This window comes from Castor canadensis, chromosome 15 (assembly GCF_047511655.1).
Source record: "Castor canadensis chromosome 15, mCasCan1.hap1v2, whole genome shotgun sequence".
NCBI lineage: Eukaryota > Metazoa > Chordata > Mammalia > Rodentia > Castoridae > Castor > Castor canadensis.
The window spans coordinates 92,998,580-93,070,668 of record NC_133400.1 but is presented as its reverse complement, the minus strand read 5'-3'; the positions used below and the strand labels follow the sequence as shown (position 1 = coordinate 93,070,668).

Sequence of the window (72,089 nt, the reverse complement as noted above, 5' to 3'; positions counted from 1 at the left end):
TGACACTTTCAGGTAGAATTAATGATACTACAATGCTCAATATTGATTTGTCTAATGAGCAGCATAGTAAGCATTAATGATTTTCCCATTATACACAACAAATGTTCCTCCAATAAGAAAATTCCCCTTAGTGAATGATTGGTGAGGAGTTAAGCTGAAGCCACTGTATTTTCCCCGGTTTATCTTTCTAGGGTTTTCAATGAAACACCCAACCCTGAAGGCAGCCAGAGGAATGATTTTAAATTAAAGCATAAAGAATTTACAAAAGGGGCATTTTCTGCTGAGGGAGATTTTGAAAACTTCTTTACTAGAAATATCATTAAAATATGAAGCAAATTTACAATGGTAAAAGATAGTTATTATAAAATTTCTAAGAGTAGAATGCTGAACGGTGATCTCCCAGAAAGGATGTGTCCATGTCCACAGAACCTGTAAATGAGAACTTACTTGGAAAGAAAGGAGTTTTGCAAATGTTAAAGATTTTGAAGTGACCTCATCCTGGATTACCCTGTTGGATTGTGAATCAAATGCATAGTGTCTTTATGTGTCTTTATAGGAAATGTAAGATGATAAGGCATGGAAATGAGGCAGGGTAGAAGTAGGAAAAGTTTGGGGCTCATGTAGGTTGCCTGGGGATGGACCAGATCACCCTCACCTGGCTGGGAATGGCCCCTGCCCCTCCCCACTCATTCATTATTGGGTGGGAACCTCCTGGGCCTGCCCTCCATGTGTCAGTGTTGATTGTAAAGGCACCTGAAAAAGAAAAGCACAATTTTTCTGCCAGAGAACTCCATCTGCCCCCACCATACTCTCTGCTTCTTCTTCCCTTTCCTCACATGACAGAACAGGTGACTCCCCTTTTCTCAATAAAGCAATCCTACTTCACTCTGTTCTGCTGGGATTTTTCCTTTTGGAGCACAAAAATCAGGATCTTCTGATCACAGACTGTACCAACACCAGTAACAGGAATGCAATGAGAAAGAAAACTGTAACTATGGAGGCAGACTGGAGTGATGTGCCTGCAAACCAGTGGAGAGCCGGACCACAAGAGGTAAGAAGAGGTGGGGAAGGTTGCTTCCCCCGAAATTTTGGAGGGAGCATGGAATTTCCTAAGAGCTTCTGGGATATAGCAATAGGTCTTGAGGCAAAAACACAAGAAAACAAATGAAATAGCTTGATTTTGCCAGTACTGTTGGAATATTTAATTTAGAAGATGAATTCACAAGTCTAATAAGAAAAAAGAATAGTAACATGGAACGAAAAACAATATTATTACATAGATTGGTATGCTTGTGGTGGCCATGCCTAGACCCTCTTTTCCAACTAGAAGCCCTACATGGAAAGCCAAATGGCAACTAAGTGAAGTAGAAACAAAGGGAATTAGTTAGCAACTTTTGTTGTTTAATGACACTCAAGCTAAATTACCCAAATCATCTATTCTGCTACAGAGACTTACTGCCAATATATTAAAATTTGTTTTTAAGACTCCCTTCTTTTAATGTCTCTAAAAATATTTGCTGTGGTATGTTCCTTTGCTTTTACCATCCTATGCAAAACCCCAACCTCCCTCTGATAGACGAATGATAAATCCATTATTTTCATTTCATTCCCTTAGTTAGAACCCTGACAGATCTTGCTGGTCTAGGACACTACTCATGGCTTTTGAGTGACTTCACATTTTATTTCTATCCATTAAAAGTTAAGTTTAGAGATTAACTTTCAAGGAACATTTTCCCCTTATAACTATTCTCTGGCTAGCTCTCTGTAAATCCTTGTTGGTTAGTTATATTTTCTGACCACCAAGGTGCAAGTGCCTCTGACATTGCCCTTATCTTTAACTATCACTAATCTAAATCCAAAGTCACAAAATTTTGTAGATAAAATTAAATTGGCTAGAAAAGGTAGCTGACCTTTAGATAAAGTCGTTTTCAAGAATTTCAGTTAGATGTGACGAAATAAAAATGTAAGACTGCTGCAGAAAACAGATAAATGAACAGAAAAGAAAATTCTTTCTCTAAAATTGTATACTCTTTGTTATCAAGACAGAAATAAGCACATGTTAAAGCAAACATGCTGTCTGTAAGTTTCCTGCTTTGAAAGAGGAACTATATCTGACTAGAAAAACAGATGCTCCTGCTGGTACAAGATTCATGCCATTCAACAGAGACATTTAAAGTCTTTTTCATGAAAGGCCAAATATTAAATACATGATAAAAAATGAAAATTAAGTTTTTGTTTTCATAGAACTTCTTTGGCTGCTGTATTTACTGTATTCTGGCTTGGTAATTATTCTGAATTTACCATATAAAAGACTTTCAATTATAGCTGTAGGATGAAGTGACTACTTAACTTGCATACAAATTAAAAATTCCAGCCTCCTCTGGAGTCATGCCTTTTACTGATGAAAATGTAATTCTTATTTTAAAATTTTAGAAGATGGAAGCTTTAGTCAGAAAAATTGCTAAACCATGTTGGCTATTCCACTTAATTAAATGATACCCTATATAGTCCTTAAGGAAATTGGTTTTTACGAGTATCTACCAGAATATCAGACAACAGATCCTATTTTTCCCCTCATACATAATCTATTTTGGGTGACATTTTCAATCACTGGAGAGACACAGGGGCATTGAGATGTGCTAAATTATTTAATCACATGTGCTAATTCAAAATGTCTTTAGAAACTATCCTATAATCATTCTCCTTTAAACTGGTAGTTCAGACAAAATACTGAAGATTTCTTGAAAACACAATTCACTCTAAGTCCTCACACTAAGTCTTTGCTCACACCTCAGCACTTATAATGACACAGATTCAGGGCACATATTTCAGCTTAGACTACATTATACATTTTCAGAATCATATTTCTTAAAAATGAGTCTTTGAATTGTCTCATGCTTGCTCATTAATTTTTCATTTTGCTCATTAACTTTTTGTAGTTCTGGGTATTGAACCCAGGTCCTCAAAGTTGCAAGGCAACTGTGCTACTCTACCAATGCAGGACACTATCAGACCTTTTATTTTTGTTTTGTTGGTTGAAATTGTTTGTGTTTTCACTAACTTTGCCTGAGTGCCTTGAACTCAAGATCACCCTTCATCTCATTATAAGTAGCTGGGATTCCAAACTTGTCACCATACCGGAGCTCAGACATGCTACTTTGTAGAAGTCTCAAATGTGCTTCAGTCATTAGACTTTGATATTTGTGTTATTTGATGCCTCAAATTCTGAGAGTCATATATGAAAGATACATATATATATATATATATATATATATATATATATATATATGTATAAAATCTTTCATCCTTCTCATAGGACCAATGGGTTAGCTAGCTAAGGCCTTTCTTGTAATGATGGATGTTGTCAGAAGCAAGAGCAAATTCAATTGCACAAATACTTTTGCAGCATCTTCTTGTATCACATTTGCTTGGCCAATGCCAGAATCAAAAAGGAAAGACACTAGATTTTTCCATGGCAAAGAACAAGGATTTGCAGAAGAGAGCTAGTCTTTTCAATCTACCCTAGTTAAATTGTTGCCCACAATTACTTCCTTCCTACTTGAAAAAATTTTTTAAATCCATCTTACATTCTCCCCAAATCTCACATGTCCAAGATTTTGTAACTTATTTTAGATCCATTATTTCTCTCCTCTTCATTCAGAGAACTGTGAGCTAAAAAGACAAGTGATCTGCTTTGTCAACACTAAATGTGCAATGGCAGGAGAGGGGCCAGATAACCACAGTGACCAGTTTTATTTGAAGTGGAAAGCAGAAGATGTGTAGTAGACACAGGTCTACAGTGATGCCAAAATCCAGTGAATAAGTGTGGAGAGGTGTCCTTCATCTTGAAGTGGACATTGTCTCTGCCTTCTGATACAGCTTCCTTCACTCCATCTGTAATGATGTTAAGAGATGTCTTTTATTGTGCATTCTACCATAGGAAGTTTTTGCCCAGAAATATTCCTATATTTATGAGTTTTAATTAACTTTTGCTAGTTTTTTGCCACAACAATTAATTTAACAATTAATCAAATGAAGAACCAGAAACTAAAAGTGTATAGGCTAAGTTTCAGATTTGAATTGTCTATATGCAGCAAAAGCTTTCTATGTATGGTGTGTGTGTGTGTTCCAATGCTTCACTTTCTAGACATAATTAGAACTAGTTTTCATTTGTAAGTCTGCTATGGGACAATTCAATCAAATTTCAAGAAACTTTTTTTGCATTAGCTTAGTTAATATAATAAAGATCATTGAATCATTGATTTTATTATTATTCTAAGGCTATGCTTTAATTTAAGCTGATTTTCTTTGCTGGAGAGGAGGAACACAAGAAATATGTTTATTTTCCACTTCCTCTTGAAATCTTGGAATTCCTGGACTCTGTGTAGTAGCTTCGCTGAATAATGCTTCAAATCCGACCAGTGTACACTGGGTCAATCGCTTTTCTGAAGTAACTCATCATATGTAGCTATTAAGAGATAAGGAGAGTTTCAGCAGTCTGTTTACAAGTTCCCTACACAGAGAAGGGGACCAGGAACTAGAGAAAAGGGTAGATCAAAAAGAATTAACCTAGAAGGTAACACCCACGCACAGGAAATCAATGTGAGTCAACTCCCTGTATAGCTATCCTTATCTCAACCAGCAAAAACCCTTGTTCCTTCCTATTATTGCTTATACTCTCTCTACAACAAAATTAGAAATAAGGGCAAAATAGTTTCTGCTGGGTATTGAGGAGGGGGAGCGGGAGGGGGCGGAGTGGGTGGTAAGGGAGGGGGTGGGGGCAGGGGGGAGAAATGAACCAAGCCTTGTATGCACATATGAATAATAAAAGAAAAAAAAAAAACAAGTTCCCTATACAAATACAAAAGAACATTAGGTACACTTTTATTTTGCAAGCGACCAGGTGAAATGGTTCTTCCAAATCTTCTCAGCTATCTAACAAGACTGTTTTTCAGGATTCTTCATAGTATTTTCCACACCATTTTAATGTTCTATTATTTTTCATCACTTTAAACTTCTATCAAGCTACCAAATGTCAATATGTTAGGTTTTTGTTTTGATAGCATTTTGGTGTGGTAGTTCTTACTGTTGCTGTATTATACATTAATTGTTCTAGAAGTATTGAATGAGAAACAACCACAAGATTTCAGGGACATGAAATAATACTCCAGCTTATAAGTGTGCAAACTGACTAATGAGGCAGGGGTTCATAGCTAGTATTCCTGGTTCTTGCCAGACTTGCTCATATGTCTGGAATTTGATAGTTAACTGTCTGATGAGCTCATCAGTTTAACAGTGACAACTCAGGTCTACTTGTTTCTTTCATCCTCTTTCTGGGACTTGTGAGTTAGTCCAGTTACGTCCTTCTGCAATGACAAAGGACAGGACCAGCCAGGTCAAATAGTAAATATGCAACCACTTTGCTCGTATCTCATCAACCAAAATGAGCTTAGTATCCTCTCAAGATCATATTGGAAGAACCCCAAAATACTTTGTGCCAAAAGGTGAGGTCATGGGAAAAAAAGAAAAATCATGGCCAAATGATCTACATGGATCATCCAGGGTCAAGAACAATCACTGGAATTTGAGAGAAATTTACACTCTGCAGTCTCCTTGAATTTATACTCACTATCTAGAAACATGGGATTTCTGGATTGTACCTTATATTTCCAGATGTTCTGGCAACCCTTTCTCAGGAACACATCTACTATCACTGTATTATTAAAGTAGAGTCATGAATGGACATAGTTTCCTATTAGTTGGGAATTACTCTCATTAATCTAGATGAAGAGCAAGGACAGGGCCTCTGCAATGCAGCCTGGCAGTGCCCTTAGTGGCATAGCGAAATTAAACAAAAGCCCTGGAAGGAAAAGCAACAGAGGCAAACATGATTCTGCTTCAAATGACTTATTCTATATCAATAGTGCATATTGTGTTTCTGTTCTACAAACATTTGAGTACATAAATAGGCCACAAAATTCTCTCCCAATCTGCATCTGGAATTACTGTTCTAGGGAGAGGCACTATATGAGTGCTTGATATTTTTCTACCTCCAGATATGCCATAGCCTAGTCAAAGAAATTTGAAAGTAAATATAGAAAAAAATTTAATAATATACATCAGTAGTTTTGTAGACTTTGGTGATAAAAAAGAAAGTAAATTAAACCAAAATAAAGAAAATTAATTATTTGTCTATAGTTCTGATAACAAAAATAGTCATTGTGAATATTTTATTACATATCCTTTGAATATTATTTCTATGAATATACTTATGCTTTGAGTAAGAGAACCGAGTATATTTTCTATCTATATTTTTTCAAAACTGAATTTTTATTTAATGGTAAGTCATAGTGTGTTCTTGTTACCACAATTGGATCTTTCTTTTATAAACTTTCTTTTTGAAAGTATGATAACTTAGTTGCTATTTTAGTTTATTTGCATGATACAATTTACCACTATTTTTGCCACAGAAATGGAGAATGATGTATTCAAGGCCAGGGCTTTGTTGGTGGGCAAGGCAATATTACAGCATTTCTTACAAGGAACTGCCTATTAGCTTTTTTTATCTAAAAGCCTCTCACCAGTATCAGTGCACAAGTTCCAGCCCACACTGAACTCTGCACAGTTCATTGTGTATACTGTTTCATTGATATCTGACAACAGGTCTCTGTCTAATGTTGCTCCCTTATATCCCATACTCCTTTCCTCTGGAGGTTCTGAAATCTCTGTCCAATGATGGATAACGAAGAGCTTTAAAACCTTTCAAGTCACAGAGATTTGAACACTAACTATAGACTCACTGCCTGATCATATAAGCAGGTACCACCAGTGACATGGGTGTTGAGCAAATTAAGTCATCCTTTTTTAGGTACAAGACAAGGGTGGCTGTTCCAACTATTTCTGCTCAGCATTGTACTGGAGACTGTTGCCAATGAAACAAAGTAAGAAAATATATAAAAAGCATAAAGTTAAAACTGAAGAAGTACAACTGTATCTTGCTATGGATGATATGACTAGTTATCCAGAAATCTTAGGGGCTTTAAAAGAGACTAAGACTAATAAGTGAGCCTAGCAGTACTATCGGATATAAAGTCAATGTAAAAAAACCATTTGTGTTTCTATATCTTGCAAAACATAATACAAAATTGAACTTTCAAAAAATATCAGTTTTTTTAAAAAAGCAAAGATCAGCATGACATTGAACAAAATATGGTCAAGATCAGGAAAATAAATGCACCAGTGAGGGAATTAAATACATATCTATCACCATCTTTTAGTTTTCATGTACTAAAAGACTTAGAAAAGTTAATAAGGCTAGTAAACTTATTATACTCAAGTTGTACTAGAAGTTTAAGAAATCCCAATTAAAATCTCATTAGTTTTTCTTTAAATATAACTTCAATCAATGAATAAGTTTTAGAATATATGAAGACATTCAAAGGACCAAGAATACTAAAAATAAATTTTTTTTCTCTTTCTTGTTTTATTCTGTGGAACAAAAATAAATTTTAAATAATAAAATTGAAGAACTGAGATTATTTCATTTGACTTACCATAAAGCTACAGTAATCAAGCTAATATTTTGGAGGGAAAAGTTATGTATATTGGTCAACTGAAAAGAGTAGAAAATCCAGAAATAGATGCAGACCCACATCATAAACTGTTTTCTAACAAAGAGGCCAAGAGGATTCAATAGGAAAAAGGTAATAATTCAATACTGGAAACAGATATTCATATAGAAAAATCTTAAACATTACATACACAAAACGTATTAAAAATTGATGAAGAATCTGAACATGAAAGTTTAAGTTATCAAGTTATCCCCACTGTGCTATCCATTATGACTACCACTACACATGTGAGCATTGTGCATTTGAACTGTGGCTGAGCCTATATGAGATGTTCTATAATTACAAAATACACATCAGATATCAAAAAGATTGTACCAAAAATGTAAAATATCTGTTCACATTTATATCAGGGTACACAATGATATCATTCTGAATATGGTAGATTCAACAAAATATTTTATGAAAATTAATTTTACTGCTTCTTTTTGCTTATTTATGTGATGGCAGCAACATGAATAGATATAACAAATATTTTCTGAAGTACTGTATTCTAACAGAAAATCATACCTACTGAATGGTACTAGGGGTAGAAAACTCTGGACAGGACAAATGAGATCCATGCAGACAGAAAGAGTGTCATGTTGGTTTAGGGCCTTACAGTAGAGGTAGTTTGTAGGGAAGATGCACAAGACAATTTGGGGAATGATAAAAATATCCTGTTTCTTGAATATGATGTTTGTTACATGGAAACCACTCATCAAAATGTACACATAAAATGGGTTCATTTCGCATTCACAGAACACACCTGGAAAAGACATGGTAACTCCATTTTACTTTAAAAGAAAAGTAACTTTGCATTGATACAGGCTTGTAAAGTTCAAATTTAACCATTGGGGAATGTATTCAATACATCCATATTACACATAAGCTGACAGAAAGAAATCATAACTAGATTGAGTGGAAATGCAGGATAAAACCCTGGTATCTGGTCTCAAAATGCATGTGCTGAATTTCTATCTAATGCTTCCCATATTCACCCTGAAAGTTGCACATGACTGGTGACTACTTAATAGACAACATGTTTTTATAAGAATATCTGGGATAGCCATGGTTACTGACCAGAAAGTTTGACTATTTAGTCCTTTTTACCTAATGGATGGCCTACATAGAGTCATTTCTGCTATTTTCCTTCTCTACAAATACCCAAATCATCATTAAGAAAAATATGAACCTGAATCCTTTTAAGTATGTATGAAAATAAATATGAAAACTTGTTTTTATATAGATAGATCAGTGTTATACATACAAGCACAGAGGACTTGATAGAAATAAGGTGTGACCCCTTTTTATCCACCCAAATGGAAATATGAGACAACAGATAGTCAACAAAAGTCAGAGTGCCACTGACCCTGCCAGTTGACCTGGAAAGGAGTTAAAATATTGAGGCGCAGAAATATTGTAATGTGTGAGAAGGACAAAAGAAATTGCATTGCAATCTTTTATAAACATTGAGGTTAAAATGAGATGAAAGTGAAGTTAAACCTATATATAGTTCCAAAATGCCAATCAAGAGAAAATATATCTTACCAAGAATTACCTTCTCTAACAAAGCAAAATCTTAGAAGTTGTATTCTAAATATAGAGACTAGAAGTTGATCGTTACAAAGTACTGAAGATAGTATATGATGTTGCAATGCAATTTCTTCAGAAACAGAGGATTAAATATTGATGCTCAATCAATAGATAAAACACCTAAGGTGGCAAGTTAAGTGGTTGTAAATTGGACTTTAGGCAATAACACAAAGTCCTCCTAAAGTCCTTGTTCAGTTGGCTCTAACTACAGCATTTGTTAAAAATGGTTTTCATTTTGTAGTTTAGAAAAAAATCAGATACTTGATTCAGCTTTTAGAGAGCCTTTCTTGAAAAAGTTGAACTTTCTCATCTTAAAGATAAATCCATGCCCCTTTTCTTCCTTAGAGCATCTGTTTTATGAGAAGAATACTCAGTGTGTAGCATGCAGTGCAACCACAGAGCATATGCCACAGATAAACAACAGAGGCATGCATTTGTAATTAACACTTGGTTTCCATATACCATCTTGACATCCACACAGCATATTACAAAATAAAAGCATCGCATGGCTCTGAAGGTAATTCTTTCTATAAAGGGCTCTGAAATAAAGAGTCAGTTACCCATCATTTTGTTTTTTCTAAACCCACAGGGATTCTGAAAATGATTCTTTTGTGTGTATATGTTGTCTTTTATAAGCTGTGCCCTAGATCCTTAGTTTGTACTGCCATTAAAATACTCAGTCATCTGTGTAAAAACAGAAGGATTGGGGATTATATCCTAGAGGTAACCCCAAATTGTCACTGTCAGATGAGTAAAAACTGACTTGGAGCATCAACTGTGTCCAAAGGAGTAAAAATTACAACAGTAGCAATGAGGATATTAAAAATGCTTTGTGTTACAAATGAACAAAGGCAATTAATTTTATGTGCTTATTTGTTGGGGGAGGGTCAATTTATAGCCTTCACCATTGAACTTTAATACCCCAGGAAATGTGTAGTTTAGGAAAGAAAAAGGGATAATTTACAGCTTCATTCAGAGAAGTAAAAATTTAGGATATATATATATATGTATATTAATACACATATGTGTGTATAGTATGTGCATATATAGTATGTATTTGTGTATATATTTAATAAATGTGCACATGCTCACATAATAAAGTTTAAAAAACTAACCTCGATTCTATTGATAGTAATAGAAAATTGTCATGTGTGATTTGCTTTTGAGGAGAACACTGTGAGCAATATGAAATATAAAAGGTGCTGGGCGAATATGGGCACAAGTTATACTGAGCAATAAGAAGCATCAAGACAAAGAAGGAATCAAGTAACGGGAGAAAAATAATATTAGTTTTCCTCATTGCTTACAAACACCTTCTTCCCAGTCTTCCCCATGCCTTGCATTTGTGGTGTCTAATAGCAGAGCTGAGCCACCATGAAGACAAAAGCAACCCACCTGTGGCTGGGAGCCTTGCCTTTCACAACTGTCCAACCTAGGAACTTGAGTTCTGCCTCTCCAGGTCCACAACCACATCAGCCAATTCCTTGCAATATATCCCTTAATATACATCTCTCTCTGCAGTTTAATTTTAACTGATGCTACATCTTTTAAAAGAAGGTTAGGAATAATAGCTTTGCTAAAGACAGAAGAGACATGTTCATCATTTATTTTATCAGGTAAATATGGAATAAGATCACCTTTGTGTTAAATTAAGAACCATTTTTTCTAATATTGCAATTAATTGTAACTGAGAATTTTGAAGTTTATGAAAATTGAGTACATGCAAAGACATTTCATATCACATTTTCTAGTGTAGTGTAAGAAAACAAACACTACAATTAGCAGGAGTTGAAGGTCACTTTAATTCTTAATCTGGTGACCATGTGACAGGTACCACAGTTCCTTAAGCTTAAATTGCCCTATTTATAAATATGATGTGTTATGGCAACATTGCAGGGTAATGATGATTAAAGGAGACAGTGCATTGGAGCCGATCTTATAGACAAGAGCTAGTCTGTAGATCTCAGAACACAGAAGCCATCCTTGTATTTTGATTTTTTTTTTTTTACTGCACTGGGATGGTACCCAGGACCTCATTGCTATGCAAGTAGAATGCATAGCAAGCATTCTACTACTTGAGCTATGCCCTTTGTTTCCAAATTGCTTTTCAGATAAGTTCACACTAACTTTGCCCAGGCCTGGAATTTATGATCCTCTTTCCCCCACCTCGCAAACAACTGGGATTACAGGCATGTAGAACCACGTCCAGCTGTCCTTGTATTTTTTAAAATTCCAATAGAGAAGTTTCCACATTGAGCTGGGACTGCAAAAGGAAGGCAGTTTCCCAGAGCAAAACGGAGTGCAGGTTCTTGTTAGGGATTGGTTAGAAGAGGAAAAACACAAAGAAAACATTGCTTATAGGTTTAGCCTAACTATTCCCAATCTTTCAAAATCTTCAGCTGTGGTCTTCACTTTTGTGATTGTAAGACACTCACCTCTAATCCCCATGAAACCAGGGGCCAACTAATTTTACGAAATTGCTCACTACTTCATATAAGCCATACCTCTGGCTTATTTTGCCCCATGTTGCACTAACGATGGCTGAAGTTCTTAGCCAGGGGAGGAACTTCAGTTCCATGTAGCTCCTGGAACTTTAGAAATTTCCTCCTTGGACCACTGCAGAATTTCAGGTTGACCATCACCAGCCCCAGTCCCAATTTTCTTGCTCTATCCTGGGGATATAAGTAAACATTTAGCTGAAGAGTATTGGAAATTCATGTTTGCTGTAATTTGAATCTGGAATGTCCCCCAAAGTCTCACGTGTTAAAGGCACCATTAGGGTGGTCATTGGGGTGTGCCCTTGAAGGAATAGTGGACTTTACCCCTTTCCTCTTTATGTTTTCCTTGCATTTTTTCTGGCCATAAAGTGAGGGACTTTACTCTGCCTTCACATCTCTATGATGTGCTGCCTTGCATATACCTGAATATGATAGGGTTAACTAACCATAGACTGAAATCAACAAAACTGTGAGCAAAATAAACCTTCACTCTTTGTAAGTTGATTGTCTCAGGTATTTTGCTACAGTGACAGAAAGTGTTTAACACAATGTTCCTATATGATTGATCTTAAAAACTCCAGCAAATTTTTAATCCCCTTAAGTCATGCAGTGACCAATTGTGAACCCAGCTTCTCATCTTAGTGAATAAAGGTATTGTTCCCTGGAAAATAATGTCTCTGCTGACATGAGAATTCCAAACCACAGCAATGAGTAGTCACTTTGTATCTGGGACAAAATTTATGGCTAGCTCAGAGTAGACGACAGATTGCTGTTGTAACATAAGATTCACTTGATAGCTGAGTGGGCCCAGGCATGTTTCTGTGTAAGCGTTGGGGAGTATTAGACTCATCATCTGTAAATTAGGACGGTGTTACCAATTGTAGGAGAAGCTGTAGAGCCTAAGGAACATGTGTTTGGGGACGCTGTGTTGTGGAAGGCATGTGGTGCACACCAGGGATTTATACTTGGATTCTTCTGGAAACAGATGAAGTAGGGATGGTTTCTCAACATTTAAAAATAATTGAAAGCTGTGATACTGAAATTGAAAGGATAACCATGGAGTAATAACATTTTTTCATGACAAAGTTAGTAAAAGCTGATTGACAGTGAGTAAATCTAGAAGAAATATAAAAAGGGAAATACTGAGAATGAGGAAGGCAAAGGCCCATGATGGAGAGATTCGTAAGGGTAAGGAAAAGTGAATAGAGAGAAGGAGAGAGTAGGAGACAGAAAGGGAAGTAAAGAGGGAGGAAGGAAAGAAAGGTTGGAGGATTCGGAGAGAAGGAAGAGGAGAAAAAGGAAAAAGACAGAAAATGTAAAAAATGTGCAGAAAAATATAGAGTCCAGAGATGGAGAGGGTGTCCTAGTAGCTTCCAATCCCAAGATTCAATCACTCCTGAACTGTAGGGTGTGTGTGTGTATGTGGTGTGTGCCTATGTGTATACGTGAATGAATGTATGTGCATACATGCACTATGTGTATGTGAGTGATCCACAGGCACATGTGTACATAGCTGTGTGCATGTATGTGTATGAATTTTATACATAGGAATGTGTGCCAAGAAGCACATAAACATCTGGATTTTGTTATAAAGCTTTATATGAGGTAATTCAGTTCATTTTTTCATGTAAGCAAACCTGAAGCTGATGTCTGTTAATTTCAAACCAAAAGTGATGCTTACACACTTTATTAGATTTCAGTGTCTTGCTCACACTTTCCCAATGACAGTGCCAAAAATATTGATAGGCTGTATATAGTCACATGAAAAATCAAAACTCAAGTACACATGCTTGACTTATTTCAGAACTTGCTGTTGAACTCTAGAACATTTTGCATGAGTTATTTCAATCCCCGAAGTCTCAATAGTGCTGACAGAGTGGCTTAAGTGGTGGAGTGCCTGCCTAACAAGCCTGAAGCCCTGAGTTCAAGCCCTAGTACCACCAAAAAAAGTCACAATACTCTCCTTTATAAATTTGGTTGTTTTGAATTTAAATATTTTTTCCTTTACTTTGCCAACAACAGGTCAAAACAGAATCATCCTCGAATGCTCCAACCTTGAAGCAAATCAACATGCAACTCAGTCCCAAAGTAGTGGATTTGAGGAACTTAATCTAATGCCTAGGAATTGTTAAATATAAAATAATAAAACAGCTATTACAGTGAAAACTACGTTTTTATAATTTTATTGTAAGTTTTAGAATATAGAGCAGGTCACAGACATATGGTAAACATTTAATGTATTTTAATTATTTATATTATTATAAAATGTAAATAAACTTTATTAATGTAAAACTGAATTCCAATTTCAATTCAGATTCCAACATCATAGATAATGAGCAAAATAAAGACATTTTTATTAAAATTGGAAGGTAGGGCAAAGTTCATAGCATATGAGTAATTAAAATTTACTCAAATTCCCAAGCAACTTTATTTTGAGACTTGACAATATAATTACACATTTCTCCTGAAATAATAAGGTATCATCATAGTCAAGGAAATATAGAGGAAAGATAATTAGAGATGAATTTCACAGTCAGATACTCCATAAACTATAATAACTTTTAAAGTAGTATTGATTCAAGCATAGACATATCAGTGATAGAGAATATAATTCCTACAAATAAATCCATTGAAAATGGTATTTGATATATAATGAGTAAAATTTCTGATAATATATACCAGAAATATATAATAGTATGCCTACATAATAAATAACACTGTCATGATTGGTTAATGCATGGAAAAAATCTAAAAAATTATATGATTTTTATACAATATGTTAGCAAAAGTTATAGACAGACTAAATATTTAAATGTAAAAAGGAACCATGAAAAGATTCTGTTGATATACTTAAATAGCAATATATTTGAAGGAGGTAGTATTTTTCAAATATCAAAATTCTTAAAAGAAAGACTGATAGAAATGATACATATAAAACATTAGTGTCACATGAACAAAATGTAAAGATACATTTTAAAATCATGGTAATTTTTGTAATTTTAGTAAAACTTACCTCATTTTATTGAAAGTCTAACAAAAAACCAAATAACTATAGCCACCAATGCAACATGAACACAATGAAAAAACACAGGCTAAAGACAGATTTTTAAAAAATAACTAAACACATGAAAAGAAACTGTTCAGCTTTACCTGTCACTGCCTGGTGAATTTGTCAATCTCTCTGACTATGGTTGTGGTTCTGTGATTACTTCTTTTAATTCTGTAAAACTTTGCATCAGAATTTTGAAAGTGATACTGCATGCATGCACAGTTAGGATGGTTGCATCTACTCAGGGAGCTGACACTCTTATAATTAAGAAATGTTCTCCGTCGACTATGGAAATTTTCTTGTTTCAGAATGCACTTTGTTGTAAACTGTAACACTAATCGCATATTAGATTCTGAACTTCTCCTAACATTGCAGATAATCTGTCCTGACTTCTTTTTCTTTCCTTCCCTCTCCCTCCTGTGCATCAATTTGGATAGTTTCTTTTGTTAGTCTTTGATTTTCTTAGATATCTAATTCCAAATGCATGGTATCATTATTATCATTTCCTTGGTAGTTCTTGGTGAGGGTCTTTGTAATGAATTCTTTTGTGTTTTATGTATGAAAGTTGTAATTTCATCTTTATATTTAAAAGCCATTACAATTCTGTGATACCAATTTTAGCTGACAGAAATCACAAGTTCTTATTTCACTTTCACCTGGCCTCTGTGGCTTTTGTTTAGTAAGGTTACACCTGGTTCTACCTCCTTCTTCTTTGGTTCAGAAGGTGTCCTCAGGACAAGAGCTGGGTGACTGTGGAAATCATTTCCATCATTTCTCTTTTCTGGACACTGTTAATCTATTCTGTCCTGTGCTGCAGTTGTTCTTCACTGCAGGTAAATCTGATTCTGTCTCCACCTTCACAACTAGAACAATAAATCTTCAGCTTTAATAATGCTCTCAAAATTGATAATAAAATAGAAATATTTGTAATTTTCTCCAGTTAAATGAGCATTTAAAAACTAATAATCAGTGAAACTGACAAAGGTTAAATTGGTTTGAAATCTTGGAATGTTATTTAGGTAATATAACAAAAGGTGCACTCCCTTTAATACCAGAACCTACTTCCTTACTACAGAGATGAAGTTAAGAGTACAAACAGGGACAAAAGAATAAATAGAAATACTTAGAAATTATTTCAGACAAGGAAACTTGAATTAAAAACAAATTCTAAAGTCCTTACAACATGTAGTTTTGAATGATTGTATTGGAGACCTTGGGGCCAAGATAGAAAGTTTTATTCCTATTTTAAATTTTCTTGGGAAGTAGCCAAACCTAAAACAGAAAATGAAGCAAGCCTAGGAATCAAGTTGTGGAGGAATCATCTTCAGTTTCTGGCACACATGGATGTACACATGGATGCACACATGCATGTACAAATGGATGTACACATGGAGAGGTAATGGGGATCAGTTTCATGTCTGTAGAAATACGCTAAGGGTTAGCAGTATATTCATATGGGAACCTAATAACAGGGCTTAGAACAAGGTTAAGCAGTTGTGACAAAGGATCCTAGAAATGCAAGGCAGACACATATTCTTCTTTCATGAAACAGGTCAGAGGTGAGCAGGACCCATCTGGCAGGACAGAATTGCCCTGACTCCACTTGCCAATAAGCAGATCTTTAGCCATATGGCTAAACCTATCTGAAAGAGAAATCCAAATATATATTCTACCACAAGGCATCATTTTTGCCCTTTTCCCTCGAGCATGCATCTTATGCTTGTGCTAGGGATCAGAACTTTTTTTTCCTATAAATAGCCACATAGTCACTGCTTTTGCCATTTCTGGCATGATGATTTTCTATCGAGTGTTCATCTTGGTGGGGCAAACGCAGCCATTGGCATGATTCAAAAGGGTTCCAATAAAACTTTATTGACAAAAAAGGCAGCAGGCTGGATTTGCCAACCCTGTTCTAGAAAGTGCTGACCAATGCCTACCAATCAATTTCTTAAGCATACCTACATATCTGCTTATGCCATTCTTCTCCCCAGAAATATTCTTGTTTTTCTTTAACAAAATTTCAACTTCTGCAAAAGCCAAATAATGCTCATTTCTTAGATCAAACTCAAGTGTCTCCTATCTGTAATCTTTCCTAAGCTGCCTATTATAATTAATTGTTTACCCATGCTATCCTAACCATGTTTAGGTATTTGTTTTCTTCATTCTTAAAAGAAGCTTATCTTATAGTGCTGGAACTACAATGAATGCTGTAGCATACATATGTTACACAAGAATTTCCTCTAAAAGTGTATATATCAACCCAACTGCATGCAACATGAGAACTCAAACACACATTCATCTCCGTTTTTTTTGATACAGTGGGATGAACCACATCTAACAGAGGCCATGAATGAAAATCAAGCCAGAAATGAAAGCAACTCATCATATTCTGATAATTAGGAATTTAGAAGTCTGTAATGCATTCTAGAAAAGATCGCCAGAAATTAGAATATCCTATTTCCTTTCTAGAGACATACTATAGAGAATATATATAATATGCTTAGAAAGACAATGGGATAGAAAGAAAAATCATATGACCAATATGTACTTAGGTTTGAAAAATCATAAAGGAACAGTAATATTTAATTTAAAATTTATCAATGCAGAAATGCAATGTATTTCAGAAACAACGCAGTACAACTAATTAAAGTTTATGAGATTGCAATTATTCTGTAACATATGAAGAGAGATGGGAATATTGTGCTTGGCATTTCAAAACTATCATCAAACTTTCAAGATATTCACATGCTGGTGTTGACTGTGATATTTATACAGAGGCCATTGAAGAAAAGTTCAAATTGCCTTTTTATGTAAGAAATTTGATAAAGAACAAGAATCAAGTAAATCCAAAGTGCAATTTTCTCTTGAGCATGAATTGATGGGATGTGTTCAGGTCAAATACAATGTGTGTCATTCTACAACTGAAGCAGGAATCTGACATTTCTTTGGACCTGCTCTAAAATTTAAAGTGGCATGCTTTTATTTTCCATTGGGACAGCTGTTACAATTCTCAGATGAGAACTGGCCCCAGCTGGCACATTTGAAATGAAAACACACATAGATAATAACCATATAGTATGGAGTACTGCTGGCTGACCAGGAATCAAATTAAGGGTAAGTAAAAGCTTTCTTTATATTTCTTTTAAACCTTTCCAGAGAGTTGATTATATATTATTAGCATGAAGATTCATGGATTGGGCACCCAGGAGACGAAATTGTTTATTTAGCTTCAAGAGATTTCTGAGGAGTATGTATGTGCTTCTGTGTGTGTGTATGCTTCTATACACAGTTATTCTTCCCATGGGTGTAAAAATAAGAAGAATAGATCAATTTTCTTGGTGGTACCAATTTTTCAGCCTTCTTCAGTGGGGACAAATCTTATCAAAGACCTAAAGCAATGATTTTTAAAATCTAAATTTTAAAATTTTCTGATCTCCCTTCAGAAAGGCATGAGTAAAATTTTATTTTCAGTGTAAGCCAGATATTCCAACTTTGGATAATGGACTTAAGCCTCTCTCAGGTGCTCTTAATCAATAATCCAGGATCTGCTAATAGCTGACTTTTGAGGACTGCTATGGAATATTATTCACCCCATTACATTTCCTACCTTAGAGTTTCCTGCCATTTTTAGCTCATCTTAAGTAAGTCTAATTTATGAATCTAATGAAAATTCAAAACTGCCAGGTATTAGGGAAAACTGTGATGAAAATGGAAATGGAAGAGCAAATAAGTGAGATAGTTTGACGTTCGCTTTACATATACTATGGTACTTAATGTCTTTAAACACTGTAAGTTCGGTATTGCTCTTTAATGATAAGGAAACAGGCTTAGGTAGTTTAATTGGCCAAGGCCACAGAAACTTCATAATTTGAACCCAGAACTTTACAATTCCAAATAATGTAATTTTCATACCATTTTTCATTTATAATCTAATAAATGTAGGTTATTTAAATTTCATTATTAGAAGAGAACACAACTGAGCATTTAAGAAACATTTTTAAGCTATTTTTCAAACAAAAATAATTTTCCCACTGACAGGAATAAGCAATACGAGATATTTGCCCTATGGGTAGGATGCACAACAGTGACTATGACACTTGGTCAAGAAGTATATTCATAGTATAATGATACCAAGAGCCAAGTCATCTTTGTTGTCATAAATGAGAGTGGAGCTCCAAGCCTGTTGCCTGGCATTGCCATCTGACAGATTTGGTTGGCCCCACGTGTTCTGTTCAGAAAAGGAAGGCTCCCAGGCATGCACTGCTAGCAGCTCAATGGGATATCAAAGAAATCTCATTTATGTGCCAATGTCTTCCAAAGTTCCCTGACTTCAAACATCTGTATGTTGAAACACTTTTGTGAATTATAAAAACAATTCTTGACTATGCAGAATTTATGAATATTTCTAAAACAAAAACTTCTTTCCTTCTTCTTGGAAAAACAAGATGCTGAGAACAAACATAATTAAATTGTTGGGAGAGTGATCTTTAAAACTTTAGAAGTCATCAGTGCACCCTGATTTCCCTGAGAGAAATGAGCTGAATGCTACTCTCTTCCAGTCTCTGCAATTTTCCAAAGGAGTCTCCTCTGTTAAGTGGGTTTCATTGCTAATTCTTCCTTTTAAGGGTCCAAATCTTCATTTTTCCTATTGATGCCATTTTGATCCTTGTTTTCCAAACTTACCTCACACAATGCCATTCGAACACCCTTGCCCTCTACTGCATTGAGCTTCTGACCGAATACCCTGGTATTCTTCAATTTTCCCAAAGGGAAGCTTGTCCCGGCCTTTCCCACTCTCATCCCTGGTCTTTATGCCATACCCAGATCAATTTGTAAGAGTTTCTTATACCAAATTACTGACATTAAAACAGAAGTCTAAAACAGGTCTACCCACCACCAGCATTTCATTATCCATGGGCTAGAAATGACCTCAATCTTAACATACTGCACTCATTGTAGCAAATCAAAAGGGAAAACCCTTTTTCATCTGTCACTTTTTTGGAAACTCATGTTGGATTGTATTTAATTACAAACTCCCTGTTTATAATATTTTTTGGTGGTACTGGGGTTTGAACTCAGTAGGCAGGCACTCTCCCTCTTTTGCTACTCCACCAGCCCTACCTTTTTATAAATTCTTGTCATGTCAAAAATAATTACCTTCTTATACAATTTAGAATTAGAAATTAATTAAACACAGAAAAATGAATTATTTTCAATTAAACTCAACTTCTTCAAAAATAAATCATTGCCTTAACCAATAAAAATAATTTTGAAAATATGTTTCTTTTTCTTTTTTTTTTTTTCATTTTTCTTTTATTATTCATATGTGCATACAAGGCTTGGTTTATTTCTCCCCCCTGCCCCCACCCCCTCCCTTACCACCCACTCCACCCCATCCCGCTCCCCCACTCAATACCCAGCAGAAACTATTTTGCCCTTATCTCTAATTTTGTTGTAGAGAGAGTATAAGCAATAATAGGAAGGAACAAGGGGTTTTGCTGGTTGAGATAAGGATAGCTATACAGGGCATTGACTCACATTGATTTCCTGTGCGTGGGTGTTACCTTCTAGGTTAATTCTTTTTAATCTAACCTTTTCTCTAGTTCCTGGTCCCCTTTTCCTATTGGCCTCAGTTGCTTTAAGGTATCTGCTTTAGTTTCTCTGCATTAAGGGCAACAAATGCTAGCTAGTTTTTTAGGTGTCTTACCTATCCTCACCCCTCCCTTGTGTGCTCTCGCTTTTATCATGTGCTCATAGTCCAATCCCCTTGTTGTGTTTGCCCTTGATCTAATGTCCACATATGAGGGAGAACATATGATTTTTGGTCTTTTGAGCCAGGCTAACCTCACTCAGAATGATGTTCTCCAATTCCATCCATTTACCAGCGAATGATAACATTTCGTTCTTCTTCATGGCTGCATAAAATTCCATTGTGTATAGATACCACATTTTCTTAATCCATTCGTCAGTGCTGGGGCATCTTGGCTGTTTCCATAACTTGGCTATTGTGAATAGTGCCGCAATAAACATGGATGTGCAGGTGCCTCTGGAGTAACAGTCTTTTGGGTATATCCCCAAGAGTGGTATTGCTGGATCAAATGGTAGATCGATGTCCAGCTTTTTAAGTAGCCTCCAAATTTTTTTCCAGAGTGGTTGTACTAGTCTACATTCCTATATATCTTGTCCTACGTTGCAGGGAAAGGACAATAATAGAATCTGATGGCAGAAACCATTTACTTTATCCCTTTATATACTAGTTTTTTCTTGTTCAATCAATTAAATGACCTATGAACCTGCATAAGCATAATTGAGACATTATGACATTTAGCTTAAAGAATTAAGATGTATTTAAACTGGCAGAGGCCTCTATGGGAAAGTGTTCAGGAAGTAGTGAAGAGGTCTGGTAGAGATGAACCAGTTCGGGTTGTAATACACAAGTGCATGGAAGCAATGCTAAAAATATCTGTATAGCTATCTTTATCTCAAGCTAGCAAAAATCCTGTCTTTTTCATTATCTCTTATGTTTTCTCTTCAACAAAATTGGAGAAAAGGGCAGAACAGGCTCTTCCTGCAAGCAAGGGGGATGGGAGGAGAGGGGAGAGGAAAAGGAAGAGGGGGAACAGATGACCCAAACAATGTGTGCACATATGAATAAATGAATAAAAAATAAAAATTGCAATTATCCAATTTCATCCTTTTTGTGACACAAATATTGCCATAATCTAACTCATATATATCCCCACTCTATCTTCGTCTGGTTTCTTAAAGGCATACTGTGACACATTTCTATTCCTTAATATGAATTCATAAAGTCACTCATTAATTCTTCACAGCAAAGTCATCCAGAGTCTTTAATGCTAAACTCTCTAGAATAGCACAGAATTCAACGCTGCCTTTAACTCAACCAACTGCAATGGGTTAAATAAGAAATCTTTCATTGGGGTTTTAATTGCTTTCTCTATTGGGCAGGGATGGTAGCGGATGGAATCAGTGAACAAAACGGGGTTCCTCATGTTCTGATACAGTAGGTCATGAACTGGAGGACCGTGATAGATGCTGGGTTATTAACCAAGGATTCACTCCATCATCAAAACATTCTTATCCAGTTACGCACTATGTAACAGCCCACTTTCTGAAATATGGACAGTAAAATCTGGTAGGCATCATGTTCAATTTAAGAGCTGCCTCCCGCACTTTGATGAATTGTAGTCAGTGAAACTGAGCAAGGAGGAATGTACTTTAGACAAGAACACTTTGAAAATAACCTATTTAAAATTATTTTGACAGTTGCATACTTTTTTGTGGATCGTTGTATTCCAAATAACATTATTTGAGTAAGGTAGACAAATACAGAGACTGAAAACACTAAATTTGAAAAGATCCACTGTCCAAATCCATACCAAGTAGATCTTGTTATGATAGAAATACTTAATATCTCTGCATTGAGAAGACCACAGAGAGAAAGAAGTCAGACTGTGTTGGTTGCATATTTAGTTGGAACTTATGTGCTATGTTAGGAAAATTAAAAAAAAATCCTTGAGACACAATTTTTTCAATCAATATTTTATTTTGTCCTTTGAGAAACAAGCACAAATTTAGGTTAACTATAGAGTAAGAGGCACTAAATAATTTAGTGTTCATAAATAATTACATTAAACTCAATAGCTCAAACTAGACCAGTGATGGTTATTTGGTTATCTTATAACAAAGGTGCAGTGGGTTGAAGAGTTCTCACCCAGCAAAGAGGTGTTCAAGTCCTAATCCCTGATACCTGTGAATGTCACCTTATGTGTAAGCAGGATCTTTTAAGTTGTAATTAAGTTATGACAAAGTCACACTGGATTAGAAAGGAATCCAATACAATACAACTGGTGTCTTTCCAAGAGAAGTAAGAGTAGTATTTGACACAGAGGGAAGAGTGTCACATGACAATAGAAGCATGTATTGGAGTGGTGTACCTTCAAGCCAAGAAGTGCTCAGGATTTCTAATCACAATCTCATAGAAGCTAGGGTGGAGGAATGAAACAGATTCCTCCTCTGAGGCTCCAGAAAGAGCTCACACTGTTAACACCTTGATTTAGACTTCTGGATCCAGAACTATGAGGAAGTAAAATTCTGTTATCTTAGATCACTTTTTCGTGCAGTTTGTTATACCATAGCAGACATTGTGTGATTGGAATGGTGGCCAGTGTTTATTGGGGTATGGCTCACAATTTGCCTACTCTTTGAGAACAGTAATAGGATAGCCACGTCAGAATACTGTGGAAGTATCACTCCACATAAAATCAGAATTAATTATAAGCAAGTATCTTAAACTGTGCATTAAATTCTTCCACTCAAAATTGAAACCATCTTATAAATTGTATTTATCTGCTTGCTCTAGACTTCTGCTATGTTATGTACTATATACTACATACCACTGTTAATATGAATTTCCAAGGAGTAATCTCTTGCTTCTTGTCATAGTCCAGTACATTGTTATTGTTGTCATTGACTGAGACCGAAGCAGTTACTATGTTTTTAATGAATTTATTTTAGATCTTAATTATTTTCAATATAAAAACAAAAATGACATTTTCTTTTCATTATTCTCATCACTTTCTTACATCCTTTCCCTTTCTTTCACAACACCAAGATATTGGGTCATTAGGAACCCAAGAAGTTGTTTGAATTCCCAGTAGCTGAGGAAGTTGTGTGTATGGAGTCTTGGCATTCATAAACACCAAAGGAAGAAGAGTTCACAGTGTAAGGATGACATTGATTACATTAATGAAATAATAAGTAGATTTATGTAGTGAGGATAATAGGCAACATTTCCTCAAGATCAGAGAAGGGATTTGAACCATGCACATGGGTACTACTAGAAATAGCTCTAGATGTTGGAGTAGAATTACAAATAATGGACAAATTTATCTTAAAACACCTGGATTACAAATTAAAAATAGGTGTATGTAACTCTACCCCAGAAGCAATAAGCATACCATATACCTAGACTTTGAGTTCTTCTACCCATCTTCCAACAAAAGGAACCTATCCTCTTTGTATAAAAGGTAGATTCCTGGGCTGAGGTAGGAAAATTTTAAGATACAGTATCTTAAAATAAGTGCCAAAAATAAAATCCTTAATGAGTTAGAAGGACAAGATCAAAGGACACAAGGACATAATGAAGGGGGCATACCTTGGTCAGTTGTGGTAAAAATTAAACATGGAAAAATGAAAATAATGTATCACCATCCATTGAATAAAATAGGAATACATGAGTAAACAAAAAACAAATAAATGTGATAGGAAATATTTTCCTTATAGGAAAATGCCAACTAAAACATGCTGAAGGAATGATAAAATAGAAAAATCATCAACCACCATGAGGGTAATTTATTCAAGCAAGATAGTTCAATGGGTGCTAAGGTCACTGGGTAGAATTTCTTAAAGAAACAGACCCAATCTTCAGAAGTCTCCTAAGACGATACCTATTAATTTCAAAAGGGAATATAAGGATTTTCTGGCTAAGAAACAAAGCAGACAAGATATGAAAGGTTAGCACCCCTCCCCTGCCCCCACTGGGAATGAGGGACTATGGTGATGGCTGGAGAAGGGACTTCATGTTACCTCCAGTCCTTTCAGCAATGTGCTCCCTGAGGGACATGAGGAACATCTGATGGACCAATATCTGATGGCCCTTGACGAGGTTCATACTGGAAATATTAAAGACTTACTCTTAAGTTCATCAAGGTCAAAAAGAGAAAAGACTACAGAACAGTTCCAGATTGAATGACTGAAAATGAAAACTGAATCTGGATGTGATTTTGAACTGGGAGTTATGTAAACAAAGATGTCAGGGTTTAAACACTCAGTGAAACTATAGTGGAGTGTGTAGATTGGTTTGAAGCTTTGCATCAATGAGGAGGAATTTTAAATGTCAATCAAGTTATTACTGTTGGAAAAACCCATTCAGTGAATAAGTACTTTATCTAATATTTACACAATAATATGGGGTTAAGAATTTACTTAAGGTTTGAAGATGTATGAAATTGTTCTAAAAAAGGGAATGGAGGGGGTGAGGGGGAATGATGGAGGGGGTAATCCAGTTAAGATGTACTCAAACACATATGTAACTGTCACAATGTATACCCCCTGTACAGCTATTATATGATAATAATAAATTAATAAATAAACATTCAGTACAAAAAATTATACACAGAAAAGTCACAAAGTTTTAGTTGAATCTGTATTTTGAAGAATAGTGACTATGGAAAATGACTTCTAATTCCTAAGTGTATTTGATTCTCTAAGCCAAACAATACAAAAGTTGGAATAATGGCACCATTCAATTCACACTTTACAGTTAATGTTAGTTATCTCCCATTTTAGGTTTAGTTATATATGAGAATAAATGAGGGCAAAAAATTAGAGGTTTATTAAGCAAGCTCAACTGTATTATGCCAACAAAAGCTCAAGCAGTTCGAAATGTGTAACTGAACGAGAAATGAGGAACCAAACAAAGAATTCAGAAAGGAGCAAAGAACACATTTTGTTCCCAGTTTCCATTCTGTGGTGCCACAGTTCATTCCTCTTCATCAATGGCTCACGGTAATCTTCCATTACCTGTTGGTAAACGCTATATACTATGCTCTTAGCTAAATCTCTCACATAAATGAAACAACTGTTAATTCTAGAATATCGATGCAAACTTCATAACACTAAACAGTTCCCAGCAACCCAAAGAAAAGAAAGTTATGGAAATAAAAGCATGAAACCTTAAATTTATTCTCAGTACATTTACATATTGTGTAAACAAATATCATTAAAGTAATGCCTAAAGCTCCTGTTCTTTTTTCATTCCTATGATATCTGGAAATGCTAGTGGTTTTTCCATATTTATCAATTTTATCCCTTTTACCCCCTTTCTTGCAGGAAGTATACTTAATCAGTTTTTATTTTTACTTTTAGCAGGGGAATATTGTGAAGCAGAGTTTGCACAAAGGCTGAGTACAGGGACTCACTGCTTGAGAGGCTACTTGGGAGGCCAAGACAGTAGGATCATGGTTTGAGGCCAGGTGAGGCAAAAAGTAAGCAAGATCCTATTTCAAAGAACAAGCCTGTCATGCTGGTGCATGCCTATAATCCCAGGTGTAAGGAGGCAGAACCATGCAAAAATGAAAGACCTTATCTAAAGAATGATTAGAGAAAAGGGGCTGGGCATGTGACTCAAGTAATAGAGCATTTACCTAACAAGTATGAGGCCCCGAGTTCAAACCCTAATGCTACCAGAAAGAAAAAAAAAATTTTCATGAAAGGCATTCTGGTTTCCATTTCTATCCTTTTGTGCCCCAGAGGAAAAAGATAGTTTGTAGCACTTTTAAAGAAATATGAAGGCAGAAATCTGCTTCTACCTTAATGAAAGGAGATGGCTAAGGTTCAAAGGGAAGAGAAACATAAGTGATACATGTCCACTCTCTGGCAGCAGCTGTCCTGAAGGATGGCCATCATAGCAAGTGCTGAAGATGCAGAGGTGAGTGGAAGGTCCTTTAGGCATGAGGACAGGAGGAGACAGGACTCAGGCTTACTGTGAGTGCCTGGGTGAAATAAGACCCTAGAACTATGTCATTCCCTAGGAGAGAACTACACAAAAGGTGGGAATGCATCACTATGCTCTTGAGTATCACTGTAGTTCTAAATAAAGGAAAAATGTCATCATTTAGCAAAATTACTGTATACCATATAAGTCATGGTATACTGAAAGATGAGAATTTTTTTTGTTCTCATGGATTTACGTTGTCATGATTAAGTAATCTCTGAAAAGCAGAAGCCTGGGATGTTCCAGTAACATGCATACCTTTGGCTGTTGTCTCTTTAGATCTGTTTTCAACAGCTTCATGTTTCCTATCTCACAGCCATAAGGTAGAACTAGAGGGTCACAATTTACTCAACCATTTATCCTGTTGTAATGAAGAACTGAAATAACCCTGTTACTGCCTCTAAAAGATAACCCAAGAAACAGACAAACAAGAAAAATCTGGTATTGCAAAGCCTTTGACCTTGGAAACAGCTGCCATAGAGTATGGCGATATCTAATTGGTATCAGTTTGAACTTTTCCTTCGAGTTCTTAACATTAAAAGTAATAGAACATTTGTGTGTCATGTGTCAAGATCTTAATAAGATTGAATTGTGCTAGTTGGACAAGAGATAAATTATACTTTCTCGGGTAAGAATAAGTCCCTCTGCCCCAGCTGACTTCACCTCTGGTCTAACGTAAGCCAACAACCTGTTCCTTGCCTCCTCAAATTTATTTCAGAACCTGAAATAAATTTCAGTTCCTGTGACAGCAATAACATCTCACACACACACAAGCACACACAACACATGCATACATGAGCATGCAGGTTCACTGTCACACACACAGTCATGTTTTTAGTGGAAAAGTGAATGCTACAGAAAAAGTACAAGGAATATTGTGAGAAGTGAAGCAAAAAACACTAACTTATTTAGTAGCTTCTCTCTACATAAGATTAACAGTAAGCTCTGAATTTCTCTCTCCTCATTAATGTGGTCAGAATCCTGCACAATTAACTACTATCTAAAATTTTAACTATTGGTCATTCATTGTGTGCCTTTAGTGTTTTGTATATATAGTTCTGACAAAGTGGTATCATAAGTCAGAACTCATATATAATTGTGACCCTTTTCTTGCAATGTAAAATGAGATCTATGATCTTGTTTTGGAAGCAGGTAACTAGGCCATCAGGAATAAGGCATTCATTGAACTGAAACCAAACTCTTAAACAGACTACAGTTGTAGACTTTATTTCAAATGGCTAGCCCCATCCATCCCTCTGTATTTTTCATTGTGATGGTTTTCTGGGCAAAAAGTAATCCTACTGAATATCATAGAGAAGTCTTCAGTAAAATCATCTTGCTGAATATAAATGCCCCTAGTCAAGTAATAAGTAAGAGGTACTTTGATAGATTTTCCTTAGGGAATGTTATCTACTGTCATTTTGTTTTCTTGCTATTATTTATCTATGACTAAATTTCACTGTTAAATCAATAAAATCTAACACTCTACTCTCATGATCTAATAGAAATGCATACACTGTCAATAAGATGATGGTGATAGACGGATAGATAGATAGATGACATGGGTATATATATAGATACAGATCACACACATGCACACACACACACACGCACACATGTAGTCTCACTATGTAGTCCCAGCTAGCTTCAAACTAGTTATTCTCCTATGTCAGCCTCTTGAGTGCTGGGATTGCAACTGCATGTCCTCACTCCCAGTCAAATAATTCATGCTCTTGATACATATTGGCAAGTTGCTTTCCTCAATGATTTACCAAATTATATCCCTTGAAGAAGTGTGTGAGAAGTCAGGTATGTGTGTGTGCATGTGTGTGCGTGTGTGCGTGTGTGTGAGTCAGCCTTCCATTACTATGACCAAATACCTGAGAAATTCAACTTCAGAGGGGGAAAGTTTTATTTTGACCCATAGTCTCAGAGAGTTTGTCCCCCGGTCACTTGGCTCCATCACTTATGAGCCTTTGGTAAAGAGATCAGGGCAAGAAAACATGGCAAAGGAAAGCTGTTCACCTCATGGCAGCCAGGGATTACAAAGGTGGGGAGGGTCGGAAGCAAGAGCTATCCTTCAAAAGTACTTCCTTTCAGTAGCCATTCAGCCATGAACTCATCAGCTAATCCATGATGAGGTTTTGCACCGTCATGATCCAGTCACCTCTCAAAAGCACCATCAGTTGGGGACCAAGTCTTCATACATATTCCACAAAATGTTTGCATATGTGGCTGTACATGCATATGTGTATGCGTGCATAGATGTATGCAGACATATATGCACATACTTATATGAAGTGATTATATGCACATTCACTGTAATTATTATAAAAATTAAGAAAAAGTTAAATTTGTATCTTTGCAGGGGCTAAACTTTTGGTTTTAATTCCACTGTCAGTCATTCAATCAATTCATTGATACGCAGTAGTAGACTTGGGAAGCCTTTTACAATATCGGGATGGACAAGGGCTCGTTTGTAGTTTTGCCTATGTTTATGGGATAAATGCTTTCACCATGGACAATTTAAACATACAAACTTAATATCATTGAAATTGTGAATATTTTACAATCTGTATTCACATTCAGGTGCAAGATGCTTAAATAGTACGTGAAAAGAAGAAAATTCGTTTAAGTTCAAATGGATTTTACATACTGAAATATCTGTGGTTTTACAGAGGGATAAGAAAGTATAAGTAGAAGAGTCTACGAAGTATATGTTGACAAGATTGGCTTTACAGTACATAATTTTTAAATATTTAAATAAGTACATATGATTAAAAAGAAAAAGGATAAATGTCACTCATGCCTTGTCTGTCATATTATTAATGTTCCCATTTACAGATGAGAAAACTGAGAATTTTAGAAGTTGAATAATTCATCCCACCTCAAATACGTGTGCCTCTCCCTGAGAGAAGCGCATGTTCTCCTGACACCACATGCTCTTCTTGGCAGCTTTCTTTTGAGTTCAGTACAGACGGTCATTAGTTTGTAGCTCCCATGTTGTTTTGTGATAGTACATTCAGAGATCAACTCTTGTTGTAACACCTCAAGATCCTTATAGCTTTTATAAAGAGAAAATTTGCTTAAAACCAACAGTTTCTTAGAAGAGGAAAGCTGTCAGAATTTCCTGGGCACAGGAAACAAAGGGGAAAGAACCAGAGAATCTCCAGAGCACTGGGGTAACAAGTGCTTTCTCATGCAGTATCAGCACAACACCTTCCGGAGCATATGAGAGAGCTACAGGTAGACACCACCCACAGACGCTCTTTACACAAACAAAAAAGTTTTGAGAAGTGTTAGCAATTTGTACACAAAATGTGAATTTGAAACTGTATTTGCAACTTAACTATTGATCAAACTGTATTGACTACCAGGCAATGTGTAGAGAGCTTAATCTAATTTAATTTCACAACACACTTACAAAATTGATGTCACTGTTATAGCCAATATAAAATTGGCATAACTGTAATATCTCCCTATATAAAATATTCTATAAATATTTTAAATATGCAACCAATAGAACTTAAGTGATTTGGCCAGGGTCACACAACGAATAAATTGTCTAGCATAGATGATATCCCTTTCAAAAGTACAACCTCACTAATTCTCTTAACCACTATATTGTACTTTTCCTCTGAAATTCTGCATAAAATTTCATTAAATTTAAAGCTCTCAAGTCTGATAGGCAAAGTGTTGCCATAAAATACTTTTCAACAATTTCCTAGCCTTATTTGCAATTGTCCTGTTTCAAGTTATTTTATTATTACTTGCCAAACACCACACACACACACACACACACACACACACACACACACACTCACACACACACTCACACACAGCTTAAATGTTGTTCCTATAAGGAAATGTAACCACCGAAGATAGAAGAAAAAAGTAATTGGTCCAGGACACAGGTTTAGGTAAATGAAAGACGAAAAGCTGATCATTTAGCCCTTGTGTCTACAGAGCACCAGCACCACACCACTTCGTTATATTCGTTATAAACCAACGTCAGGGTAGGAGTGTCTCAGCTGTCTTGATCTTGCACCTGGTGAATCAATAAAAACAAAGAGACAGATTCCTGAGCTAAAGTTGCTAGGCAAAACTGAAAACCCTGGAGCAGAAACCCCTTTAAACTAGGAAGTCAACTGCCAAATGACTGGGTGCTATGAAAAGAAGAACCAAACACAGAAGAAAAAACATCCTTACATCTGAACCAACAGAGAACTATCTGAGTGGGAAACCAGCAGGAGAGGAGGGGAAAGGAGCAGGCACTGAAGGCAAAGATGATCAAAGTGTATTCCATGTATGAAAATACAAAGGTAGGTAATATGAAACCCACTAAATACTGATTAAGAAAGCCAGGAGGAGGGAGGGTGTTCAGGGAGTACACTAGAGGGAGTGAATGTGATCAAATATATTTTACATATCTATGGAGAGATATCACAATAACACTTCTTTGTAGAATTAATGTATACTAAAAATATTCAAAAAATAAATAAGAAGTATTTGTAATAAACTGTGAAGCCACTTTCATTTTCTATGGCTATAACACAGTGCCTGAATGTGGGTAAATTTGTGGGGGCGCTGCACTGGAGTTTGGACTCAGGACATCACAGGTTTTCTGCCACTTGAGACCTGCTCTCAGCCCTTTTTGCTTTTAGTTATTTTTCACATAGAGTCTTGCATTTTTGCTTGAGGTCAACCTCAGGCCACAACCCTCCTACCTATGCCTCCCATATAGCTGGATTTACAGCCATGAACCACCATGCCTGGCTTATTTCTTGAAATGGGATCTCACTAACTTTTTGCCTGGGCTGGCTTCTAACTTTGGTCTTCATTAGCTCTCCCTCCCAAGCAGCTGAGATTGTGAGCCACAGCAACCAGACCAAGACTAGCCAATTTATTAAAAAAATTTATCTTGGCTCATGAATCTAGAGTATGGGAAGTCTACATCTGGAACTGGGATTTTCTTAGTTGGAAGTGTTTTTTTTTTTTTTCACTATTAATTCAATCTTTTCACTTGTGATGATTTGTTCAGATTTTTTATTTATTTTCCTGCCAGTTTTAGAACTTTGTGTCTTAGAAGTAATTTGTCTTTTTCATCTAAGTTTCCTCATTTGTTGATAAAGAGCTGTTCACAACATACCCTCAGACTCATTTTTATTGATTTACAGTCTATAGTGACATCTCTTTCATTTGATCATGAGTTTATCAGTGTTCTCTTTGTTCTTCCCCTTATCAAGTTAGCTAAAGTTTGTCTTTCTATTTACTTCTCTGGAATGATCAGTTTTTGGCTTTGTTGGTTTTCTCTCTTGTTCTAATTTTTATTTCATTTAGTCTGGTGTAACCACTACAATTTCCTTCTTTTGCCTGTTTTTGGTTTAGCTTGCTCTTATTTTCTGCTTCATAAGCTAAAACATTAGGCTATTGATTTGAGATTTCTTTTATTCTTTCACATGGGTGTTTTGGACTCTGTATTTCCATGTAAGCCCTAATTTAGGTTTTCACATGTTCTGCTTTTGTTTTTATTCACCTCAAAGTACTTTCTGGTTTTCCTGGTGATTTCTTCCTGACTGCTTACTTAGGACTGTATTGTTTAATTTCCACATAGTTGGGATTTCACCAATTCCTTTCTGGTTTTGATGCCTAATTTTATTCCATTGTGTCTGGTGAACATGCATCAGAAGAAACTCATTTCCTTATTTGTGGAGCCTTACCTTATGACATATGATATGACCTACCCTAGAGACGGTCCTGACACCATTCAGAAGAATGTGAATTTTGCCTTTTTGTTGGAATGTCATAGAGATGTCTGTTATGAACAGTTGGATTGAAGTGTTCAAATCTTCCCTATCATTTTTGATCTTCTGCTACTTATTTTATCCATTGCTAAAAGTGGAGCTTTGAGGTTTCTATTTTCATTGAATCGTATATTTCTCCCTATAGTTCTTCCGATTTTTGCTTCACACATTTTGGAGTTTGGTAAATTTTGAGTAAATATATATTCATGATTGCTCTGCTTTCCCAATGGAGTGACCATGGTATCATTATTGATATACTTTATCACTTCTGATGATTTTTGTGTTGATAAATATTTTTCTTGGTAGCCATCAAAAGTATCTTTTGATTACTGGATACCATAGTTTGGGTCTAAAATTTTTCTCAATGGCCCATGCATTAAAGGCTTGGCCCCCCAGTCTGGTGCTATTGGGTGGAACTATTCAGAAGTAGCTCTAGTGGAAGGTCAGGTCGTTGGGGATGAACCCATAAAGGGGATATGGGACTACACTCTCTTCCTCTCTCTCTCTCTTTACTCCCTGGCCACCATGAGGGGAGGAGCTCACTCTACTAGCATTCCTTGCCGTGATGTATTGCTCCATCACAAGCCCAAATGCAATTTGACAATTGGCCATACTGAAACTTCCAAAACTTGGAGTCAAAATAAACTTTTTTCTCTTTTTTAACTTGATGACCTCAGGTATTTTGTTGGAGTAATGGAAATCTAACAGCATGCTTATTTTATCACAAATCACTGCCTAACTTTAGTTTTTAGCCTATTTTTACCTTTCAATTTAAATGGTGTCTTTTATAGACTACAGGGTGAATCTCTTTTTCCACTTTTTTCTCTTTATTTTCATAATTAATCCACTTATAGTTAACATAATTACTGAACATTAGGATTTTTCTGTATCATTTTGCTGCATTTTCAGAATATCTTAAGGGTTTTATTGTTGCTCATCCATATAAATATATTATATTATATTAATCTACATATATAGTGTAACTTTTTATTTCTTCATGGTCTCTTGATATATTTTACTCATATTTTCTCTTGTTTTTTGGCAGAACAGGAATTAGAACTCAGAGTCTTACGTTCCCTGGTCAAGCATTCTACCACTTGAGTCACACCTCCAGCCTTCCTTATTTTTTTACTGAAGTTATTTTTCAGATAGGTTCTTTTGGTTTTTGTTTGGTCAGGCTTTGGACTGCAATACTCCTACCTACGCCTCCTGTGTAGCTGGGATTATAGGTAGGTGCCACCACTAACAGCTTGTTCCTTGAGATAAGGCCTCCCTAACTTTATTTTTGCCTTGGCTGTCTTAGATCTGTGATTCTCATATATCTGCTTCTCACTTAACTGGGATTATATGTGTGAGCCACTGCATCTTTCAATTAGCATCTTAACTTATTCCAGTTGAGTTATAGCTAATATACTAATTTCATTGGTATAGAGAAACTTTCCGTCAATATAACTCTGCTCTCATTCCCTGCTTTTGCATTCTCATTTCATTCTCATTACATACTTATAGGCTATAATCCCATTAAAACAGTTGTATAATTAATGCTGTATACAGTTATCTCTTAAGATGCATACAGGACTCTCAGTTTCAGTCTGACATATAAAGAAATTTGGAGTTGTCACCCAAGTACTCACATTAACAAGAAGGCTATTAAAAAACCCCGGCCTAGCAGAGTGGCTCAAGTGGTAGAGTACAAAGCAAGCACAAAGCTCTGAGTTCAAACCCAGCACCACCAAAAAGAGAAAAAAGAAAAAAACTCTGATAATCAACATCATAAGGGAATTGAACCTAAAGCTCAAACTACCATGAAAAACTGGGACAAGCCAGTAAAATATAGAGAAGCAGAATCTCCCAAATAGCAGAACCCTCCTGGGGCCAGCAGCCATGAGGGACAGGAAGAGGAAATGGTGATGTGCTGGACTCAGCTTCCCACCAGCTTGACAGAAAATTTGTTGCTTACTGTGTTTAGAGGCTCCTCACATTTTTGTAAATTTTATCCCCTGGATATACTACAGGTTCTTATGGAAAAGTAAGCAAAAGACCCTCTTGCTTCCTTAAGACAGGGAGAAAAGAAAACATTTTGCAATATATCAGCACATTTTGTTCATCTTAACAAAGTCCTATCTTTAAGGGAAACTATTTTATCAGAGTCTCAGAATTTCGTAGGAAGGAAAACATTGAACTGTTGTTCCCTAGAGCCTTCCTACCTCATCTGAAGGATTAAAAATATTATAAGTGCTTGTGCAGATCATAGCCAGGGGTGCAAAGTCAGTAAAAGCCTAAGACCCCATTATAGGATTATGGAATGGCCATACTCCCCCCACACCTTACCACCAATAGGGACCCTTTAGGTATCATGGAAGGAGGTACCCAGCAAAAAGAACTGCAGGCTTTGTCTCTATTTAAGAAGCATTCTCTATGGCCTGCCAAAGGAAATTTTAGCTTCTTATACCTACAGCTACAGAAAGAGTAGCCTAACTCCCAGCCAGAAAAACATTAAGGTTCACACTGAAGAGCAAATTACCTCTATTCTCCTCTACTCAACATGTCTGGTTGACTTTCAACAACAAAAAACCCCACAAAACCATTTTTGCGTGGTACACTGAAAGGAACAACAGCATTATAATCACACAGTCTTTTATATTTAATTATGTAGTTACCTTTGTCAATTTCAACAACCTTCTTCATTTTCTGGTGTGGAGTCAAGTTAATTTTTATCATCTTTTTATTTCAACTGGAAGGATTCCTCAGTTATTTTTTGTCTAGTTGGTCTGCAGAGACAAATTCTTCTGAACTTCATTTGTTGATGTCTTAATTTCACTTTCTTTTTTCAAGGGAAGTTCTTCTGGATATAACATTGGGAGGGATTGACAATTTGTAGTTGTCAATTCACTGCTTTCTCGCTTCTGATATTTCCTGATTTTCAAGTATAATTCAGATATTAATGTCATTAAAAATATATTGTGTTGGATAAGTCATTTTCCTCAGCTGTTCTCTAGATTTTATTTGATTTTTATCAATTTGACTAGACTTTCTCTTGGTGTGAAGTTTTCAGCATTTTTTTTCTATTTGCAGCTCATTATCTTCTTGAATTTCTAGATTAATATTTTTCAACAAATTTTGTCACCTCATCTTTTACTTCTGACTCCATCATGTGCAAGGTAGTATGCATTATAGATCCTCAAGGTCTGTATAATTGTACTCATTGTTAATCATTCATTATGCTCCTTAGACAAGAAAGTCTTGCTGGTTTATTTTAAAATAAAATTAATTAATTTATAAATTATTGGCTGATATATTAATATACATAAAGAAATAGATTTAACTTTAAATCTGCCAGAGTAGATTTGTTATTGGGCTATGCTTTATTAAATTTTTTGAATTATTATACTTTAATTTCAGAGTTTGATGCTGATTGTTTTATAATTTCCATCTATTTGCTTGTATTTCTTACTTTTTAAGATATGCTGTCAAGTTTTCGTAACCATTTTTTAAAGAGGGTTTTCTTTACTTCTTTGAACATGCTTCTAATAGCTTATTTAAAGTTTCAGTGTGTTAAGTCCAGTATCTGGGCTCCCTCAGGAACACTTTCTGTTGGCCCATTCCTGTACGTAGTATATTTTCCTATTTCTATGAATACCTCTTCTTGGTTGTTGTTGAAAGCCTGGCTTTTTAGATATTATATTGCAACAACTCTATTTTTAGATCCACCCCCATGGTGGACTTTCATTGCCAGACATTTTGTTTGTGTGATTTGTTTTTCTCCTTTATGCTTTTTATTTATTGGTTTTGTGGATGAATTCTGGGGTATCTGAAGTTCCCTAAAGTTAGCCCCTATTGAGTTTCTTTCTAGCTTATAAAAGATGTATTGTTTCAGTTTTAAGTCTGTCTCTCCAGGGATCACTCCTGAGCTTGTATAATTCAGTCACCTGCCAATGATGAATTGGGGGATTTTCTTCAATGCATCCCCTATTTGTCTTCTACCCTTTGTCAAGATCTGTGTGATCTTTGTGAGAATGTATACCTTAAAACTTCAGAAAAATTGCAAAATAGGCTGAACACTGGTCACATTGGGCTTGGACAGGACCTCAAGATAGACCTGAGATGAGTGACAGAGGCTCTACAGAATATACACACATTTGCACATGACTTTCTATGTCCTTAAGGGTGTATCACAGATTTCAAAGTTCCCTATACTCATCCAGTTCTCCACAAATCTTTTTAAATTCCCACCAAGTTTTTTGTGTACCCTCATCAAAATCCCTGCTTTAGGAACTGTGATATTATAAACAGATTGCTTTAACGTTGATGATATACTCAGATTAGTATCTTCTAAACATTAAGCTTAATTCTGAACCAAGTAAAATAACCCAATAACATTAAGGTATTTAAATTATGTCTAATACTGGATGTGAGATAAAACAAAAGTGAAATAAATGGCAGGTATTTTGTGTTATAGAGCTTACATTATGGGTATAATTCACATTATCATAATTTTTGTTGCTCTCTGCTATGCCTTTGTGATTTCTGCATGCTTCTCATGTTTTATTATTTCTAACTCATATTACATCAATATAATAGCTTTTAAAAAGAGCACAAGCTTGTAATTGATTCAAAAGCTGACCTCACAAAATATTGGAGTTTGTTCCCCAAAACTATTTTTGACATTCAATTTAACATATTTTCTCATTTTTCAAAACTTTTCTTAAAATTTAAAATACATTATTTGCTTTTTATTACCATCCCTTACATAATTCATTCATGACAATAACATTTAAATTTATATTATAACCAAATTCTTAAATGGAAGAAGGCCTTTTATTCCTTAAATATGGAGAGTGACTTTGATTTTGCTTATTTCATAGACTGTTGTAGCTGGAATACTGAAATAGATGTGAAGTTTATTATGCCAGAATCAGTCCACAACTTCATCATGTCACTTTCTATGTCGTATTTTAAGTGACTCAGGAGATAACATTTAAAGGTGACTGTGCTTGTACTAGGGAGGAGAAGCTTGTGAACAATTAAAACTACAGAAAACCCTTCAGGTCCCTTTGTTCTCTGCTGTCTCCCATTCTAATTCAAAGCACACACATGTACAATAATGAATGCCCTTATTTGAAAATTGCTCTTATTAATTTTCAATCTTCCTATTTCTCTTTGAATGATTCATTGTACTACAAGAAAATTTTACTCCTGGTACTTCTTAAATCCTGCCAGAGCCTGCTTACCAAACCTCATCTCAGAATTTAGATGTACCTAATACTCATAAAGAAATAGGTAAACTTAGCCTACATCAAAATCACTGTCCTCTAAGAACCTCATGCTGATACCTAGTTTCTTATCTTGGTGTGAGCTTTGCTACTGGTCCAGAAAAGAATTCTTTTTCCTTATCAAAGAAAGAATCACCTAGGCAGAGTCAGTGACATTTCACCAACATGTGTCTACCTTGTCATTGTCAAGTTGGAAAAGCTACTTACTTTACCTGTACAATAGAATCACTCTTTCTAATTCTTAATTTAGAGTCATCAAATTATTTGTGTGTTGTAGCAATTTCAGTATCAGATCAGTTTGTTTTCCAGATTAATATCTTGTGGTTTTAAATTGCTCACTCCATTTAAAGACAGAATTAAATTTTTTTTATATTACTGAATGACATTAGGATGTTCAATAACACAAATAACTGAATGTAATTTTTATTTCAGAGTAGTTTTTCATTTACAGAAAAAGTGTGACGATGATAGAGTAACAGCCATTTGGTCTATACTTACTTTTTCCTATCATAAGTATCTCAGGGTACATTAATGTGGCTTATTTGTCACAGTTAATGAAATAGTATTGATACTTTATCACTAAATGAAGTCCCTATATAATTCAGATTTCCTTAAAGTCTTAAATAATGTCCCTTTTTTTGTTCGAAAGCTCTATGGTAGATACCATTTTACATCTAGTTAACCTGTCTCCTTGTCTCCTCTTGGCTGTGACAGGTTCTCAGATTTCCTGTTTTAGATGATCTTGACAATTTTGAGTAGCAGTGGTATTTTTAGAATGTACTTAAATTGGGATTTAACTGATTTTTTTCATGATTAGACTGGAATTGTACACATTTGGGGGAAGATCACAGAGTTAAAGTGCTACTGTCAATACACCATCTACTTGGTGCCTACCAGTAACAAAATCATGTGATAGAAGTCTTCATTAACTGGCCGAGATGTCATTTGCAAGCTTTTCTACTGTAAAGTTATTCTTCTTACACTGTTACACCGTGTTCTAACTCACGATGTGCTGCAGTGTCCATATGTAAATAGCAAGTTCTGTTCCACTCCCTTGAGAGTGGAAATAAATATTTGGAATTCTGCATACAAGACTTTTCTCTTCTTTTACATCCATTTCAAATATTCCTTCATATCAGGATTACCTTATGAATATTTATTTTATACTTTGGATTATGATGCAACCAATACTAGTATATTTATTTTGTTATTAAAATTTTTCCACCATTGACCAAGTGCCTCTTTGATATTTCTTGTGACCCTTTGAAGTGCCCCACCATTGTGTGTGAGTGTGTATGTGAAGCACTTATTTAAACTTCTGCTAGGATCTAGAGAAAAGGTTAGATCAAAAAGAATTAACCTAGAAGGTAACACACACGCACAGGAAATTAATGTGAGTCAACTCCCTGTATAGCTATCCTTATCTCAACCAGCAAAAACCCTTGTTCCTTCCTATTATTGCTTATACTCTCTCTACAACAAAATTAGAAATAAGGGCAAAATAGTTTCTGCTGGGTATTGAGGGGGTAGGGGGGAGAGAGAGGGGGCGGAGTGGGTGGTAAGGGAGGGAGTGGGAGCAGAGGGGAGAAATGACCTAAGTCTTGTATGCACATATGAATAATAAAAAAATAAATAAATATAAATAAATAAATAAATAAATAAACTTCTGCTACTATCAAATGCTCTAGACATGCCTTGTATATTTCCCCTAACCATTTCTCCAAGAAGTCATGTTTTTGTAGAATGTATTAGAAGCATGATTTTTATACTTAGTGTGCTCATTGCTACTAGAGAGTAATGACTTCTAGATCCTCTCAGTTGATAGAACAAGAAAATATATGTGTTCATAATAATCCATAGATAGATGAATCTCTACGAATTTCTAGATGCAACCATCTGTGTGTATATAAAGCTTAACATGCATTCACAGTAATGTCTCTGATCGTGAGCCTTACTACATGAGTCTCTCTAGCCTCCTCTCTCAGCCTGTCAGTCATCCTCTGCTCCAGTGGTGAGAAAACTTGATCCCATCCACCATCCATTGACTTAATTGTTTAATTCTAATATATGAGTATATTGATTTCAGAATTGTCAATTGAACCCTGTGAGTAATAGCCTTGTCAACTAGAGTATAGTTATAACATACACATCCTTTTGCTTTTTGTCCTACACTTCATTTGTCCAAATTAGCTAGGTGGCACCCACCATCACCATATGAGGTTGTTTCTTTTGTTTTTAATACAGTTATATTGTTATGTCACGTTCTGCTTTCCATCTTAATATCCCCAAGAAATATAAGAATTTTTTAATTTTTTGCATATAAAACCAGGAGTGGTGGTACATCCTTGTAGTTTGAGCACTCAGGAGGCTGAGGCAGGAGGATTGTGAACTTAGGACAAGTGTAAGCTGCACAATGAGCTCAAGCCTAAGGTATGTAGTGAGATTCTGTCTCAAAATGTTTTTTGCATACATTAAATTTCTCTCTTTGAGCTATGTGATTTGACAATAGCATAGTATCATACTCTATCAATGTTAAACACAATAATCTCAACATCCTGAGAAAGTACTCCAACATTGCTGATGTACCCATCAAGTTACTGAAATCAAGTGAAAAATGATCTTTTTATCATTTCTATCATGTAACTTTCCTCAGAATGTCCTATATAGTATGTAGCCTATTCAGACTGCTCTCCCTCATTTAGAAACTTGCATTTAAGGTTTGTTCATATTTATGAGTAGCTTGATAGCTCATTTATTTTTTTTCTTGAGTAGCATATGCTACAATGTAATTATCCATTTCACAATTTATGTATTCTTCTATTGAAGGATGTCTTGATTGATTATAGTTTTTGTGATTACAAATAGTGATGCAATAAGTATTTGCGAGTCTTTTTTGCATAGATATGATATTTAAAAATAGTTAGGGAAATATGTAGAAAATTATTGGTTTCCATATACTATATCCATGGTAAGATTAAGCTTTGTAGGAATTTACCAAATTCTTTTAAAGTGACTGAACTATGTTTTCCTTCCACCATCAATTCACAGTAATTCCACTTTCTCTGAATCCTATATCTGGCAACAGTGCTGTCAGCTTGTAGATTTTAGCCATTCTGATAAGTATATTGTAAACTTTTGTTGCGTAATTTCCAATTCCTAAATGGCACATTAGTTGGGAAGTGTTTTTGTGTACTTTCCATTACTCTATCTTCTTTGTTGAGGTGTTACTTCTTATTCTTTAGCCATTTTTATAATTGGGTTGTTTTCTTATTGTTGAGTTTTAAGAGAATTTGCGTATTTGGCAATACAAATTTCTCATACAAATGTTTTGCAAATATTTTATAGCAGTCTGTGTCTGGTCTTATCTTAACAATGTTTTTCATGGAGCAAAAGTTTTCACTTTTAATATGTTATAACTTCAAGATTTTTTAAGAATTGTTTACTTGATGTTGTATCTAAAATTCTTCCTTATAAGATATTGTTATATTTGTTTTTTTATGTTTTTAAGGAAGATAGAATGAATCTAAGTCTTCCTCTTCAATATACCAGCCATAAAATGTAAACAGGAAGAAATTATGTTTCCTACATAACTATTTTATGTTCTTACTTTCATGTTTCTGTTTGAAAGGTGTTTCTCCCAACTCTCTCAGCCTATTTAAAAGTCAAGGGCTACCTTCTAGTGAGGTTCCATTAAATAAGGCTGTCAAGCCCAGCTTTGGTGGATGTTATGTAGTCCCACCTCGGTCTTCCCCAATGTGGAAACACCCTTCCTCAGATGCTAAGATAGTTGCTTGTTGAAGGCTCTCAGTTGTGTCCTTCTCCAAAAACTTTTCTCAGTTCAACAGAGTACCTTGCTTTGTGTATGCCCCACACCACAAAAACAGTTGTACCCAGTAAAGGCCCAGTCCTTCTGTCCCTGATTGGAAGAACTCATAGTTTGACTGAGGTCTGTATTGCTACTTCATCAGATTTCAAATTATCCTTTCACTTACTCAGTTGCAGGTGTTTTCCTTAAATACTCCTGCTTTGTGGTCTACCTAGATCGTCAAGTGAAGTAGTACCTCAGATGGTTTCCTTTGGAGTCTGACTTGACATAAACATGACTTTAAAAAGTACAAAAATCCACAAAACAGTCAACTGCATTAAGGAGCTGCTCTAGTTGAATGCAAATCACAGAACACACATCACAATGTGCTTCTTACAAACATTATGGCTTTGATCTCAATTCTCAGGAGGTTTCTATTTTAGTGAGGAGATTGAACAGCTAGCAAAAAATGTGTGTTTATTTAGAATAAACAGCATAGAAAAGAAAGTATGATACAGTAGCTTAAAAGTAGCCATTCTACCCATTTAAATGAACTCAACTTAATTTAATTTGATTTAAATACATTTTAAAATTTGTACTTTACCACAAAGAGCAGCTAATTTCAGCACTGCCAAAGTTCAGAAATTACATTTTCAATAGGATGATAACAAAATAGTTTCCTGTATCAGGTACCAATCATAGACTTCCTCAAACGTTATTGGCCTTTTCCCAATAATTATTGCAGCATCAAATGGCAAGGGGTTTGAAGGTAAATGGATGAAAGTGGAGGAAATCATGCTAAGTGAACTTAGCCAGGATCAGAAACACAAAAGGTGCATTTTTTCCCTTCTATGTGGAAGATAGATCCAAAGATAAACATATATACAAAACCAAGCATTATCATATGCAAACTCAGAAGTAGAGCAAGTTGGTAATAGTGGAACTACTCTATGGAACTTGGGGAGAGAGGGAAAGGAAAAGTGAATGATAGAGCCTCAGTAATATCGTATACCATAAGATGTAAAGGTAGATGATATAAGGATGAGCATTGAAAACTGTTGACCTCAGTCATACCTTAAAGCAAATGAGGCCAATAGGAAAAGGGGACCAGGAACTAGAGAAAAGGTTAGATCAAAAAAGAGTTAACCTAGAAGGTAACACCCACGCACAGGAAATCAATGTGAGTCAATGCCCTGTATAGCTATCCTTATCTCAACCAGCAAAAACCCTTGTTCCTTCCCATTATTGCTTATACTCTCTCTACAACAAAATTAGAGATAAGGGCAAAATAGTTTCTGCTGGGTATTGAGGCGGGGGAGAGGGAGGGGACGGAGTGGGTGGTAAGGGAGTGGGTGGGGGCAGGGGGAAGAAATGAACCAAGCCTTGTATGCACATATGAATAATAAAAGAAAAATGAAAAATAAAGAAAGAAAGAAAGAAAATAATGTGTATTCTGGTGCCATTGGGTGGACTAATCTGTAGATGTCTATTAGATCATATTGATTGGTTGGTAATGTTATTCAAATATTCCAGTATATGTACTGATTTTTTGTTTAATTATTCTATTATTTAATGAAAGAATAGTGCTGGGATATTAAAACATAAAAAAAAAGAAAACTGTTGAAACACAGAGGGAAGGAGGTAAAGGGGTAAGGGAGAGTATTTGAAGGGTTTGAACAGACCAAAGTAAAGCACACCCTCAGAGGGCATACATTGACACACCCCTTTGAATGTCAACTTCAATATTAACAGTGAAAATCAGGACTGAAAAATAGACACAGTGTGTGGGGGGGAGTGGAGAGGTAGTAGTTGGAAGGGGGAGTGTGAAGGAAGGAGATTAAGGTGATGGTGTGTAGTAGATGGACTTCAAATATCTCCATGGAACAGAACTAAATAAGCTTTTGCTTTAAGTGGGGTGGGGAGGAGGCTGAGGGGCAGAGACGACGGGGGCAATGTAAGTAGTGTACAATATAAGTCTAATCAGAATTGTCACTATGAATCCCCCCATATATGACTATTTCCTAATAAAAATTTATTAAAAAGAACAGGTTCTGCCTGGAAGCGAGGGTAGTGGGGAGGAGAAGGAGGGGGCCGGGGGAAGTGGGGAGAGATAGCCCAAACAATGTATGCACATATGAATAAATAAATAAATAAACCAACAAAAATCTGTGGGGACACCCAGAAATTCACAGTATAACCCAGAGCAGGTCACCATAAGTCCATGGACCCCACGCTCTGGCTTCTATGATAAGGTTTGCCTATGGAAATCATTTTTCACTAAAAAGGCAAAATTGTGGCTGCTAGCAACTCTTTGAGTAATACAGGATGGGAGTAGTTGAATAAATATTTTACCATTTCCCATGAGTGCATCCTGACGCACATGACAGGTTCTCCTACAGAATGGAGCAACTGATTGTTCATATCCCAATAAGAGAGCAGCCTTGTTCCAAACTTCCACCCAGACCTGTTTATCTGCTCCTATACATCACACTTGCTCCCTTGTCTTCCTCTCAAATGTGTAACTTGTACTGAGCCACTTTCTCTGATCTACATTCTGTGACTCCCAGACAAGGGTAGGGACTACAAATTAGAAGAGTTAAGGTAGCTTCCAGAAAAATCTGGTTCAAAAGGATTTTTATTTAGAATATCAGGAGGAGCATATCCAATACAATTTTTACTCACCTCTCCATCCCTTGCTCCTTCACTGTCTCCTGGGATTCAGTTTCCCTGTTTGTGCAATAATGAAAAGCAAAGAAGTCTGTATTTTTTAAAATTTATTTCTTTTTACCATCAAAGTCCTGTTTTGTTTTTTTTTTAATTTTATTATTCATATGTGCATACAAGGCTTGGGTCATTTTTTCCCCCCTGCCACCACCCCCTCCCTTACCACCGACTCCACCCCCTCTTTCTCCCCCCCCACACCCTCAATACCCAGCAGAAACTATTTTTCCCTTATTTCTAATTTTGTTGTAGAGAGAGTATAAGCAATAATAGGAAGGAACAAGGGTTTTTGCTGGTTGAGATAAGGATAGCTATACAGGGCATTGACTCACATTGATTTCCTGTGCGTGGGTGTTACCTTCTAGGTTAATTCTTTTTGATCTAACCTTTTCTCTAGTTCCTGTTTTGTAATGAACATTAATCATACATTATTAATCTGTTGTAGAGGTATATTTATCGCAGCAATCTTGTCATTTTTCTTTCTAATAACTTCTTTGTATTACTATTAACTCCTTTTACCATTTGCGTTATTATTTTCTATAAAGTAAAGTATATGTGAGAGCAGTGTTAGTGCTTTCATTTCTTGTTTTGTCTTATGAGTTTCTGTTTTTATTTTCATTTTCCTGTTGATGTGAATAAAAACATCTTGGTTCCACTGTATTAATTGCATCCTGCCATTCTTTCCACCACCAACAGGTACCTCCTGCCAGTCCAAGAGCTAAAGAAAACAAATTCTTTTAGCAATTGATTAAACTCAATTTAATTGTCAAGACTAGTATCAATTATGAATATGGATTAAATGAATGGCGTAGGTAAAGAGTAGGCCAATTCTCCATCACATACAGATGCAGATGAGGATGAAATAGTTTGGTATCATGTGAGCTGGTTAAATGCTTCATATGAACAGTTTCTATCCTTTTCTTTCCAAAATACTGTCACTTTCTATCTACAAAAGTCACTCATGAGAGATTCAGAATGAAATGTTCTTATAGAAGAGAACTGAAGTAAAATAAAATCATCATGCACAGGAAGGATAGTGCTCAAGTAAAATGATAACTCAGAAAAGTCTTCAGTATGTGCTTGCATTAAGAGCATTCATTGTGGAATATCTATATTTTTGGCAATGACTCCCTGAAAAGATAGGTAGGATAGAATAGATGCATGGATGGTAACTAGACAGATATGTATATGTAGAGAGACACAGAGATACAGTGTGTAGAGACATAGCCACATCTAACATTTATTTTAACAAACTTATTCTCACACAACATGTTCAGATGCAGTATTATTTTACATTTGCTTCAGATGAAAGTGATGAGGCATAATGAAGATAAGCTGAGTGACATATTTGAAGTCCCTTGCTCACAACAGAGACACACTTGAATTTGAATCCAGTCCTATGATTCATTATCACCAATATATAAAATTCAAATTTGTAAGCAACGTCACCCATTTATTAAGTGCCTGTTTTGTGTTGATTGCTCTGAATGCATTAATTCTATCAACTGTTTCCCAAGGTAATTGATAGTTCATTGCTCTCACACACATGGTACTGAAACTCTAAGATGCTAAGTTCCTGGTCATAGTCCCTTGCAGGTGCATGAAGGAGGTGGTGTCTGTGGTCCAAACTGTTGTACTTTCTACCCTTGCAGTTTCATGGAGTCTCAGCCTCAGCTTCTCTTTCATCTGTCCTATTGTAGGAAGCTCCCTTTTTGCTTCAGTGACTGGATGTCAGGTATTATATACCTTTTACCTACTCAACCCAAATGAGTTTGTCTGTGATCTTTTTCTGGTTTTCTGGGCACAATTAACTTAGCATTTATCACAAGAGAAGGGAGGGAAGTACTAAGTCTCTTTTTTCCACTTTTTATTAGCTATATTAATTGCTATAGCTAGTTTCATTGTGAATTTTCCACATATGCATACAATAAACTTTGATCATATTCACTATCTATTACTCTTTCTTATCCTACTATCCACTTGCCCTCTTTTTATTTACAATTTCAGTGGGTTCATTATTCTATTTTCATACATGCATCTAATGTACTTCAATATCTTCACCTCCCATTACAATATCTTTTGCCCTACTCCATAGTCCTCCCCAAACTTTCTCCCTTTAATACTCATGTCATTTCTTTCCCATTATATTTCTAAATTCCACACATAAAAAAAAATGTAATATTTGTCTACCTGCATCTGGCATATTTTGCCACAATTATGTTCAGTTTCATTCAGTTTCCTACCAATAACTTAATTTTGTTCTTCTTTATGACACAATAATACCCCATTGTGTATATATACCACATTGTCTTTATCTGTCCATCAGGTAATGGTCTCCTTAAACCTCTTTTTGAAAGAGAAAGCTTTTTCTAGGAATTGAGTTGAAAGTAAAAGCCATGTGAGTTCCATAGAATAGCTAATTTGGAATTGTGACAGTGAATCTCCCCTGTGCAATGAAAATATCCTAATTTTAAAAAATTAAAAACAAACCATATGAGAAATAATATTGTCCCCTACAAAACTAACAATAGCAATACCACATGATCTAGCTGTCCCATATCTGGGTATATATTCAAATGAAATGAAATCAGCCAAAACCAAATATTCCCTGTATATCGTGACACTATTCAATATGTGGAATGAAGCTATGAACCTAATAACAGGTGAATGGACAAAGAGAATATGGCATATGTACACAGTAGAATACTATGCAGCCATGAAGAACAATGAAATCCTGTTATTTGTAGCAAAAAGGATGGAACTGAAGGGCATTGTGTTAAGTGAAATAAGCCATGCACATAAAGACAAGTACTGCATGATCTCATTCATAAGTGAAACGTACAAGACAAAAAATTGACATGAATGCAGAATAGTGATTAGTTGAGATTGAAAAGAGGGAAGTGGATAAAGGGATGTTAGGTAACAGATACTAAAATCACAATAAGATAGAAGGAGTAAGTTCTGGTGTTCTGGAAGCACAACAGGATAGCCATAGTTCACAATAAACTTTTGTGTATTTTGTAAAGATTTAGAAGAGAAGTGCTGGAAAGCTCCAAACACAAAGAAATTATATGGAGAGGGAAATGGTAATTACTCTGATTGGATCAGAGCACACTGTATGGATGTGCTGAAATATCACACTGAACTCCATTAGTGCATCAAATTATTACATTTATATATATGTATATATATATACACACACACGCACACACATACGTACATATACACATTCATGTATATGAGTAAGACCATGGTGAGTCTAAACAGGAACTGGAAATGCCATTGTCATGTTTTTAGGATTAGAGATATTTCAGATGTGATTAAAATAATCAATGACTGGCCTACATTTTCTATACCAGAGCTGGTAAGTAATGCCCTAAGTTCTATATGCTCTACATGATTTGTCAATGTTTAACTAAACCAGTTTGCAAGGCAAGATGTTAGTATTGTAAAATAAGTTTTGAAATAAAATGAGACTAACCATGACAGCTAGATCAAATTATGTCATGTAATAAGCATCTTTTAAAAATATTACTCTGTTCATTATTCTCTGGACAAAACACAGCCACTTGTGTCCCTGAATCCACTCCATCTCTCAGGTGTATATCCTTCAATTCTGGGCAGTTTTGTGTTTGAACAAGAAGCTTCCAGAAAAAGACTTGTTCAACCAATAATGAATGACACGCACTCTATGCACCAAACAGTCCACAGTGCATGGGATGTTGAGTTGGGCGTGTTCGGCAGAAATACCCTTCATGGAGGAGCTTATATTCCAAGGGAAATCTTAAACCTTGGTTGTAATGAAATCTCTTCAAGCAGGGAGACAGAGAAGATAATTTCATAACCAGGAAGATCCTCAAAATATTCCTTTAACTGTTTGCCTTTCATGCCCAGTTAGACCTGCTCATAAGATTTATATAAACACATTAATAATCATAGTCTAATAATCCAAGATTCCACAAGTTGATACACTTTAAAAAATTTGTTGGAGAGAGCAAGATGGTGGCTAGAGGTAGGAAGCAGAAAGCGACCCTCCTATAGTGAAATCTTGGAGAGACACTGGAGACACACTTTGCAGGCATAATCACCGAGAAAAGGCATAACTTTGACTCCTCCACATCTCCAGCCGGCGCAGAGAATCTCCACTTCACGTTAAACGGAGAACCGAGGAGGGCCCCTGGGGCCGCCAGTGGCCGGCGCCCATTCGGCTTGGGAAGACGCGGACCAGGTGAGCTTCGCGGTACCGCGGTACCCCCACAGACAAGCCTGGGCCAGAGCAGCATAGCCCCCTGGACAGACTGACCTCCACCCGGGAAAAAAAGAGAAACTGAGTAATAAGCAGTAAGAACAGTTAAGACACGCTGGAAAGAGGGTGGGGCGCCCTGAGCGCTGAAGATTGGGGGAAGGGAATCCTTCCCGGGACTGTAAATAAACAAGCTGGGCAGGCTGGAGAGCCTCTGGCAGGAGCGGGGGCGCGCACCCAGCAACCAGGAGTGGGGAAGCTTGTGAGAGTGGAGGAGGGAGGAAAACTCCACAGGAGAGGAGGAAAAACCCACTTCCCACGTGAGCTGTAAGTAAACATGGTGGCCAGCAAGAGCAGCAGCACCGCCCAGTAAGCAGGAGCAGGAAAGCTGCTGAAAGTGGCAGTGGGAGGAAAACTTCAGAGGAGAGGGGGGAAGACCCACCTCCCACATGAACTGTAAATAAACATGCAGGCCTGACAATGCGGGGCAGTGTCACCTTTCCCAGTGCTTGGAAAGGGGAAAGCCTGTAACAGAGGCTCCCACACAGAAGAACTCTGAGCAAACAAAGCCTGTGGGACCAGGTGAGTGCTAGCTCACCCAGAGATCTGCATAAATAACACCGCCAGCTACAGGCTGAGAGCAGCAGGCAGGCAAGCCACAGTTGCAGATACCACCCTCAGAACTGTCTCCAGACGCTTTTTTTTCTTTTTCTCCCTACCTTTGATGAGAGAACAACTCAATTACACCTGTAAGCCGAAAAACTTACTGAAACTGTATTGCATTTGAACTTGGGACACTTGGTGGGGGCTTTTGTGTGTGTGTGTGTGTGTTTGTGTGTGTGTGTATGTGTGTGTGTGTGTGAGTGTGTAGTTTTGTTCTACTTTATGCATCCCCTTTGATGAGACAACTACAGAACAACATCTGAGGTACCAACTCCAGGACTGGAGATTGAAATGGACACCCAAATTATTAAGACTGAAACTGCATTGCATATAAACTTGGAAGTTTTTTGGTTTGTTTTTTTTTTTTAATTTTCTATTTTCCATTTTATTTTAATTCATTTTTATATAGAGATATTTCTTTCATTTACTTATTTTTTATTTTTTTATCTTTGATTTTCAATCCTCTCTCTGTCTCTCTAATGTCTGTTCAGCTTACTGTCAATTAGTACACTAACGCTCCCTGTTTATACCTTTGAAACTCTCTTGTCTGATACCTTGTTCTGCTTTCTCCCTCTTGTCTGTATATTTGTTTTCCCCTTTTCTTTAACTTCTTGCTTTCCATCTCAGCTCACCCTTCCATTCTAAATATTACCATTGTTATTATTACAAGCTAGAAAATACTTAATTGCACACAGTACAGGGACAGTAACAACACCAAAGACAATAACGGGAAGACAGAAAAAACAGGGAAACCAGTTTCCCCACAGCAAAAAATTAGTACAGGAATCAGAGGGGAATGAAGAGAACAGAAACTCAGATCCAGACTCCAACAAAATGAAGATAAACTATGCCAAAGAACCCAATGAAGCCCACAAGAATAATTTAAAAGAAGACATACTACAAGTACTCAATGAGAATTTTATAGAGATGATACTGGATAAGGTGAACCAAAATGTACAGGAGACACTCAAGAAATTCCAAGACAATAAAAATAGAGAATTTGAAAAAGCAAAAGAAGAAATAAAGGAAACAATAGAAGCACTATATAAACACCAAAGTGAAAGAGAGAACACAATGAATAAATGGATAAATGAACTCAGGACAAAAATAGACAACATTAAAGAAGAAAACTGCCAGGATATGGAAAACCTCAGAAAAAAGAACGAAACAGAACTGCAAAACAAAACAGAAGGCCAATCCAGCAGAATAGAACAAACAGAAGACAGAATCTCAGAACTTGAAGATGAAATGGTAATTAAAGGAAAAACCAAAGAACTATTAATTAAACAACTCAAGACCTGTGAAAAGAAAATGCAAGAACTCACTGACTCCATCAAAAGACCAAACTTGAGAATCATGGGCATCGAAGAAGGAGAAGAGGTGCAAGCGAAGGGAATGCGTAATATATTCAACAAAATAATAACAGAAAATTTCCCAAATCTACAGAAAGATATTCCCATACAGATGCAAGAGGCCTCCAGGACACCAAACAGACCAGATCAAAATAGAACTACTCCACAACATATCATCATTAAAACAACAAGTTCAGAAACTAAGGAAAGAATATTGAAGGCTGTAAGAGAGAAAAAACAAGTAACATACAAAGGTAAACCCATCAAAATCACAGCAGACTTCTCAACAGAAACATTAAAAGCAAGAAAAGCGTGGGGTGAGATCTTCCTGGCACTGAATGAAAATAACTTCAACCCCAGGATACTCTACCCAGCAAAGCTATCATTCAAAATAGAAGGAGCAATAAAAGTCTTCCATGATAAGCAGAAACTAAAACAATATGTGACCACAAAGCCACCATTACAAAAGATTCTGCAAGGGATCCTGCACACAGAAAGTGACACCCAACTTAACTATGAAAAGGCAGGCAGCACCAAACCACAGGATAAGAAAAAGCAAGACAGTAGAGAGTAACATCAAGTTAGGTACACACAATCAAACCTTCAAACAACTAAGACAACTAAATGGCAGGAATCACCACATACCTATCAGTACTAGCGCTCAATGTTAATGGACTTAATTCACCCATCAAAAGACACCATTTGACAAAATGGATTAAAAAAGAAGATCCAACAATTTGTTGCTTACAGGAGACTCATCTCACCAACAGAAATAAGCATATGCTTAGGATGAAAGGCTGGAAGAAGATTTACCAAGCCAGTGGCCCCCAAAAACAGGCAGGAGTAGCAATACTTATCTCTGACAAAGTAGACTTCAAACCTACATTGATCAAATGAGATAAAGAAGGACATTCCATACTAATAAAAGGGGAAATAGACCAAAAGGAAATAATAATCATCAATCTGTACGCACCCAATGTCAACGCACCCAATTTCATCAAACATACCCTGAAAGACCTAAAAGCATATATAAACGCCAACACAGTGGTTGTGGGAGACTTTAACACCCCATTATCATCAATAGATAGGTCATCCAAACAAAAACTCAATAAAGAAATCCAAGATCTAAAATATGCAATAGATCAAGTGGACCTAGTAGATGTCTACAGAACATTTCATCCAACCTCTACACAATATACATTCTTCTCAGCAGCCCATGGAAACTTCTCCAAAATAGATCATATCCTAGGGCACAAAGCAAGCTTCAGCAAATACAAGAAAATAGAAATAATACCGTGCATACTATCTGACCACAATGCAGTAAAAGTAGAACTCAACAACAAAAGTAAAGACAAAAAACATGCAAACAGCTAGAAACTAAATAACTCATTACTTAATGAAGAATGGATCATCGATGAAATAAAAAAGGAAATTAAAAAGTTCCTGGAAGTCAATGAAAATGGAAACACAACCTACCGGAACCTATGGGACACAGCTAAGGCAGTCTTGAGAGGAAAGTTTATAGCCATGAGTGCATATATTAAAAAGATTGAAAGATCCCAAATCAATGACCTAATGATACATCTCAAACTCCTAGAAAAACAAGAACAAGCAAATCCCAAAACAAATAGAAGGAGAGAAATAATAAAAATAAGAGCTGAAATCAACGAAATAGAAACCAAAAAACCATACAAAGAATTAATGAAACAAAAAGTTGGTTCTTTGAAAAAATAAACAAGATCGATAGACGCCTGGCAAACCTGACTAAAATGAGGAGAGAAAAAACCCAAATTAGTAGAATTAGGAATGCAAAAGGGGAGATAGCAACAAACACCATGGAAGTCCAGGAAATCATCAGAGACTACTTTGAGAACCTATATTCAAATAAATTTGAAAATCTAAAAGAAATGGACAGATTTCTAGATACATATGATCATCCAAAACTGAACCAAGGGGAAATTAATCACCTGAATAGACCTATAACACAAAATGAAATTGAAGCAGCAATCAAGAGTCTCCCCAAAAAGAAAAGTCCAGGACCTGATGGATTCTCTGCTGAATTCTATCAGACCTTTAAAGAAGAACTGATACCAACCCTCCTTAAACTGTTCCATGAAATAGAAAGGGAAGGAAAACTGCCAAACACATTTTACGAAGCCAGTATGACACTTATCCCAAAACCAGGCAAAGACACCTCCAAAAAGGAGAACTATAGGCCAATCTCCTTAATGAACATTGATGCAAAAATCCTCAACAAAATAATGGCAAACCGAATTCAGCAACACATACAAAAGATTATTCACCACGACCAAGTAGGCTTCATCCCAGGGATGCAGGGGTGGTTCAACATACGAAAATCAATAAACGTAATAAACCACATTAACAGAAGCAAAGACAAAAACCACTTGATCATCTCAATAGATGCAGAAAAAGCCTTTGATAAGATCCAACATCATTTCATGATAAAAGCTCTAAGAAAACTAGGAATAGAAGGTAAGTTCCTCAACATTATAAAAGCTATATATGACAAACCTATAGCCAACATCATACTTAATGGAGAAAAACTAAAACCATTCCCTCTAAAATCAGGAGCCAGACAAGGATGCCCACTATCTCCACTCCTATTCAACATAGTACTGGAATTCCTAGCCAGAGCAATTAGGCAAGAAGAAGGAATAAAAGGAATACAAATAGGTAAAGAAACTGTCAAAATATCCCTATTTGCAGATGACATGATCCTATACCTTAAAGACCCAAAAAACTCTACTCAGAAGCTTCTAGACATCATCAATAGCTATAGCAAGGTAGCAGGATATAAAATCAACATAGAAAAATCATTAGCATTTCTATACACTAACAATGAGCAAACTGAAAAAGAATATATGAAAACAATTCCATTTACAATAGCCTCCAAAAAAATCAAATACCTAGGTGTAAACCTAACAAAAGATGTGAAAGACCTCTACAAGGAAAACTATACACTTCTGAAGAAAGAGATTGAGGAAGAATATAGAAAGTGGAGAGATCTCCCATGCTCATGGATTGGTAGAATCAACATAGTAAAAATGTCGATACTCCCCAAAGTAATCTACATGTTTAATGCAATTCCCATCAAAATTCCAATGACATTCATTAAAGAGATTGAAAAATCTACTGTTAAATTTATATGGAAACACAAGAGGCCATGAATAGCCAAGGCAATACTCAGTCAAAAGAACAATGCAGGAGGTATCACAATACCTGACTTCAAACTATATTACAAAGCAATAACAATAAAAACAGCATGGTACTGGCACAAAAACAGACATGAAGACCAGTGGAACAGAATAGAGGACCCAGATATGAAGCCACACAACTATAAGCAACTTATCTTTGACAAAGGAGCTAAAAATATACGATGGAGAAATAGCAGCCTCTTCAACAAAAACTGCTGGGAAAACTGGTTAGCAGTCTGCAAAAAACTGAAACTAGATCCATGTATATCACCCTACACCAAGATTAACTCAAAATGGATCAAGGATCTTAATATCAGACCACAAACTCTTAAGTTGATACAGGAAAGAGTAGGAAATACTCTGGAGTTAGTAGGTATAGGTAAGAACTTTCTCAATGAAACCCCAGCAGCACAGCAACTAAGAGATAGCATAGATAAATGGGACCTCATAAAACTAAAAAGCTTCTGTTCATCAAAAGAAATGGTCTCTAAACTGAAGAGAACACCCACAGAGTGGGAGAAAATACTTGCCAACTATATATCAGACAAAGGACTGATAACCAGAATATACAGGGAACTTAAAAAGCTAAATTCTCCCAAAACTAATGAACCAATAAAGAAATGGGCATGTGAACTAAACAGAACTTTCTCAAAAGAAGAAATTCAAATGGCCAGAAAACACATGAAAAAATGCTCACCATCTCTAGCAATAAAGGAAATGCAAATAAAACCACACTAAGATTCCACCTCACCCCTGTTAGAATAGCCATCATCAGCAACACCGCCAACAACAGGTGTTGGCGAGGATGCGGGGGAAAAAGGAACCCTCTTACACTGTTGGTAGGAATGTAGACTAGTACAACCACTCTGGAAAAAAATTTGGAGGCTACTTAAAAAGCTGGACATCGATCTACCATTTGATCCAGCAATACCACTCTTGGGGATATACCCAAAAGACTGTTACTCCAGAGGCACCTGCACATCCATGTTTATTGCGGCACTATTCACAATAGCCAAGTTATGGAAATAGCCAAGATGCCCCAGCACTGATGAATGGATTAAGAAAATGTGGTATCTAAACACAATGGAATTTTATGCAGCCATGAAGAAGAACGAAATGTTATCATTCGCTGGTAAATGGATGGAATTGGAGAACATCATTCTGAGTGAGGTTAGCCTGGCCCAAAAGACCAAAAATCGTATGTTCTCCCTCATATGTGGACATTAGATCAAGGGCAAACACAACAAGGGGATTGGACTTTGAGCACATGATAAAAGCGAGAGCACACAAGGGAGGGATGACGATAGGTAAGACTCCTAAAAAACTAGCTAGCATTTGTTGCCCTTAATGCAGAGAAACTAAAGCAGATACCTTAAAGCAACTGAGGCCAATAGGAAAAGGGGAACAGGTACTAGAGAAAAGGTGAGATCAAAAAGAATTAACCTAGAAGGTAACACCCACGCACAGGAAATCAATGTGAGTCAATGCCCTGTATAGCTATCCTTATCTCAACCAGCAAAAACCCTTGTTCCTTCCTATTATTGCTTATACTCTCTCTACAACAAAATTAGAAATAAGGGCAAAATAGTTTCTGCTGGGTATTGAGGGGGGGAGAGGGAGGGGTGGGGTGGGTGGTAAGGGAGGGGGTGGGGGCAGGGGGGAGAAATGAACCAAGCCTTGTATGCACATATGAATAATAAAAGAAAAATGAAAAAAAATTTGTTGTCATTCACAATAGAGTGGCTTCTGAGGACAGACATACCTGAGTGTTGTCTTCTAATGCTGAAAGAGATCCTTTCAGGTCAATCATAAAGTTTCAGATTTAAAACATTCCATGCCCTAGGAAATGCTGCCTCAAAATCACTGCAGACTTGCATTCTGCTCAATAAACCCTTTCTATGATTCTGCCCACATTTCTGGAAAAGCAGATGATTGCTGTTCTATGTCATTATGTTTTTCCATCTTCTGCCAACTCGAATGATTAGGGGCAATTCTAAAACTTTTTGTCCTATTGTTCCAAAAGGTTGGGAACAAATTTATAAATGCATTATGAGCATCGATGTTCACATTCTCAAAACACTCTTTTCAACTGAGAAAACAAAGCACCATCTCCTCCCTCTTTGTAAGGAGAGCTTGGAATTTGGATAGTGCTGCAAATTTTGCATATCATTCCTCATTACATATGTGAATCCACACTTGTAAAATGATTGCCTGCCTCCTCTTAATGTCAGAGCATCACCTGCATGGGGTAGTCATTAGTCTGTATTCCGTTCATCAGACAGGAAATCATCTCATCTCATAAGAAAAAGCAAACTATCTGATCATGATCATAACACCTTTCTTGTACTTATACATCCCTGCTTCTTTTCAGAAGAGATTCAAAGTGGCTGAAGACCAAATGTTCAATATTAAAGCAGTTCTAAATATGTTAGCTATGTCTAAGCAAGACGAATTGCTGTGATAGGGCCCTTAATGTAGTTCTGAGCTTCCCATAAGTAGAAGCAAAAAAAAACTTCTGTTATCTTCATAAAAGAAAAACACACTTTCTTTTAGAGAGTAAGCAAGGCTTTTTTGTAGCCTCTAGAACCAAACCAAAGCAAAAACCACAACAGAAAATGTTATATGTGGTCTTTTCAATAAATAACAATTACTTTTGAAATGATTGATAGCCTAGATATCATTTTAATCAAAAGTGAGTTTTCCACCTTGATCAACTGAGACTATAAATCAAATTATTATAAAAATATTTCACAACAGGTGTGATATTAAGAATAGAAAAATATAACAATAGAATAATAAAGAATATCTAATTAGCAGGATCACTTTAGATACATTACAATAGTGTGACCCTGATAACACAACTAAGTGAATTTGAATTAGTAAATATCTACATAAAAGCTGTTTTAAACAATCACAGAACAATAGTATTTTGTTTCTTCTTTAATGTTTACAAGAGGGAGAAGAAATTATTCATAAATTCACTTACCACATATATTATCTTTCCCATATTGCATTGATGGTACAAATTTGATTCAGACATAGAAAACTTCTTCCTCAGGCTTTCTAAAGTAGGAGTAAAGATGAATGAAATGCAAAGAATGAGATGAATGATGAGGATGCAGTAGATACCAGAGAAACATAGGACCAGAGAATTCATCAGAATATTGTTAATTTATGAAATATTGTTTAAAAAGGAAAGAAGTCACGGAAAACATCAAAGACACTGAAGTTATCAATGTCTGTATAACTAAAGAAGCCAGGAACAAAAACAATTTTTAGGTACAAGAAAATCCTTTTAAATTGGACCTGCTGAAAATGATGTGACTATAGTCCATTCAGGTAACATCTTATACATATACCTTCATGCCTGGACTTCATGATCTTTTCATGGCTTCTTTATCAGAAGTTATTTTCCAACTGATTCTACCCAATTCTTCTTGGTCAGGAATTAAATGTCTTGCTTTATACCAGCAACACTCTCTAATACATCCGGATCTTTCTGACATCGCTTCCCAGGTGCCAATGAGGGTCTAGAGGCCTTCACATTTTAGACTATCCAGGGATAATGGTGGGGTGAGATATATATATATATATATATATATATATATATATATAGAGAGAGAGAGAGAGAGAGAGAGAGAGAGAGAGAGAAAGAGAGAGAGAGAGAGAAGAGAGAGATGGAACTGAAAAGGAAGAGAATTTATTATATGTATTTGCATGCATTACTATGACCACAAGCAAATGATATAGATAGATGATAGATAGATAAATAGATAGATAGATGGATAGATGAAAAACAATGAAGTATGTTTTCAGAAAGGCCAGGAAGGTTATAGGTAAGGAGAGCCCATGTCCTCACATTGTAACGTTTTCTGCTTTAGGCCACTATCAGAGGAGGAAATCAAAAGGATAGCTGTTTGTGGTCTGCTTCAGTGTGTTTTTTCTCCACAGTGAGAAAATAAGAGGATCTCTGAAATTCATACTTCTGAAATATATAATTTACTGTGCAGGATGGCCAAAGTTCTGTTTGAGAATTGTGGAGTTTGGCCAAGGGGAACAGACTATGTCTGATTTCACTCATTATTTCATCCAGGAATGAGTCTGATAAGAAAATAGTTGCTATTGCTTTTTGTAGCACACAGTACTATCAATTTTGAAACAGTGAGAGAATTTAATTATACAGCCAGTTTTCATGCATTTTACCTGCCTATTCACTTTGATGCTCACTTAAAAACCTACTGTTTCCTTAGCAACCTCCCCTTCCTTTCTCCCTTCCATTGTGCCTTATCAGTTAACGTGCTTTTAAAAATGTTTTAGGAGAAAATTATAATTTATAACAATTTATCTTGTTTAACAATAACCTGACCATTGTTGTCATTCTTTCTGTAGTTCAAAGAGAACCAGGCAGCAAAAATGAATTATAAAACATGTTGATGGTATTCTTGTGAGGCAAGTGGTAAGAAGATTGAGACATTATTGGATATGAATCTAGAAAAGCTGTTGAAGAGGTCAGTTCCGGTGTTGAGATGGCCAACTTGTGTCAACAACTCACCAGAGACCATGACATCGTTATTTCTTTGGCTCCTAAGCAACTGGCAAAAGAGAGAGCAGGAAGAGATGAGCTCTTCTGGGCTGCTCGTATATTCAAAATCGTAGAACCCTGTTTCACAGGGGGACTCTGAATTAATATTACCTGGAAATACTTGGCAGCCTCAAATTCATTTTCCAACGTCTGTCTCTGTCCAGATGGTGTGTCCTTCCCACTGCTCCACAGAGCCACAGGGGATGGGAGGCAGACGGAGAGCTCCAGCCTGAATCTCCAGCTTCTGTGAGTTCCCACTCCCTGAGGAATGAAAGAGAACGGAAGCAACGCATTCCAAGAGGCTGACAGTTGGCTGCATTTGTGTTCTATTTTCACATGGCCTGAATCTGAGTTTGTGGCTCTGCCTTTTCAAGCATCATTTACTGTCCCTGATTGTTCTTCCTCACATGACTAGGGATACCAAGTTGTATGTTTGCTGTGATGGCAAATCATCACTCTGTGTAAATCTGCCATTCTCAATCTCACTTGGCCTTTGTCACTCATCTGTCTGCATGAAGGAAACGCAGAAGGAAGAGAATCACACCAAGTATTCAAAGTTAAATGGAAGCTATATTTGATGAAGGTGAGAAACCAAGAAAATCTTTGTGATCAAAGTTTTATTACAGGAATTTTTAAGTAAGCAAAGATATCTCCTATTTGGGATTGATTGACAAACACTACTGATCTCAAATCATATAAATGATCTCATTCTTAGCATCTGGACAGTAATGGTATGTAAAAATTTGGTTAAGAGCTTCACTTTGGCCCATCTTAGAGAATGGTCAACTACTATGGAATTTGTTGAAGGGAGAAGTCTATACTGATTACTGTGGTTGTTAAAATTATTATTCTTTTGTATAATTATGGAGAAAGACAGACTTCTATTTCCTTAACTGGGAAGTACCCGTCCTTAAGACTATTTCTCTTATTCCTGTGCATATAGAAAACCAGAGGATATAAATAAGTTCAGCAGTGCCACACTGATGCAAGCAGAGATGGAGATATTGTCTCAGTAGTGCTACATAAAAAAAAACCTCACAGAATTCCCAATGATTTTCCCATTTAAGGAACATCAGCACATGATTAGGGCTTTTCTCACCACATAATGTCCTTAAAGCTATGATTTGCCTTCTTGCAATCACTCCCAATATATAACTTTGTCATTCTACAGATCTTCAACAAAATGATTGTGTTGGTCCCTTTCTTTTTCTGGAGATAATTACATTATACTTTATATTACATTTTATCATATCATATATGATATGATATGAAATTATTTATATTATATATATTATATTATATTATATTATATTATATTATATTATATTATATTATATTAATGGTTCCTAAAGATCTCATGAGTGATCACCCCTTCTTTAATACCTAGAAGCACTTTTCTAGTAGATTTCTATTTGCTTGGTGAGCAAATGAAGTTCTTGCTTTGTGAAGGAAAACTACGCTGCTCAGTGTCTGAAGCAAACAGGTAATCTAATTATTTGACTAACTGAAGTAAAGCCCAGCCTTCCTGAGCAAAACCAAGAGCTAATCTTATATAGGAATTTTGGCAGTGAGAAGATCAAAAAGTAGAGGGTTTTCTGATTCAGGAATGATTAGAAATTAGTTGACATTTTAGGTATAAACATATGATATTGGCATGCACCTGCTGGCAAACTGACAAACTTTATGGTAAAAAAAGATGATTGCTGATTGGTTGGCTCATAGGTGTGCTCACTGAAGCAAGTTTTACAAAAAAAGAATTGTTTTATGTACTTTTTTCAAAGTCTACACTCCAAAATAGTAGACACAAGCAGCACATAGCTATTAAGTACTTAAATGTAGCCAAATCCAAAAAGTCATTCGTGTTTTAAAGACTATGGGAAAAAAGATTTTTTGTGCTCAGTCATTTTATATGGATTATAATTTCAAATGATGATGTTTCACATATCATGTAAAATTTTTAAATTGGATAAAACTCACTATATCTGTTTCTTTTTTTAATTAATGTGGCATCTAGAAAACCTGTGTTTAACCCTGTGGTTTAATATACTATTGTGCTTCACATGATATTTTTTGGACAAAGTTGCTCTATGTGCTATACACAGACATTGAAGGGCAGAACTTGACTTGAATCCAGATCTTCTCACTTGAAACTGCCAGCTCACTTCAAACTGCTGTAAGGTTGTCTAAATTGTTAACAAAGGAGTGAGAATACAATTCACCATCTTCCTATGATGTACCAAATACTCCACTAGAGACTTTAATATAAGGCCAAGAGCAACACTGGAACAAAGGTATTACTATGTTCATTTGCTACATGAAAGCACTAAACCTCAAATTTCAATGTGACACATCCTTTCCTACACAGTCAGTAGCTGTTTAACTAAAATGCAAATCCAAGACACCTCCTGAGTCCAGGCTCTTATGTTTTTCAGGTTGTACCTTCCTTCTATTATTTTATTTTTTATTATCATATTATTGTTTTACTGGGGGTACATTGTGACATTTCCAAAAGTTCTTACAATATATCAAAGTTAAATTCACCCACTTCATCATTCTCCTTCATTCTCACTCTTGCTCCATTCCTGGAAGAGTTTCAACATGTCTCATATTTCCTTCTGAGTTTAAGATCTTGAGCACAATATTAAACTACTGTCTCATTATGAATGAACTAAAACCAAAGAGAAAATGTTGAGTGTTTAGAGGTGAAAATGAATATTTGTGACACTACTTAACATGCTAAATTCTACAGACACTTAATAAGTTATTCCATAGCTTGGCATGGTTAGTGCTAGGAAGAATTTCTCATTCATGAACTCGTAGACTAAGAAATATTGATAAGGAAATCTTCATGGTAAATTACATGATGCGAGACACTTAGCTTGTTCTTAATCACCGAGTGTTTGTGATAGATGAAAAGCAGTCATCATGCAACTAAAGGAAATGACACTCACAAACACAGACAGCGCCTGAAACACTGGGGACTTAACTCTCCATCACAAGTGACAATTAAGTGGTAAACGGGAAAGATCGAGGATCAAATCACCACACAATTTTCTCGAGAAACTACATGGGGCTGTGAATTACCTAGGAAAAAAACAATTAAGTCATTTCAAATCATCTTTTGAATGCAGGAATTAAAATTAGATACAAAAATCTATATAGTGAGAGGAACAGAAATCCAAAAACGATACCCACTATGCTATTACGAGAAGCATATTTCTCAAATTTTTATTTTGTTCTTTTTCTCTAAAATTATGGTTGCCAGATTACATTTTCCTTATACACCTTCTGTCTTTACACAACCTTTATTTCCTCAGAAGAGAAATATTATTCAGAATAGACGTACTTTCCAGAAGTAATTTTTCTTTTTGAATTAATAAGAGATATTTCTATTAAGGAACTGTACAATTAAAATAAATATGTTAAGCCCTACATTCAGAACCAAAGAAATCTATTTTTTGTGGTTGAATTTTTGTATCTATAAGATCTGTTAGCGAGTTCTTCTATGGGTGAGAAAAAGCCACAAAGAAATATAATTACAGATGTAATTTTAATTATTTTGATGGCAAAGAAAGGAGCCTTTATTGGAAGAATGGTTTGGGAACCTTTAAGTGGTAGAATATGAAGAAATATTTTAAAAAGATAGTGCACAGAACACTTAGGAAAAAAAAGTACTGAACTGAAATTCTGCACTTATAACAACGGACATATGATAATAAAAATATTTCTGGGAAATCTTAGCACATTTTTGAGCTCTTCACTCAAATGAAGGCAAACACGATGAGGCAGATGTTGAATGATGAACAGTTTGTTGCTCAATTCTAGAATCGTGGTAGGTTCTAAATATGCGCATTCTAGCTGGATTTCATCCCTCAAAGGACAGAAAAGCAATGACCATCCTCTCAGTCCTAGATCCTGCAATATCAAAACTTCTTACTCACTTTCCAACTTCTTCAGACACAACATCCTCAGTAGGAAACAAAGTAATGGAAATAATTTCCTTTCTTCTTTCCTTCCGCAAAGCATGTGGCCTAATCTATCCTGTGAAAACTCCAATTTATTTTTGCATTCATGATCCTTCATGACTAATTTCCTGAGCCAAACTATAATTACTTTAATTTTACACTGCTGGAGAGAATTTGAAAACAGGACTTCTTTAGAAGAAAATTAACTTATATAATGAGTGGAGAGATAAATCATATTAGCTCTAATTAAAGTATATTGACATTTTGGTTGCATATGAATAAAAATCAGACACAATGAAAGCAGGCTTCTCATAAAGAGTCAATTTATGGAGATTTATGAAGATTTTAGGAACTTGCAAAATTTCATTACTTAACATCTCTATTAAGATCTTTACAAGCATGCATAATGAAAAGCTTAATAAAAGATTTAATAAGTGGACTTTTGCTTAAAGTCACACTGATTCAGTGCAAGCAGAGGTTTTAAACCCCTAATGGAGATTGAAATGATAATTGTCAATTTAGAAATACATATGCTGCCCACACAGTGCAAAGTGGAGAATAAGACAGAGTTGGGATGTCAGAAATATCTGTAACCACAGTAATTCAAAGGTTTCTCTTTGCATCCTACCTATGATGTTTAACCTGTCTTCTATATTATTTTGCCTAATATCTAAACAAGTTGACGCCCTAGAGAAAAGAAATGTGGATGTTTTGCTACCATAAAACCATATTCCAAATATTCCTGTTTTTCACCAACCTTAGATCCTTTAGTTTTCTCTCTTTATGTTGGCAGTGAATATCTAGAGTAAATATATAAATTTAACTTTAACTTGATGGTGGAAAGAATTAGATTTTTCTCACAGAAATGCTCTTTCTTCAAACTTATACAAGAACACTGCTCAATGATTTAATTTTCAATATTGTTCCTGAATGGCTCATAAAAAGATGCTCTCAAACTAATTTGCAGAGAAATGCATTGCCTATAAAAGTGCATAGTAAGCAGCAGTCTGTGTGTCCAATTTGGAGATGAGATTTGCAGCCGGCATTTGCCACGGTGCTCTCCAATTTCCATGAAAGCAAACGTCCCATTTGACATGGCATTCAAAGCCACCACACTCAGTTGGCCACTGACATTTTTATCCTTAACTGTTTAAGTTCTTACAGCCATAAACATGGTATAGCGGATCTTCCTTCCACTGTCATTCACACCAAAACCTATTTACACCTGCTATTCTTTCCACAGTGCTCAAATAACATACCATTACAGTAAGCAGAGAAACTTCAAAGCCTTCTAGAAAATAGTCATGTTTACTCTGCGGAAAAAAAAATGCACTTGTACGTTACCAAACAATAGGAATATACATTTTTAAAAGAAAATTCTAGACTAAATACTGTAGAAATATATTTCAGTTTCACCACTTATGTATTTGCTATTTGGTATTGCAAACAAATATTTTCTTCTGTGGTATTCACCTATTTTTTCACAGAGCTAAAGCAATAGTGCTTTTGGTAGACAAATTCTCTCTTTCTGTGTATATCCTCCGCATACCCCTTAAAAATATTACTGCTTTGCATTTTCCTAAATCTCTGAATTGTATTTCTAAAGGCACCAGGAATGAAGAAAGCAGATAATAGTATTTTCAGACAACTCAGAAAATAAATGGCATTTTAAAAGCAGACAGAGGGAAATAGAATTTTAAAGAAAGAAAAGACAAATAGTGATCACAGCCTTTCTGATAGTCTGGTGGGAAAAAGTAGTATCTTAAACAAGCATAATTCAGAAAAACAACTACGATGTAATGTGTATTTTAAGAGACATATTTTTAAATGCTGAACTGAGATGTTCATAAATTAAGGGGAAGAACGGTAAGAAGCCTTTGAGATAAGGAAGGGACAGAGGGGAGGCCACACGCAGGAATTCCTGTTGTGTTGTGCTGCAGAATACTGGGCAGACAATGCTCCAGGTGTATTCTCACAGTGCAGACAGAAGTACGCAAGCTGCACCCACAGAGCTGTGGCTAATATTTAAAGGCTCACTGTGGCCAATCACACACCAAAATTACACTTGAAAATTTGCAGTCTGTATGTCATTAAAAGCCTCGAATCATTGCCGTATTTTAAAAAGTTTCTGGTTTGCAATTGACAGAAACAAAAGTAAATACTCTAGAGAAATATGTCTTAAATCAATGATCCAAGTGTTTCCAAAGATAAACTACAGTTAAAAATGAGCTAAATAAACACACACACACACACACACAGATACACACACACACACACACACACACATGCATACGAAGATAAGACAGTGAAGATAAAGCAGTATGAGCAAGAACTGAGAGAACCAGAAATCAGAAAAATCAGTTGTAGGAAAAGATACAGAAATTATTTGATGTAGACTATAAGCTAAGTACAAATCACAAAGGAAATCTTCAGTGTTTAATGACATTCAAGTTAAAGAATTTTATTTATAACAGATATAAAGAGTCTTGTATGTTCTTTAAGAAATAGCATACATTCTCTAAGGTAAACAAGATTTCCTATAATGCTCACTAAAACCTTTAAAGGTTTGTCATTCATATTTATGTCATTAACTTACTTGGAGTTGTTTTTTATGTAAGGTATGTTGAGACCTCATTTCACATTTTTTTATATGAAAACAAACTATTTTGCAATTTGATCATCAGAAAAGAGTCCATAAAAATAAATCCAATGCAAGAACACTCTGCTTTTTACCTGTTTCTTATGAATTTGGAATGCTTAGATTCCTATGTTTCCACTAGGAAAAGTGGAAAAGGAAAACCCTGAGATGTATTGGAAAGATAATAGTGAATCCTATAAATATTCAAATTTTCAATGAGAGTAAAGTAGACTTTTCTGGGCAGAAGGCTTTTCAAAAGAGATTTTTTTAAAGGCTCTGTTTTGTAATCAAAGTCAGATTTTGTCTGAGACCAGCATGTCCTAGGCAGCAAGTGCTTTTTCTTACTCAACTTTATAATCATAGTGCCTTATACAGTTTTGGGAATGGACCAGTTACAAGCTGGTCCTATATGTCATGCCATCTGTCCTTGAAGGTATTAAATGTCTTGTTTGCTGATGTTTGGCTCTGGATTTAGGTGTGAGTGTGTAGATCACAACTTTGTCAATGACATCAGTGTCTCCAGAATGTGCTACCTGACCCATGTGTCAGTAGCTCAATTAAGGGTAACATTAGTGATATTTTGGAAAGCAACAAAATGTAGCTCACTGATACACCATCCCCAGAAGTTGTTTAATACCTGGTTAATGTTAATTCTAACTCTTGCTATTAATAATTCTTATATGATACCATGCAAAGGAAATAGACATATCCCTAGAGAGACAAACACGGTCACATTGCAATTATCTTCCATTTTTCTCTGTGTGTGCCTCCAACACAATTTATCTTTTGCTGTCAATTGTTCATTTTCTATTAAAGGTGTTCACTCCATTACCTAATTTTTCAAAACTTTGTCAAGTTTCACTGTTTGCCTTAGGGGTGTCTTCATAGGCAGCACAAGCCAAAGTGTAGAACCAGCATAGATTTTGTTCTTATTTTTAGAAATTAGACCTGAACAGTAGACTAAACAGAACACTATATACTTACGTTGATAGTATTGTTAATGAAAAAAATATTCTTTTTGTTACTTTTCCCTTCACATGAGATTATTTTAATCATGGTACAATTGAAATTCTGTGTAAATCAGAAATGATAATTTTAGTCTCTCAGTTCCAATGTGCAAAGCTTAAAATGTTCAACAGAATATCTTAATCTCTGATTGATACATATTCTACCACATTGCTCACAAATATTAAGTAGTTCAAAAAGCTATTGAAGATTTATCATAATTTTCTCAAGTCCCTAAACTACACTCGCTAACTCAGTCATCCATTTTCACATTTTTACGATTTCAGGGTCATAGCTATAATTATGCCTGCTACTTGATGTTTCTGGAACAAATGTTCTATTTTTACTTCTTAAAATAAGTAACAGGACATTTATAAGGTCACAATTAAGAATGGAAGTAACCTAGAGTTAGGTCCTGCAATTTCTGTTTTGACAAATCTTTCTAATTTAAAACTGGGCAAAGCCCACACAGGTTACATCTATGCAAGAAAGGTATATTCCTTGTCAAAATGGTTGTATATTTACTGAGCATGTGGGAAAATGACCCTTGATACTTCCACTTAAAATACTTCTATTTTCAGAGGGATTTTGCAAAATACACTTTTCTTTGGTATTATATACATGACCCTTCTGAAGTAACATTGACTCAAAAACTTACCAAGTGAGTTAAAATTATGAAATTACTATGCAATCAGTTAAGTGTTGGATGAGTAGCTTTAATTTTCTGAGTCTTTGGCAAGCATGTGACTATATCAAAGAAGTCATCACTCTTTTTACTGATTCTGCAGTATGGCACTTACATGAGATACTTGCTACGGCCCTGCTTCTAACACCCTCTAATAAGGCAGATACTCATTTACTTCCTCCCCAAACCTTCTTTCCTGTGGATTGAACCCAGGACCTCATGCATGCTAGTCAAATGCTCAACCACTGAAGCCATAAACCTACACCTTTTCTAGGTATTTTGTTTTTGAAACAGGGTCTCATTTTGTCAAGACTGACCTTGAACTTGAGATCATCCTACCAGCACCTCCCAAGTAGCTGGAATCACAGCATGCATCACCTCGTTTCCCTGTATCTTCTCATGGACACTTCACGTATCCTATATTCCTTATACGAAAGCTTAATATCTCAATTTCATTGGCAAATAAGAAAAAAACTGGAATTCAATCAGCTGGTAAGCCATTTCCTTCTCAGTGGTACATCAAAACAGTGATAATGCTAAAGTATAGAACATAATTGATTACTATCAATTATGATTCCTGTCCCAAATATATTGCCTTCTTTGACAGAGTTAATTGGTTAAATCGAGTGAAACTGAGGCAACTTGAGAAATGAGCTTTAAAGCAATGGCTCATAGGTCTCACAAGACAGTCCCTAAGTCTGGTAAGTTGAGCAGAGGGATTATCCTTACGTGCCCACAGACTTATGATGGCTTCCTCACCAAAAGTGACATCTTTTTTCCCCTGACTTCTCAAACTTGAAAAACAAACAGCCCTCCTTGTACCTAGCAGTCATGTAAGAAAACATTTATTTTGTATTGTTGGTAAGCTGGATTTTCCCAAGGACATTTTGCCAAACTGAAACTCTGACTTAAAATTCATAGTTGATCTGAACTTCACAGTGAAAATCTGAATTTAAAAATTTCTTTTATTTCAATCCACTATAAAAATCACAGTAATTTTCTTCCCTCAAAAAACTCAATATAAGACAGATGAAACCGACATAATTTCTAAGTACATGAAAACAAAGTAAGAATGATATTTTTTGGACCAAACCCGAATATATGTATTTTTACTTTCTTGAATCCAAACCTAGATGGTTAACTTCTCACTATGTGACAAGTGGCACAGAAACTTGTTCCCTGTTCCCTACTTCTGTTTGTTTTCTGGTAGAGATTCTCCATAAATAGGATATTAACTGAGTTGCCTCTGCATACTTATATCAATTTTCTATTGCACTACAACAAACTACCACAATCATAGAAACTTGAACACCATGGAAAATTATTTTTTCTTATTTCTATAGATCAGAAGTCTGGGAATTGCTGAGTTGTATCATATATTCATGCCTCACCTATCCACAATCCAAGTGTCCGCTGGGTCATTTCTTTCTGGAGGAGTGGTTGTTGTTAGAACCAACTCTTTGCAGTTCTATGACTGATATCACTGCTCTCTTGCTGATTGTCAACCATATCCTGGTCTCAGCTTCCAGGAAACATCCTCACACCTATCATACATGGCTGCCTCTGTGTGCTCTCTCTTCTTTCCAATCCCTCTTTCAGGAAGTATCCAGCCCATATAATGATTTACTTAAGTTGATGTGAACCAGAGCTTACTTTCTCCTCATCCTCCCAAGAATTTGTTATCATTCATCTTTTTCATAATAGCCTTTCTTACTGAAATCAGGACATACGTCATTATGGCTTTGATTTACTTCCTTGATGATCATTACTGTAGAGCACTCTCATTGGCCAGTTGTATGCCTTTCTTTAAGAAATGTTTATTTAGGTCTATTGCTTATTGCTGCTGCTTGATTGAGTCACTTGGGTTTTTGGTTGGTTGTGGGTTTTTTGCTTGTTTGTTTTGTTTTGCTATTGAGTTCTTTGAGTTGCTTACATATTCTAGATATTTACCCCATGTCACATGTATAGTTTGCAAATATTTTATCCCATACTATAAGTTTTTTCTCCATTCTGTTGATGTTTCCTTTGCTATGTAAGAGCTTTATAATTTGATATAATCCCATTTTCATATTTTTGGCCTTTTCCCCTGTGCTTTTATGCTTCTCTCCAAATCTTTTTGTCCATCCCAATGCCCATAAATACTTCCCTATCTTTTCATCTAGCAGCTTCATGATTTCAGATCATACATTTAAATCTTTAATCAATTTTGAGGTTTTTTAAAGTGGTTAGAAATAGGGGCCAATGTCACCATCAACATGTGCCTTAACTGTGCATGTTCTTATCACCTTTGTGAAAAATCAGTTGGCTATAGATGTGTTTGCTCCTAAACCCTTTATTCTGTTCCATTGACCCATATTTTTTTGTTTATTTGTTTATTTTGCAGTACTAGTGCTTGAACTCAGAGCCTACACCTTGAGACACTCCACCAGCCCTTTTTTTGTCATGACATTTTTCAAGATAGGGTCTCGCAAACTGTTTGCTGGGGCTGGCTTCAAACCATGATCTTCCTGATCTCTGCCTCCTGAGTAGTTAGAATTATAGGCTTGAGCCACACTGTCCAGCTATGTGTTTGTTTTTATGCTTATATGATGCTGTTTGATTACTATTTGCTTTGTGGTTGAGCGTTTAATGGTGATTACCAGAAGCAGGAGAGAGAACCAGGCAGGGAATGATGACAAGTTGATCGATGGTTGTGATGTTGCAGTGACATAGTAATAAGAAGTGGACTATGAAGTTACACAGAATGATGACTTTGGATAATGATAATGTACTATGTATTTCAAAAAAGTAGATGACAGTATTTTTAATATTTTCTCCATAAAGATATGTTTATGCCTTTAACTCCACTCTTACAGTGTAGTATTTAGATGGTTTAAATCCAGTTACATGTATCTATATCTTTCAGGGTAGTGATGGTATGATTTACTCATATACAAGCCATGATACCTAAGGAAGGACTACTGATTGAAAAAGCAGTGTTGAGTTCACTTAACATGGTGATCTCCGGTTCCATCCATTTTCCTACAACCATAACTCATTTCCTACAGACATAATTTCATTCTTTATGGATGAATAATACTCTGTTGTGTATATGTACACCACATTTTCTTTATACATTCATCAGTCAAGGGGCACCCAGGTTGATTCCATTGTTTGACCTCTGATAATAGTGCTGAAATAACATTGGTGTGAAGATAAGCCAAATATCACATTTTGTCTCATATGCGAAATTCTAGACTTCTACACACACACATACACACACACACACACACATACATGACATGATGACACGAATGGAAAAGGGGGACAGCTTTGGGGAGGGAACTGGCAAGAATAGGGAGGGGGAAAGAAGAAAATGAAGGGGAATGAACATGATCAAAATCTTTTTATTCATGTATGCAAATAAAGTAATGAAACCCATTAAAATTGTAAAATGTTAAAAGAAGGGAGAGGAAGGAGGATGAGAGCATAAAAGAAGAAATGAAATTCATGAAAATACATTCTATGCATAAATGGAAATATCACAGTGAAACCCCTTTGTACAATTAATATAGGCCAAATTAAATAGTAATAATAATAATAAAGATTGTGGAAACAGCAATGCTGTGCTTTGAACTCAGAGCCTCAAGCTTGCTAAGCAGGCCTTCTACCACATGAGTCACACCATAGCCAGGCTCAAAAAGTCAAAGGCCACATGTGTTCCCTCATCTATGAAGCTAGACCTACAAATTAAATGTATATATGATCATATATGTATATGTATATATATATATATATATACATATATATACACACATACATATGTATAGTGAGAGAGAGAACAAGATTGTATTAGTCTGTTTCAGGTGACTACAGAGGTGACAGAGGTAAACAAAATGTTAAAGAATGAAAAATATTGAAACAGCCCATCTGTTATGAAGAAAATATAATGTACTATACAGTAAGCTGTTGAATATTAGGGAGCATGGTGATAGATAATGAGTAACAGGGGGTTTAATTTGATTAAACTATGATATACACAGTACTGAAGTACCAAGGTGAGATCCCCTTGTACTATCAATATACACTTAATTTTTTAAAAATGAAGAGCAGAATGGAAAAATAAATCTTTTCTAGGAATGAGTATCAGTGGGAGGGGGCTGGGCATAAGGAAAGGGTGAATGAGAGTGAATATAGTGGATGCATTTTGTATCCATATATAAATATAGAATGAAACCTGTTGAAATTGATCTAAGAAGGTGGGGAGAGAGGGAGAATGATTGGGGGGGTGTAAATCTAACTATTATATATTATAAGCTCATATGTAAATATCACAATGTATCCCCATATAACTATTATATGCTAATAAAGTCATAAAAATATGTCTGGAAACATTGTATACCTATTAGAATCTCTAAATTCAAAGTTGTGCAATGTCAATTGCCTATGAAGATGTGGAGCTAGAATGCTCATTGCTGATGTGATGTAAAATGTTACAACTATTTTGGAAAACAGCTTGCATTTCTTTCTTTTTTTGTTTTTTTGACAATACTGATGTTTGAACTCAGGACCTCAAGCTTGCTACACAAATGCTCTACCATTCAAGCCACACCTTCAACCTTTTGGTTTTGGTTTGATTTTTCTAGAATTTTGCATTTTTGCACAGGCCAGTCTTTGCCTGCAATCCTCTTATCCTGCCGCCTGAGTAGTTGGGACCACTGATTTACACTACCATGCCTGGCTTGTTTCTCAGATAGAATCTATCTAACTTTTTTTCTAGGACTGGCCTTAATCTTCCTATGTCTTCCTTCTGAGAACATGGGATAATAGTTGTGCATTACTACAGCTGGATAGTTTGGCATTTTCTTACAGACTAAACATTCTGTATATAAATCACACTTGCAGTTATTTATGCAAATGATATGAAAAACTGTCCACTAGAAACCTACATGCTAGCATTTAGAAAAGCTTTATACAAAATTACAAACAGTGAAAGTAGATAAGATGTCCTTCATAAATTGAATAACTATCTCATGTGCCAGAGCACTTTACTAGGAAGTGGAAGGCCATGAGTTCAATTCCTAGTACTGTAAAAATAAATTAGTGAACAAAACAAATTCACATTATGGAATATTATTCAGAAATAAAAATAAATGATTAGTCAGGAAGGTAAATATATGAATGATAAAGCCATAATCATAAATGAAAGAAACCATCTGTCAAAGGATGCATATTTTATAATTCTAATTATATGATACTTGAGAACGACAAAACTCTAAAGAAAGTAAAACAGATCAATTATACTTAGTTTTAGGGATATAGGAATTCTTATGGTTGGGGAAACTGGATGTAGGGTTGATACAAACCTTCTGGATTTTCTTTCAAAATATTTGGCAAATCTAAAACTGTTTTAAATGAGACAATGTAATTTTAAAGGCAATGTCTGTGTTGTACTCATAGACATGACAGATGTCAAAAACAGGGGAAAGACTAAATGTCAGTAAGAGAATTGTGTAGCTCTAGGGGTGGAGGACCTTCAATAACTTTTCTCTTAAACTTTGCCTGCATTTTATTGATCACCCCAACTGTCAAGAGAAACTAAAATATCAAGTGCTTATTGCAAATACTTAATGCCTGAAAAAGTTCATAATTTTGCCAACAATGGAGTATTATGGAAAGATGTATAGACAACTTGCAATGTCTGCTGAAAGTTCCAACAATAACAGAAAGGGCAAATACTTAACTGCACACAAACTGTGTAAAAGTACAGAATGAGCTAGGTTTATTTGATGTGTTCATTCTGCCTCACATAGGTGCATTGAAACAGCTTT

At 35.8% G+C, this 72,089-nt stretch overlaps 1 long non-coding RNA gene across 1 annotated transcript; it reads right to left on the bottom strand.

Moving 5' to 3' along the window:
* Nucleotides 1–29,872: 29,872 nt before the first annotated feature.
* On the bottom strand, nt 29,873–56,466 carry LOC141417314 (uncharacterized). Its single transcript, XR_012441839.1, has 3 exons — nt 56,391–56,466; nt 43,893–43,937; nt 29,873–30,376 (listed from the first exon to the last, which is right to left on the bottom strand). It is a non-coding gene; the product is annotated as an uncharacterized lncRNA (long non-coding RNA).
* Nucleotides 56,467–72,089: the final 15,623 nt, after the last annotated feature.